Genomic DNA, 72089 nt, shown 5'->3' on the forward strand with positions numbered 1-72089 from the left:
CCTGAATCCCCGTTCCCATTCCGGCCGCCTCCATCCGCTCGTCAGTCCGGTCCGGGCCGTTCTGCATTATGGGAGAGACGTCATGACGTCTCTCCCATTACCCACTGCGGGAGCCGGAAAGCTCCAATCCGGTTCCAGCAGTGGGCGCAGTAGCCAATGAGAGTCTGACAAGACTCTCATTGGCTGCTAATCAAAACATACACACAGCTGCCGGCGCCGGCGGCTGTGTGTTTGTCACTGTGTAGTGCTGATCGAACTCCGTCCGGTCAGCACTACACGCGCAGTGCAGCTGTGTCACAGAGACACAGTCTGCTTGCGGCCCGCATGGTCGCAGCTGAGGAGCCCTCCACTATGTGGCACCCTACTCAGTTGCGTACCATGCGTAATGGTAGAACCGGCCCTGGCGAGAGCGATGCTGTGACAAAAAGCGGTAATCTTAGATTACAGCTGTTTGTTAAATCCAGAAACCATTACATAACCCCTTTTATCGCTAAAGGGGTTGTGCTTCGTTGATAAATGGGGGCCTGAGAGCTTTAGTTTAAAAAAGAAAAATGCAGTTCAGTTTTATAAAACAGGATTTAAGAATGTTTGTATTCTCCAAAACACAGTCATGTTGCATGCCAATGACTTCATTCACTGTATCATTATACTGGGGGCACCACAATAAGACAATATAGGAGCACTAGTGGGTGTGTGACTGTGTGTAAAGGAGGTGCCGGTCTCCTGTCTGTGTGAGCCCACCTAGAGAGGCCCTGACGTCACTGCGCCCGCCCCGTTCTGTACATGCAGAGGAATGTGGGACTGGATAGTCCGGAGTGGGCGCAGTCTGGCCGGTGCTCCGGCTCTGTCACGGCAGTGCGGGTGTGTGCTGCTGACGTTGCATGTGCAGCCACATTGATCCATTTTGTCACAGTGCATGTCTGTTTCCAGGGTCTGGATTGTGGAGTGTAGCTTGGCAGCACTGTGGCCCCTGTTGCCTGCCCTCCACCACCTCCATGATCAGTCCTCTGCAAGGACCGGGTGAGTAATGAGGAGTTGTGTGGGTTCCCCTGTCACTTTCTGTGGGTAGGGATGTTACTATGTACTGCATACCGGATGTTCTATGTTACAATTTACATGTTACTTGTGATATGTTTCCGTTAGATTTAACATGTAGGTGCAAACGTGATTATATATAATTGTTTTATTGTTAGTGTGCTGTTACACTGTCTTCTATGTCATTGCCATTCCATCTATACGTTATACGGTACCTGAAACTAACTGGAGTATGTGACACCCGCACAACACTAATTAGAATCTAGTATATAAATATCTGTATAAGAACTTCACTTGGCATGTACTTTGGTGCATAGTGATCACTGTGTGGGAGCTGTTATGGGCTATGACAGATGTATACATCTGCGACTAACTGCTGTGGCACTACAATTCCCAGCATGGATTTTTATATCCATAACAGACGGAAAGCCAAAGTTTGTCTCTCTAAGTGGTGCCATTTTTATACTCTATGCATTTTTTTTGTAATGATTTTATGTAGTAAACCTGTGGTACCCAAACTGTGCGCCGAAGCGCTGTCACCTGGGTGCCGCTGCAGCCTGTGGCCTACAGAGGCCGAGCAGTATATTATTATCATTTTTTCTGTATGTGTAAAATATATATAATTTTTATTTTATTTTTTGCATGAGTGGTATTACATGGCGGGAGTGACATGGAGGTGGTAATGGGAGAGAGATGGAGGGGATAATGGGAGAGAGATGGAGGTGGTAATGGGAGAGAGAGATGGAGGTGGTAATGGGAGAGAGAGATGGAGGTGGTAATGGGAGAGAGAGATGGAGGTGGTAATGGGAGAGAGAGATGGAGGTGGTAATGGGAGAGAGATGGCGGTGGTAATGGGAGAGAGAGATGGCGGTGGTAATGGGAGAGAGAGATGGAGGTGGTAATGGGAGAGAGAGATGGAGGTGGTAATGGGAAAGAGATGGAGGTGGTAATGGGGGAGAGAGATGGCGGTGGTAATGGGAGAGAGATGGAGGTGGTAATGGGAGAGAGATGGAGGGGATAATGGGAGAGAGAAATGGAGGTGGTAATGGGAGAGAGATGGCAGTGGTAATGGGAGAGAGATGGAGGTAGTAATGGGAGAGAGATGGAGAGGGCAATGGGGGAGAGAGATGGAGGTGGTAATGGGAGAGAGATGGAGGTGGTAATGGGGAAGAATAGCACAGTTTTACTATTTCTTTTTCAATACTTAAGTTATTTTGAACCATTAAAAAAAACCAGGACTGCTTTGTAATTATTTTGGCTTAGGGGTGCCTTGAAAAAATTATGGAGACCCTAAGGGCGCCTTGAACTGAGAAAATATGGGAACCACTGTAATAATCAGTAATTTGCAAGTAGATGTATTCAGGAAATCCGTTTGCTTTCTGTTATACTGTATTATAGTACACATCCATCTATCTAGCTTTATTTTTGTAAGGAGAAACACAACTGCAGCGTGGACACCAGAGTTCCGGATCATCCAAACAAATCGCACATAAAACATTCAGAGTGCAGACGACGTTTCCATAGAGAGGGTCCTGCTCATAACAATTTGTCAATATATACAATATAGCCAGCAACAATTTTCATTTAAATATGAAAGTGGTCTTCTTATCCCAGAGTCTCTGTCCCAGGAGAGACTTTTCACAAAGGTCCCAATTGAGACTGAAACATGGGAAGACCCTTCTTTGAAATTGAAATGGAGAGTGCAGTGTGATTTGAATTTCCCACTTTGGAAGGTTTGCTACCTACACCACATGCTAATCCTGGAGCGTTATACAACCATCTCTTTTACGCTGAGATTAATGCTGGGCACACACTGTACGATCTATCGTATCGGCCAGTGTGTATATACGATATATATGTGTGAACGACGTTGTGCAGATGTGATATATCTGGTACACCTGCCTGTGTGTACACATGACCAACCTATATGCTGACAGCAGGAATCAGTAACAGTGACGTCACAACTGGTTCCTACGGCCAGACATATCGGTTGGCCGATCGGCAAGTGTGTATGCACAGCCGCATACTTGCCAAAATGATCAGTGAGCTGGCTGGCTGATCCATCAGCAAAATGCGCACCCCACATACCTACTGGTATAAAACAAAACAAAAAAAACTTTATGCATGCTTAATGTTAAACGCAAAAATGTAATAGGCAGCACTCCATAAAACGCACTAATGCTATCGTAACACCAAGGTAATGATTAATACTGGTGTCAGACTTATTTATATGCATTTTATATATTTAAAAAAGCCCTAGCTCTAGAGTGTAATGACAATACAACCCTTACTGCACATTAGTTTTATACATAATGCCAATAGACTTTGGGCCTGATTCGGTATGGATCACAATAGCGATTACGCACGCAGTCTCACTAAGAAGATATGTTAATGTCTGCGGTCGCTATGCCATACGAAGTCAACATAAGGACGCCTACCTTATGTTACACACATCCATAATACTTAGCAAGACTGCAAAACAATCGGTAACAGAGTATAACAATCGCAGCCTCACGCACACTTCACAAGGTCTGACCTTACTCCGGTATTGCTAACCTCATTGCATGCAGTATAAGCCCAAGCTGTGTATGGCCTCGCAGTGGCTAATTTATGCACGCCCCTGCAACTGCGTTCAAACGCACTGGCACGCCTGCGTTTCACTGACCACCCCCAAGCGGTACTACCTGTCAATCACTCTGCGATGGGTCTGCGTAGTCACTGTGATCGCAGTTCCGATCGCAACTGCACTGTGATCGCAGATGTGATCACAACTGCATCAGGCCTTTCATCAGCACTATTCTGTCTTATAAATGTATTGTGAGTTGAATAGTGTGTTCTAAGCCTGCTTCACCATTATTCTAAGCTGTCTGTAGTCAGATTGCACATCTATCAGTAGGGGGTCACGCTGTCTCCATTAACTTAAAAGTTTACGACTATTACCGTCACCACAAGACTATTTTCCTTTTTAGATTACAGTTGCTGTCATGTGTAACTGGGAGGTGACAAAAGCAATAAGGAAATATAAAGGTCTCCTTTGATGGTATGTGTGTGTTCTGCTGTAGGAAAGGTTTCCTTTCAGTGAGTGAAACTGGCTACAGTCAGAAAAAGTTCTGTTATAATCATAGTATTATACCTCTTATACACCGACTTAAAAATCCTGGGTTGATGCACGTGAACACGCATCAACCCGGGTTTTTTGTCTGTGTAAACGGATCAACCCCGGTCCAGTGACCCGGGGATCCGACCTGGCTGGATTGCTAGATTGAGCACGGGTGTTTCCCATGTCACCCTGCAGATTGACCGGCTTCAGTGGTGTTTGGAGATGACATCATCTCCAAGCGTCCACTGCCGGGCCCACCAGAACGGAGCAGCGCACCCCACCCTCCGTGCCTCTGAATCGCTTTGGAGTAAGGTAAGGGGGTCGCGGAGGGGGAGGGAGGGTAGGAAGCACTGCTCACCTGCGCCGGAGAGCCGGGTCAGTACTGACCCGGCACCGGTGTGAACGGTGTGGCGCCGCAGTGTAAAAGAGTGTCTGATCCGGGTTGGAAACATGTTCCAAATCCTGGCCACACCCGGGACTTGGTGTAAAAGGGGTATTAGTTATATTGTGTATCATCTTTGTGACTATAAGCCATAGACTTTACTTATATCTATTTTACTAGTGCTGTTAACTAGAAACTACATAATGTGGGTAAACGCATTGTAGATGCCTATGGGAAACGAAACTGTAAACATTGTTTACAAGAGCATGTCAAATGCGTTATATACCCGTACGTGGTTTTGCTACAGTTAACCCGTCACTGCTTCAGAATCATCCGTGTATTATATCTTATTTATTTTTTATTTAGTTGTAAACAAAACTACAAATCTTTCTTAAAGACCGAAAACTCCCATCACCATTTAATAGATCTTTTTATATACCACTATTTTGCTAATTTGTTTGAGACCACCCTATATTGCCTTTTGGGGGAACTGATGAAACTGTGGGCCTGATTCATTAAGGATCTCTATTGCGATCACCGCTCCGTAATCGCAACCAGGTCTGTGAAAATATGCTAATGTTGCTATCGCAATGCCAGCATAGAGACGCCCACTGCCGCTATCTCACAAGATCCGTAATACTTTGCTAACCTCCGCAAACATCGGTAACTTCAAGTACCATCGGCCCCTCTTGCAGAATTTACAGCAGCCCTGACCTTACTTAGAAATTGCTAACCTCGTTGCACACAGTGAGTAGCAAAGCTGCGTATACAATCACAATGGCTAATTTATGCACGCCCACGCAACGGCGTTCAAACGGACAGACTGCTACGTTTCTTCGACCACCTCTCCATCACCACCCCCAAACACTCACTGCCTGTCAATCACTATGCAATTCCTCTGCGTGGCCTGCTTGATCACAGTGGTGCCTTCGCGCACTGCGATGCATGCGCAGTACGCAACAATTGTCCAACTGCGATGCTTTACAAACGAGGATTTAAACTGCAGAATGTGCTGCAGGGAGCGACTTTGTCAGAACCACATTCATGATGTCGAAATTTGTATGTTAGGCTTACCGTTAGGGTTACCCTGACATTAACAGTGTCGACATGCTGAATGTCCACAAAAAAGGTAAATAGAACAATCACGTTGTAGTAGTGACCCAGGTCTTACACCTTCCGTTTGTATTGTTACTTATATTTGTAAAGCGGCCACATATGCAGCGCTGTACATTGACTGGATGATGCTGTAAATAATTGACAGTGACATGAAACGTAAAGATGAGCCTAACCCAAACGAGCAAATAAGAGGTGTGAGAAGATAGGCCTCATCAGGTTGCAGAAGTAATAGATGGTGGGGCATCAGGCAATGTTCCTCTCTACACTCCCCTGCTTATCTTATACAATATATTTTCCTTTATTTATTTATTATTTTATTTCCTGTTTTTCAATCAAGCATTTGCATACTCATGTAGAGATATTATGATCCTTCTGCTTTCGGTATACATTTTTACCAATGCAGAGAAGACACCTGGCCCACCACTGCCTTGGTAAATCCTCTTATGAGCTATTGTGCCATCCATGTGAATGACTATACACAATCTGTATGTTTTCTCCATCGCGGCCACAACGGAACTAATCTGAGGCATAAAACTACAGGTACAGCTTCGTATATGTGAGCTGCAGCTGGTCCACGGATTACTTCTATGGTTCCTGAGACACCTGCTGATTTAGTAATAAATCTCGCCATCTGACGGCACTGATGGTGCTCTCAGAGTATGTGTAAAATACTTGTACATGATGTACATTAATTATGAGTGGCGGCTACATAAAGAAGGACTTTCTAACTGTCTTTTGAATGCAAGAGAGAGTCATTATGCTTGAGGAGCCAATATGGCCTTTGGTGCTAATACCTAGAGCCGTATTTTTTATTTAAATGCGTGGGGATGTCTGCAATAATCTTTGTAAGGCTACTAAACTCCACGTTAAAACATGCCATTAAAACCCACGCTGTCATATAATAAGTACACTAGGAGGCCCACAAAATATGCTCCAACAAGGTTAGGCAGGGGAGTGGGTACTAATTACACAGGCCCGGGCTTGTTGGAGGGGCCCTGTGTGGGCCCGGGTTCGACACCGCCACCCCTCCCTCTTACCTGTTAGCAGCCCAGAATACGCTGCTGTGCAGTGGGAGCAGGGAGACTGCTGCCACAGAGCAGCAGCAGTCTCCTCTGCCTGTGGGGGGAGCAATTGTATTGATCGCGCCCCCCTTGATTTTCACCGAGCTGAGGGGATCAGAGTGCCCCCTTCCCCAGCGGCACTGCAAATAGGGGTTTTTACCTTTTTCTAAGGGAACGTGGCCACAATCCCACAATTAAGCCATGCCCTCTATAGTAATAGGGCCCGGGCCGGCTCTCTGCGATGTTAGGTGTCCGTAGTTGACGCTACCTCTGTGGTGGAGATTGATGAGAGCACTTGTAGAGGGTTAATGGTCAGGGGATCGGTATGAATGACCGCTGGACTTGGCGGTTCAAATCCCGACGCCGGAAGACTTGACAGCAGTGAAGATCCCGACAGGTAAAAAAGGTAAGTATAACTAACCCTCCCTTAGGGGTGCCTAAACCTAACCCCCCCGTCCCCGCAGCCTAAACCTAAGTCTTCCAGGGGGGTGCCTAACCCTTATCTCCCCTTACCCTAGCCTAACCCTCCCAGGGGGGTGCCTAACCCTAAGTCCCCCCCCGGGAGCCCCTAACCTAACCCTCCCCCCTGCGGCTGTCCGCGCCCGCCGCCAGGCTTACCTTCGTTCGGTATTTCGACGCCTATCATTAGACCCCTGCCTGGATTGCACACTCGGAAAGCCGGCGATTGGCGTTTCGACCGTCTACTTCCTGACTGCATCCCATGGTCAGTCTCCATCAGTAGTTACTGTATAATACAGAAATCAGTTGGGATTCTGTCGGGATGCCGCTGTCGGTATTCTGACTGCCGGAATCCTGTACCTAACCCGTGGAGTAATTACACCAAAACTTCAACTCGTACTTTACTTCTGTCCGACTCCTTTGTGAATGGCAAATGTACATTTTACATGCATTCCATCTAGACTACAATTTGAACATGTGGGTAATTACATCTGTGCAATTTATGATTTTAATTAAGGTTCCAATATTACTTTAGGTCATAAGACAGAAGAATACGTAAATGAGAACTATCACGGCAGGATGGGTTAATTATATCTCAGTGTATTGTGTGACGGCTGTATGTGGTAGCTGGTAATTATCGCAGTGTAGTGGGTGATGACAGTATGGGGTCATTATTGCACTCTAGGTGTGTGTGTGTGTGTGTGTGTGTGTGTGACGGCGGCAACATGGGGTAATTATAATGGCATAATAAATAATTTTTACATATTTTTCTTTGCACAGAAATAGTCCTCCACTTCTGCCAACAAGTAATTGATTGCTTATAAGTTACTGTAGAGTAAATGGCAGTAGGATAACTGAATGCAATATACATCATTTCACTGTCATGTTATCACTAGTAACTAATGCACAATCCTCGTCACTCTTGTACTAACATTTGTTTAGTATTCATAACCTACTAATGGTTTGTAGTGTTCCACTACCAACATTATTAGTATCCTATTATTTATACTTGCTTACATTCACACAGATCAGTCTGAAGAAGGGGCCTGATTCAGCAAGAAACTCAGATGCTTATACGCACGCAATCGGCTGATTAATTTGCACTGCGCATGCTTACGCATCGCAGTGTGCGAACCAGACGATGGGATCGGGACTGAGGGCCCGATTCAGAGCCGCTTGTAAGCTGCCGCTCGTTCGCTCTGAGCGATGTTCGCACAACTGCGCATGCGTATGGGTCGTAATGCGCATGCGTAAACCAGTCATTGCGGTCGGAAATAGAGCGCTAGCAAAACAACGAGGGGCTGCTAATTTGATTGACAGAATGTACCGTTTGTGGGTGGTAACATGGGAAGGTGCTTGAAACCGGGGGAGTGGTGATCCGAATGCAGGTATGCCTAACGGTCAAAAGGGCGTCTAATGGGAGTGCATAATTAGTAAAGGAGCGTCATCGACCACGTCACTTGGTTGTCTTTTAGCCTGAACTGCTCGCAGTGATAGTGGTAGGAAAAACCTACCACAAGCACTGCGAGCAGTTCAGATGCCTTTCGATGTACCCGATTAATCAAATAAATACCGGAGATGACGTGTGATGCGAACGGCAAAGGGGCGTCATTACAAAATAGCGAGCGCATTTTTCGCTCGCTCAGACATAGAGGCTTCAACAAACCGCAATGAGCGAGCGCACAATTTAAATAGCCGACCCTTTTTTTGAACGACCGTCCGCAAATAGCGTCCGGGTCTGAATCAGGCACTGAGATCACAGAGGCCATGCAAACCCATGGCAGAGTGATCGACAGTAAGTGCCTATTGTGGGTGGTGACGTGGGAGTGGTCAGGCAAACACAGGTGTGCCAGTGCGTCTCAACGCCATTTCATGTGCGTGCATAAACGAGCCACTGCGATACCAGATGCCGTCTGAGGCCTCATAGCGTGCACAGAAGTTAGCAATTCCTGAGTGAGGTCTGACCTGCATTAACTGTGCATATGGGTCTGATGATACTCAATGTTACCAATGTTTCGCTATGTTGGCCAAATATATGGATGTGAGTAAGGGTAAGTGGGGGCGTCCTTATGTTAGGTTGCGATCACAAAGCGAATGCAAACCTTTACATATCACCGCTGATATTAGCAACTGCGTCGCGTGCAAATAAGCAGAATAGCAATCCATGCTGAATCAGGCCCCAGGGACCCTCCACTTTAGTATGCAGCAATGTTTTTTTTTTTCTTTTTCAGTTTTAAACATAATTTTATTGTTTTCAGAACAGAGAACAAACACTACTGTGCTGGTCTATTTTATTTTGTCTTGGTCTTCAACACTTTATTGGTCTTCTCCTGACATTTAGCATTTATTTTCTGCAAGATTATGATCAAGCTCATATGTTTAAACATGGATAAGACCTGGTCTGGATGAGGGAATTGGAAATGAAGATGTGTTAATGCAGTGATTGATATTTATTATTATAACTTTTTATTTTGAAGTGGGAGCCGGTACATTTCTACCCACACAGACTCCAACCAAAATTGTCTCCGACTTCACAGCCCTTAGAAACACAGCCAGCTGCAGTGCCACCTTGACAAAGCTTTCTCCTACAAGGTTAGCACTTTAATGCACTGTGAGACCAGTCTCTTTGAATTGATGGGACGGAGAAGAACATGGAAAGTGATACTTGCTCAGGAAGTAACTGCTAGGCATGCCGTGTATGGCCGAGCACAGTCACATGTCTGGCATATTGCATCTGGTTGGCTATATCACATTTGGTTGGGCATGTAAAAGCCTGTACAGTACATCATTGCTTTGGTGTATGTGGAGGCATGAGACTGTGTATCATGGGCCTAGAGCTGTAAATTGTGGCAGGGGATAGCTTCATGGCTTTGAATTATTATGATAAACATTTATTTCTCCAACATATTACATCATGCTTTACAGAAAATATATTAATCCTTCACATCATTTTCTGTCTTTATGGCGCTTAAGCCTAGAGGAAACCTATGCAATGCAGCAATACCAGTATGCTGCTTATGATTTAATTGTTACTAATAGTTTACTATATAGCACCTACCGGGAGCATCTGAATGACTTTATGTTTGGGGGGGGCAACATAAAATCGTTCAGTCACCCCTGCCTCCATGCAATGAGGAAGCCCCTCCCTCCAATTTGCCTGTTGCTGGGCGCGCAGGGACTGGAGTGGTGGTCGCAGATGGTCAGGGGCTGTGCTCTATAGCAATAGGCTGCACAGCCCCTGCACTGCACAGAGGAGGTGGCGGTGTAATGTGTGGTCTTTTAACTTAAAGATCCTGCATTATACCTCCTCCTCCGTGCAGGAGCAGTGAAGTCTATTGCTATAGAGCACAGCCCCTGACTGTCCGCGGCTGCCGCGCCTTTCACTTTTTCTTTGCCCCCCACCCATTCCGACGCCCATGGCACTTACATTTTACATAGTACTTTATTAACAAATGTAACATTATCTTCAATCTCTGCCACAGTGGAGCTTATAGCTATATTTCCTACCACACAGTAGGGTGAATTTTGCTAGCGGCCAATTTACATACATAGGCATTGAAGGATATCAGAGAATCTAAGAGGAAACGCCTGCTAATTCCTCACGGGTAGGTCATCATTGTACCCTATCATCATCTAACCACTGTGCTATGTACAATAGTTACCATCTTGACCAAATGTGCTTTTATTTTATTCTATACATAACACGTCCATTTTGCCCATGATACATGCTGTATAGTCACTATTTCACAGTATGGGCTTCTATATATGCTCAGTACAACCTCTTTAGTTTGTATAATGCTGATCATAGTGCAAGCTCCCGCCACAGCCGTATCCTCAGGGTATTTAAATAAACCACCATGTAACACTTTAGCAGCGCGTGAGGGTGATGACTTAAAAGGAGGACCTTTAATATATTTGTCTGTCCTGAGCTGGAACTAATAACACATCCATATTCCATTCTAAATGGGTTTTGTCTCTCTGTCATAGTCTAAATTTTGCAGCATGAGAATGGAATAATAGTATAACACCTGGGCCACTTTCTAATCTTCTGTTTGTGTATGTGTTGTATTTGAATTTTTTTTTTCCTGACCGATTTATACGCACAACTGCACGCAGATTTTAGTCCTACACCTTTTTCACAATATTGTTTTCTGTTTCTGTAAATTATCTCTGCGAAATAACCATTTTTTACCTTTTGCATTTTATATGAACTCCTATGTTATGTGATAGACAAAAAAGGAGCCTTCCATTCTTAACAGGCATTTCCATTTTGAAAATACAATGTAGAAAATTTGAGCTTTAGTTTAGAATATTCTGCAATACCAGAACTAACAACTGGGCGAGATCGACGCGAAGATCGGCATCAATTGAATAGCGCCCTGTGATCTCTTTAAGGGGCCTTTCCATTACTCGACCTGAAAAACTGAACGTCTAGCTGTGCCCACACTGAACAGCGTTCACTGAATGTCATTCAGTGCAGGAGACAGACCTCCCTATCTGCTAACATGTGGAACCTGACGAGCGTCGTCGCGTTGACCAACATGTTCGGCAGATAGTCGGGGATGGCACGGACCCAGCATGCACGCTGGGATCACTGGTCCTTGTTGGCTATCCATTACATTACTTTGTGAACAATGCAAGCAAAACCTTCCGGTTTTGGTCGGATCGTTCAAAAAGTCATGTAATGGATAGGCGCCTTAAGACAGGAGATCAGGCACGCTAAAACAGTTGAATTCCACCCTAGACCCTGGCCAGCACAATACCTTTTGTTGCAAAGCTGATTGCAAACCCCACTGTGCATAAGATACATTTATTTATTCCATATTACCATCGGAGCAGAATTATGAGCACTGCTGCAAAGCGGATTTTTAACTTGAGGCACTAAAGTGTGTGACATTATGAATTTGAGGCACTACGTTGTGTGACATTATGAATTTGAGGCACTGCTTTGGATTAATTGATTTTATGCAGTGGTCTATGTACACACACAAATACATTTCCATAACCATTTCAGCTTTTGCAACGTATCGTTTCAAAAATGTTGCTCTTCAAAATAGACTTTAGTATTCACTCTATTGGGTATATTTACTTAAGTTTCGGTTTTTAGAAGTAGAGATGTTGCCCATAGCCAAAAACGTGTGCTCAACTTTAGGGCAACCCCTTCATAAGCTAACCTACCCCTAGTATTCACTCTGAGTTTTTGGACAGGATGCTAACCACAGAGGAGGGCACCCTGTCCTCCTTTGTGGTCAACACCCTGCCCAAAAACTCCTAGAGGTTTATTCAATAAAGTGCAAGTTTTTAGAAGTGGAGATGTTGCCCATAGCAACCAATCAGATTCTACTTATCATTTATCTTGCATCTTACAGAAGATAATAGCTAGAATCTGATTGGTTGCTATGCGCAACATCTCCACTTCACTATTGCGCACTTTAGTAAATCTACTCCTAAAGATCCCACTGAGCCCTGTATCCTTGTATGCCAGTGAACGGGATATTCCAATGTGTGGTTTAAATGTGCACCTCTGGCTTTAAATAAAAGTAACTGTTTCAACTATGTATAAAGTCCACTAGTGTGTCATGTGAAATGTTATATCTGTTCTTTTCTACCTGATATCCGTGGTAAATAAGAGAGAAGGTCCGGAGTCCACACTCTTCTAAAAGTGGAGAGTGAAGGATGACCTTTTCCTTAGTGACACACACACACATAAAAACTGTTTTGGTGATTTTAAGACAGAAATTAAATTACTGTATTTAAAATGGTAGCGAGACCTGGGAGAATTAAAAGTATCTCTGTAACGTTTAGTAACTTGTAATCTGTGACTATTTGTACAAAAGCCAAGGAAAGCTGTGCTTTATAGCAATAGGCTGCACGGCCCCTGCACCACACAGTTGAGGAGGTGTAATGTGCAGTTTTTAAGTTAAAAGACCACACATTACACCTCGTCATCCTCCATGCAATGAAGAGGCTGTGCTGCCTATTGCTATAAAGCACTGCCCCTGACCGTCCACTGCCGCCGCTCCAGTCCCTCCGCACCTGGCCCAAGCAACCGGGAGGGGAGGGTCGGAGCAAGGGGGGGGGGGAGGGGTGTTTCCAGGGGCATCTGAACGATTTTATGTTGCCCCTCACATAAAATCGTTTCAACGCCCCTGAAGTCTGTACCCATCCTGTGTGACCAGGGACCAGTCATGTTGCAGGTTTACCCATTCATGCTCAGAGTCTGACGTTTTCAGCAAAGCAAACTGTTCTCACTGCCAGATTTGTGAACTGAGAGAAATGACTTGGTGGGAATGTATGAGCTGGGATGCAGTCACTATGGCGAACATGTCAACATTTACAGAATGTCAACATGTAATATATCAAAGCTCTGCATGGGTCAAAGGGTTAGTGTTGGGCTACGGGACGTTAACGTTACACTGTGGGAGGGTTAGGGGTTAGCGTTACTTACCGCCAGTACCGCTGTATGGCAGCTTGAAGTCACTATCGGCTGACTGCCAGAGCCGCTACTAGGTAAGTGAGCACTGCACCGCTACACACTGTTTTGTTAAAATTCTAATCTTGTCGAAATTTCATCAGCGTTGGTATAGTCAATGTAGACATTACGACCATGTCAACATTATAAATATCAATATGATGAATGTTAACTAAATATACCGAACCCGTGTCTGCTCTTGCCACAACCTGTATTCCAACTCTCTAATGTCTCTCTCAAGAGATATACCTTATTGTCGGGGCTCAGAACAAAAATTAGAGGCTTCTGTGAAGTAGGCAGAAGAGGGCTGGTTGGGCACTACATAACTAGCAACGTTTGTGTCTAGTCCTGCTAGCTTTAAAGTAGGGGTTAGGCTAGGGGAAGGAGGGCTTAGGGTCAGGCAGTCCTGGGGGGGGTTAGGGTTAGGCCCCCCTCCGGGAGGGTTAGGTTGAGGGTGCGGGGAGGGGAGGTTAGGTATAGGCACTGGGGGGGGGGTTAGGGTTAGGCACCCCTAAAGGAGGGTTAGGGGGTGGAGGAGGGAGGGTTAGGTTTACCTCCGTCGGGATCTTATGCTTCCGGCGTCGGCATTTCATCCGCCGGGCTTAGGTCCGGCGGTATGACATACTGATTCCTCTGTAGGTTATTGTAACTTCAAATGAGTTTACATACATTGAGATTACCTTTTTGTATATACATATTTGTGAACCTCATACAGTTTTGTGCTCAGTTTGATTAATAGTCCCCACTCACTGGCAGCATAACATGATTTGCTTTAAAAAATGGTAAAAAAAAGAATTCTGACAGTAAGCTGATATCATCGGAGCAGCTTAACAAATTGGTATACATCGCTGACTGATTTAGGGAACTATGGGCCTGATTCAGACCAGGTCACGAGTGATGTCAGTGAAGAGATTCCGGCTCTGTTAGAGCCGAAATCTCTCTGGGGCTTGTGGCCACGAGACCCTACCCCAAGGGTCTCGTCGCCACATTATGGCCGCTTGCTGTAGCTGTGGGTGGTCACCCACAGCTATGCGAGCGCCCAGGAGGCCGTTCTAAAAAAAATAAAAAATAACCCGGCCCTGATTCAGAGCGAGCGCTCTGTCAGAGCGACCGGGTCTGCATCAGGCCCTATGTTCTAAGTTGTATGAAAACATGCCATTTTTGTTTTCATTCGTAACAGAAAGTTTGAGACTAAGTGCAAAGTGACAGAGTTTTGACGTTTTTGGAATCTGGATTTTCTCGTTCTGACCTAAGGCCCTGATTCAGAGTTGGTAATAGAGTGAGTATCTTACTCAACTGATCATCTAGGTGAACCATGCTGCACTGCAGGTGAGGCAGATTTAAAATGTGCAGAGAGATTTAGATTTGGGAGGGAGGTGTCCAAACTGACATCTAAATTGCAGTGAAAATATAAAGATGTGCAGTATTTGTGGGCTACATTCAAAAGCAGCCAGTATTTACCCTGCATGCAAAAAAATGTATGTTTTGCATTGCAATATGGTTCACAGTTAAGAGCGATTTCTCACTTTATTTCCACAGGTGAATCAAGCCCTAAGTTTGCAGTCTTCGTCATTGCACATCCAATCATTATAGGTGTGTTAGGATGTAACGTGAGGGCCCGAAAAAACACTTTTATTGTCGCCATTTTTAAGGTGACTGTCACAGAAAAATGTGAACCAGTTTAGAGCACTAACAAATGTTTCTTAAGACATTGGCATTTGTAATCTCAAATTACTTTGTACGGAAGGAGGAGGAGCTCTATATCACAGTTCCAAAGCACACTGAATAGGCTGCTAGTGCCTATGGAGGACAACCACTGCCACAGTGGAGCTAACTAGTAGTAGTATATGGAGAAGGCTTTGTTTTGTATTAAGGAAAACTCTTTAATAGACCAAGGCCCATATTCAATTAGAGGCGAAAAGTCGGAAAAGTTTTGCCTGTTTTAGACGTGGAAACTTTACTCGCGCATCCCCGCTTTTCTCCATATTCAATTCCGAAACAGGTGAAAGCGGCTAACGCGGAACAGACGGAAAGTACTGTCAGAATTGTGGATATCAGTCTGTACCCCCAAAAAAGATACACTTACATAGGGTACCAATGTAGATGTGTACTAATAGCCCTAATAAAAGTGTTTGGGGTACTTAAGTAGTTTAAATTGCTTCTTATTAGCGTGTTTGCAAAATTGGTGAAGAATGGCATAAAGCGGTATTTATTGGTGAAAATAAGTAGTCCAGTCAAATTTGGGGTACTTGAAAATGGGTGCAAGCATATTTTTATGTTTCTAAAGTGAACTTTTAAAAAACGTCAAAAATGCACCTGCGGCAAGCACCTGCAATCCCAAAAACACCTGACCCATCCTTGCAGACCCCCAAGATGTCTTATTTCACTAGTTTTTATGCTAGTCCCCCCCCACTTTTTACTTTTTCACCCCCAAAACGAAAGTACTTTTTTGGGTGTTCTGATGTAATTTTTTTTGTTGTTGATTTGTCCTCTGGGGGGCTGTCCCAAGGGTTCTGATTCGTTTCCCCATGTTTGCACCCCGAAATAACTATTTTGCACTTTTTTTCACCTGCTATTCATAGGAAATACTTTTCCGCCTATTACAATGTATTGAGTTTCCGCTTAGGCGAAATCGACCTGGAATTGAATATGGAGATACTTTGAAAACAGGCGGAAAGTCCGAATCCGTGGATACTCATCTCCAAAAGACACTTTTCGCCTCTAATTAAATCCGGCCCCAAGTGTCTTAAATGTACAAATACAATAAAAATGCCATTTACACAGCCACAAATAGTAAAAATATGTAGTGGGCTAAACCCTGTAGTAATTAAACGTGTCGGAGAAGGGCTCCTTCAACAAGAAATTGGAGAATTGAACATAATGTCTCAGTGGTAGTTCTTTAAACCCCTTTGTGTCTCGCATGACCTTACACATCCACTTTAAAGAAGTGAACAGAAACCCATACCTAAACACTAAGGGGTAAATTTACTAAAGTGAGAGTTTTTTTTTTTTTTAGAAGAGTATTTTAAAAGTGATGTTGCCCAAAGCAACCTCTCAGATTTTAGCTATTATCTTCTAGAAGGTGCTAGTTAAATGTTAAGTAGAATCTGATTGGTTGCTATGGGCAACATCCCTTTTAAACTCTCTTCTAAAAACTCACACGTTAGTAAATTTACCCCTAACAGTGGTCATAAAAATGCTGGTTGAAATCAATCCTTAAAAATCAGTTTTTAGGGGTTAGAAAGTATTGCACTCTTTAAATGATCTTACTGTAAGTGCAATTCTTTTTCTATTATTTTAATACATTTCTATATACTTGTACACTTGATGTATTGGAACCTATTACCTATCGCAGGGCTTTGCCTTCTCCATATAGAGTATGCAATCTCGTCCATTGTTTTTGGTCTTTCTTCATTGTTTTTGAATTGTATTGTGTTGCAGGTGATAGTGTTAAGTCTGTTATCCCAGCTTTAAGCTATTAATAATAATAATAATAATAATTATTATTATTAATATTATTATTATTTGAGATTAAACTAAAAAAGTTTGCTTTTTATAATGTTTTTGCATTAAAAAAAAAAAAAAAAAAAGCACAAATCAGCCATTTAAACACCATTTAAAAACCTGCAATACCTTCCTGAAGCCCACAAACAGCCTTCTATACGCTCCTGCTAACAAAATTATCAATTCTGGGGGATCCAGGATGGTCTCCCCATTTTCTCATGCACTTCTGTCACATCTCATTTGGCAGTAAATTCGCATCCCACAGCTGCGAGTACCACGAATAGGCATTTATAATTGGATTGGAGAGTTCTCGGGAGCGCGCATTAGTGCGAAGTCTGCGAGATTCAAGAAACAAACTCACAATTCGCACTTAATTGGATTGACCCCTTAGACTTAATAATTAAAATTTCTTATCACCACTATTCGCAGCAATAAGAAATTATGATTTGCCTGAATGTATTTAAAATGCACTCACAATCCTTTCAATACATCTTTGGGAGCAGGGCGCCCTACTGCTAGTGGTGATTGCTTTTTGAAAACCATAGCCCATAGGCTTCAGATGGCATTGGCTATCCAGGGTCAAGCTCTTGTAAATTAAGCTAAAAAGCAGGCCCCTGTAATCCTAAAGTGGGTGCATTTGCAAGGAAAAATTCGAGATTGCAGCTGAGATCTGCTGTGGTCCCGGGTACATCATACTTGCCAACTCGGCAGGATTGGCCAGGAGGCTCCCAAACATCGGTTGGCGATTCCCAGCTGCCCAGAAAATCAGCAACTCTACTGGCCGCTTACTCCCAGGTCCCCTCTGCACCTCCCTCCTCGTCATTCTTGTGGTCACACACCCCTGCTCCGCCCTTGATGCCGGTGTCCACGGCCATGCTCCTCTGACGCGCCACGCTCCCCCCACTATGGCGACCTGGCAGCCAGAATGTGAGCAAGCATGGGGTACATACTTTTAGGGGGCACTTATTATTATTATTATTATTATTATTATTATTATTAAATGCTGTGAAGAGCTATCCTGGTGTGTCTCCTGTAGTCGCCTCAGTTCCTCTCCTATGGAACATTGGGCCTGATTCAGACCCACTCGCGAGCGGCTGTCCGCTCGCAAGTGGGTCGATGTTGTGCACTGCGCATGCGCATGACGGCGGGAGCTCCGTCGTGCGCATGCGCCAGACGCGACGAGCGAAGGACTTTCCTTCGCTCGTTGTGTCTGATCAAAGGGGGCGTGCTGTCGATGTTGATTGACAGCACGCCCCCTTTGGTGGACGTGCTGGGGGCGTGCCTCCCTGACGGGGGCGTTCCCAAGGGAACGCCTTCCGTCAGAAGCCGGCCCACTGACATCACTAGTGATGTCAGTGGGAGTGATTTTCGCTCTGATAGAGCCAAAATCACTCCGGGCCTTGCGGTTGAAAACCTCAACCGCAGGCGTCGGCTCGCAGTCGCGATGGTCAAGACCATCGCGGCCATCAAACTGCACGCTCGTATACGCTGTGGGTGGTGACCCACAGCTATACGAGCGTCCAGGAGGACGCTCCATAATTATGGAGGCCGGCCCTCATTCAGAGCGTGCGCTCTGCTCAGAGCGTACGGCTCTGAATGAGGGCCATTGTTAGTTTTTTGAGGCACCACAAACATCGATGATGCTCAAGCACTCATTTTGTTTCAATGCCAAGATATACACAATTATATACAAACTACCACACAAAACTTTTACAGACCCTGACTAAGTATGCAGTGATCGTAATGCAGCAAGTACTGTGTGGTAGAAATGCTTCAGGAGTCACACACATAAGGATAGCACTCTTTCATGCTGATACAGTATACTGCACAGAGAGTTACGCTATTGTTACTAATACCTGCTCACAAACGTACATATACACAATGAGGAGCACCAATTCTGGTTTTGCCCTTGGCAAATTTGTCATTGTGTAGTCAGAGGGGTAAGTTCATCCCAGACGCCCGTAGTCCAGTTAGAATTTGGTCCCCCGTCACAGTCGCTGTAATGTAGCATGGCACAAGCAGATACACCCGCAGTTGCACACAGAATAAAGGCAGGTCGCGGATCAGTCTAATCAGCAGAAGCTGCTTGCACATTCTATTCACATTGCTGTGCAAACAAGATTCATTTGAAGAGGGAAAAATTAGCTGGAAAAGATGCTCTGCGCTACAAAGTTACTCTGCACTCATGCATTATGTGTCGCACAGAGGACAGATACATGTGTCCACATCTGTGTGCATTAGTCACAGATAAGGGTGACCTGCAGGGGCGTATCTATAATGGGTGCACACCCTGCACCCATAATAATACTTACCTCTCCGGAGTCCCACGTTGGCGCGGGGGTCCGGCGCTGTAAAATGAATGGAAAATGGCCACGGCGGCCATTTTCCCATCGTATGCGCAGTACAGGGAAAATGGCCACTGCGGCCATTTTCCCGGTGACCTGTGTATACACTATAGACTCTGGGCACACTCTAGTGCCCAGAGTCTATAACTCCGGCGCTGGCAGCGCACAGCTTAGTACGCTGCTGGCTGCCGGGCGGAGAGGAGGGGGCCCGTGTCGGAGACTGCACACGGGCCCCCTCCTCTCTAGAAATGCCCCTGGTGGCCTGTATGATGCTATTAGCATGAGGCTCAGAGTCCTGATGGAGGTGAAAGCCACCTGATGTGGGGTGGGGAGTTTTTCTGATAACCCTAATGGAGGGCAAAACCACCTGATGTGGTGGCTTTGAGGACTGAGTTGAAGTAAAAGTACTGTAAGCCTGCCACTGTGGCGGGACTACAAATTTACAAAATGCCCAGTCTACTGCCAACTGCATTAGTTGCTCCACCAAAGATCTGCCCCCAGACTCAGTTGTTGGTGCCCCAGGCCACAGCCTCCCATGCCCTCTTACCCGCATCCTTGTTGACATCCAGCTCCTAGAAGATCTGCTGCCATGCTTATCCTCAGGCCAGCCCTTCAGGACTCTGCTGCACGGGTCCGCGGCTAGGGCTGCTGCACGAGTTCACGGCTAAGGCTGTCCCCAGGGAGGAGTGGGACAGGAAGTTGTTAGTGAGGGGATGTGCTGGGACTGCTGTGCGGGTCCGAGCAGCTAGGGCTGCCGCCAGGGAGGAGTGAGATAGAGAGTTGTGGGTGGGGAGGGGGCGCCGGACATGTCATACTGACATAAGCAGCTGCGACACCAATGAGTAGGGACAGGCTATAGATAGACTGAGGCGGCAGCTGATGGTCTGACACGGAGCTCTCCACGAGTGTATGGTTGCTTCTCAGGTGCCAGGAAGAAGTGCCATGTACTGGGCGGCCGTGACGGCACACTCTGGGTACATAGGGCCTCATTCAGAGGCGGTCGGAGGATGCAAGCGGTCGCTCAGAAACTGGGCGGCCGCTTGCATCCTGACCGGCCGCCTCTGTTTCGGTTGTTAGGCTGTGGGTTTACACCCACAGCTCTAACGACCGCTCGGGTGATGGTCACGATGGTCATAGACCATCGCGACCATCGGGGCTTACGACGAGACCCTAGGGTAGGGTCTCACTTGTCGTAAGCCCCGGAGAGCTTCTGGCTCTGTCAGAGCTGGAAGCTCTCCACTGACATCACTAGTGATATCCCCCAAACGGTAGGCGTTCCCATGGGAACGCCTCCGTTTGGGCTGCCACCCCCCCGGCCCGCCTTCCAAACGGGGTGAGCTGTCAATCAACATCGACAGCTCTCCCCCTTTGGAAAGAGACCCGCTACGACCGGCGCTGTCGGTCGTAGCGGGTCTCACGCAAGCGCACGAAGGAGCCAGCTCCCTCGTGCGCATGCGCACTGGGCAAACATCGAGGCGGCCATGCGGTCGTAGACCGTACGGCCGCCTCTGAAAAAGGTCCATAGTTACAGCCGCAAGAGAGGTGAATATATTGTGGGCAATGGAGGAGGTGCCCCTACAGTGCTGGCGCCCGGCGGCAGGTACCTCCATTGTCTCCCATAGTTCTGCCCCTGTGTATAGTGAGGACAGAATATATTTCCCATTTAGTAATATTGTTGAGCCCTTGTCTGGGCTTTGGTAACTCGTACATACATCTCTACAACAAGCATGTCCTGATAGACTGCAGTAATTCTTCTGGTGAAGAACAATGGAATTCTCTGTGACGGTTTGGAGCTGTGGGATTCATTTTCCTTGTAAGTGGGAGACAGACATTTTCAATTTATGTCTATTTTTTTTCCTCATTCTCAATTATATATTCCTATTGTTTATTATTGTGCTGGATACAATACATCCAAGTTTGTAAATTTCTGTCTCTCCTACTATACACTTTGTGTTCTTATGGTTGTTTTGTAATTAGTAAAATAGTGAGTTCTGTCACTTAATTAAAAATAACTATGATATGGTTTGTAGAGGGTATTGTGCTCAAATTAATATTGTTAGTTAAAACTCATGAAAAGACCTGTCATGGTTTCTGCAATAGGACTCCTCATGCTATTTTGTGTTTTTGCATTTTAAGAAATGTAATGGCATGAAAGCTACACGCACTCACAAGAAAAAGGGAAAAAAGAAAACCTTACACATGTATTTATTATTCTAATAAACCATTACTGAACTCAGTGATTTGCAAAATGCATGCTCCTTTTTATATCATTGCATTATGCAGCCTTGTTAGTTATGGCAGAACCGCAATTCTTCATGCGCAAGTAGAAAGAGGGTAAAACCCGGGTCTATACTAAATATGAACATAAAGCCGTATCCATACTAAATGTTCATAAAATGCAGAATCCATGCTAATTACACACAAAGCCAGATCCATACTAAACATACATAAAGTGCAGAACCCATGCTAATTACACCCATATAGCCAGATTCATACTAAATGTACATAAAATGCTGATTCCATGCTAATTACACACCTATAGCCAGATCCATACTAATACCCCTAAATTCCGGGTCTGACCCGGAGTTGGAACAAAGTTCCTATCCGGATCAGACCCGGAATTTTGCCGGCGCTGACTCGGGATATTCCCGAGTCAGCGCCGCTCACACCGCAGTCGGGTCTGCATAGACCCGGCTTTTGCGGAGTGAAAGTGGACACTTGGAGATGACGTCATCGCAACACTTCTTCAATGTCGTGGAAAAAACACCTGCTGCGCCTATTTAAATCCCCGACTTTCATTTGCAGGCTAAAACGGGGGTACCCATAGTGATCCCCCCATGTTTTTACAACTTTAGGGGGTCCTACAATTTTTTCAAGGAAAATTTCGTAGTTTATCGCAAATCCCACTTCGCCAGGTCCCGTTTTCGTAGATTTGATATTGAATACGGGGATAAAGAGGGCGCGCGCCCGATACTTTATCCCTGAAAAATCTCCGATGTGGAGCGAAAAGTCCAGCACAGACTTTTCACTCCCATATTGAATACCCCTCTAAATGTACATAAAATGCAGAATCCATGCTAATTACACACACAGCCAGATCCATACTAAATGTACATAAAATGCAGAATCCATGCTAACTACACACAAATAGCCAGATCCATACTAAATGTACATAAAATGCAGAATCCATGCTAACTACACACAAATAGCCAGATCCATACTAGGGGGTAAATTTACTAAGATTCGAGTTTTGTTTTTTTTAAACACTATACTTCGTCGAAATTCTGGCGAGTTTTCCGTTTTTCAACTCGCAAATTTACTAAGAAGTGAGTTTAGCTGAAAGTGAGTTTGCCGATGGTGAAGCAGATCGCGATTTCTCCCCCTAGTTGCGAGTTTAGATGAGATTACTCACCCCAATGTTTTCTCTCTGCCAAACTCACCTGAACAAGCAACCTGTACATATCAGTGAGATATGTGAAGGCTGCTTGTGTGTTGTACCTGTAAAAGACTAGTTAAAATATATTAAAAAAATTACGTAGGATCCCCCCCACAAAAAAAAACACTTAACCAGCCCCGGACTTGTCAGCCAGTCCTGGTACCTGAAATTACAAGGAACAAAATGAGTAGGGTTCCACCGTAATTTAGGTACTAGCACAGGGCTGCGGGGCCAGCCAGTCCTCGTTTTAAATATAGGGGGAAAAAAATGCGTAGGGGTCCCCCTATAATAAAACCAGCACCGGACCCAAAATGACCGGGGTATAATGCCACAGCCCGGAAACCCGATTACTGGGTCTCCAGTAACAATATTAGAAATGAACCTCTATATACCCCTGCCTATGCCTTCTTAAATCCTTCCTATAAACCTCTAAGAATAATGCTAATTTGCGTACGCAGTCTGACCGTAAATAAAGACAGGAGTGGAATCTGTGGTTCCAACGCACAAGTATTATTCAGGTAAAAGTACAGTCAGTTACACGCTATGATCTGTTTACAATAAGCACAAATAAATACAATGAGAGAGACAATGAGAGACAGAGAGAGAGAGACAAAGAGACACAGAGAGAGAGAGAGAGAGAGAGACAAAGAGAGAGACACACTTTAGGCGCAAAAGGAAATTATACAGACCCCAAGTAGCAGTATATATACGCTGCGCCTCTGGACCCAGAGATAGACCTCAGACTAGAGACCCTCAGTTCATACAACTTTCAGCATGGACTCCTAAACCAGTATATGGGCACATGTATTTATTCCCCCCATACTAAAGCAGGACAAAGGGAAATTTCCTGCTGATATCATTGGTTCCCAGAGGAGAAGCATATGTTACGGCACATTTAACAGGTTGTTTCAAATAGACTTCCCTGCCTCTAACAGCCTGAGTCTTTCTGGTAACGCCTCCTGCAACATTTCATCAGCTAAACATTTTGGTGCTTGTAAGTTCTGCGATCCGTAACTTGAGTTTGCATGATGCGATCTCTCCAACGATAACACCGGGATGCTGTAAAAAGCGTATGCATCAGAACGAGACCAAACACACCTTGCTTATCATGTATAATACCTTAGTTATCAAAAACCTTTATTTCTTAGCATTTAAACTAACTTAACCAACTTGAATCATACATTTTGATGCTTATGGAACCTTATGTGTGAATATGAAATGTGTGAGTATTCGGGGTTTGATATAAAGACATATTTAATGTGTGTGTGCGGATAAGTGCCTTGTCTCTAACATTTTAGCATGCTGGGCCAGATAGTTCTACATCTCCTGTCAGCAGGCCCTCCCACCTTTCCTGTGTCATTGCAGGAAGCTTGCTTATTTATTCTAGCCAGACCACCCGTAGTGAACAAACACTATGCAGAAAACTTATCTACCCAAGCCAGTTGTCACCTGGCCACTTGCTTCATATGATAATGGTCACAGATGCCTTCGCATGATGCTAATGGTATTATCACCACACGTACTAAAATGTGAGTTTATCTAAAATGGCGCTTAGGCGGCCGTTCGCAAAATGGCGTCTTGCGATCGCATTTCTAAAATGGAGTCTTGCGGCCAGTCGCAAGATGGCGTCGCTGTGATTGAATTTTAAACTGAACTTGTCTTACTCAATTATTCAGCTTCGACACCAGGGTGAAAGCATTCTCACCTCAAGTCGCTCAAGGCCAAGCCTGTGATTCTAAGAGGAGGTGGGGACTCCCGAAAAAGGGGCCCCCCCTCTCCCAAACCCCAGACTTTGTCTGAAACCCGGGGCTCTTTCCCCACACCCCTGGACTGTGGGTACGGGGGTTATAAAGTGTAAAATCAAAGTAAACGATTGTATTTTACAGTGGAACTACAGGTGCTAGCATGCCTGCTCTTTGGCACTTGTGGAAATAAAAGTGCCAAGAGGCGGCCGGCACCCGTACCTCCACTGTAAAATAAATAGTTAAATAAAGACAGTACACACACACCGTATACAGTAAAAGCGACTTGGGGTGAGAATGCTTTTGCCCTGGAGACCCGGTAATAGGGTCTCCGGGCTGTGGCATTACACCCTGGTCGTTTTGTGTCTGGTGCTGGTATAAATTATGGGGGGGACCCCTTCGCATTCCCCCCCCCTCCCTATATTTAAAGCCAGGACTGGACCTGCAGCCTGGTGCTGGTACTTAAATTACGGTGAAACCCTACTCATTTTGTTCCTCGTAATTTTAGTTACCAGGTACTAGGACAGGCTGACAAGTCCGGGGCTGGTTATTGCTTTTGGAGGAGACCCTACGTCATATATTTTTTTTTTAAACCTTTACATTAGTTACACACGCAGAAACATACACAAATCACACTGATCGGTATATGTTTCTGGTAAACTCACAGCTCAGGAGGTGGTCTATTTGAAACTTCAATTTATCAGTGAGTTTGCTGCCATCTCAGCTGAGATTGTAAACTTGAATCTTAGTAAATTCTTAAGTTGCATCTACTTCCTAGTTTGGCCGATGGTGAGTTTTTTCGAGTTTGCTATCTCACACAAGTTTTAACAGTGAAAAGAGAGAACTCTCTTCCAAACTCACTCCAGTTTGTCTTTAGTAAATTTGCGAGTTGAAAAACATGCCTAAACTCACGTGAGATTGCAATCTCACCCAAACTCTATTCTTCGTAAATTTACCCCTAAATGTACATAAAATGCAGAATCCATGCTAAATACACACACAGCGAGATCCATACGAAGGGCCATATTCAATTAGGTGTGAAAAGTCAGTTTCTGCGGAAAAGTATTGCAATTGACTTCATTTCGTCATGCGAAAAATTTCCTCCGTATTCAATTCCGGAGACTTTTCGCCGGTGCGGAAACTCCATGCAATGGTATCGGCAAAAAAGTTTTGCACCGAAAAAAAAGTTCAGGATTGGGGTTCTGGGGTGCAAACGTCCGGAAACCACCCAGCACCCTTGGGACAGTCCTCCAAAGGTAAACTGTGTTAAAAAATACTTTAGATCACCCCAAAAAAATACTTTCATTTTGTGGTCGAAAAAGTCCAAAGTTGGAGGACAAACTTAAAAACTAGCGAAATAGACTCCAGGGTGGTACCCAAGTATGCCCCAGGTGTTTTTTAAGTTTGCAGGTCCTTGCAGCAGGTGTTTTTTTTACGTTTTTAAAACTTAATTTTAACAACTTTAAAATATGCTTGCACCCATTTTCGTGTACCCCAAATTTGCTGGGACTAGTTATTTTCTGCAAACAAAACCTGCTAAATGCTCTTCTTCACCACTTCTGCAAAGACGCTAATTAGCAGCTATTGAGAGCATTTAAGTACCCCAAATACCTTCAGCAGGGCTATTCGGGGGCATCTATAGTGATCCACAATGTCAGTGTATCTTTTGGGGGGTGTCAGGCTGATTTCCCCAAATCTGACAGTACTTTTTGCATGTTAAGAGTTTCGCAGTGCAATACTTTTTTGCATTGAAAACCAGCGATGTCGGCGAAAAGTACACTGCTGCACTTCCAGGAGCTTACTGGCCCCGCCCACTATGATGCCATAAGCAAAGGGTGTGGGGCCGGCACAGTGCTTTAAATCCCTGTTACTGCACTGTTTTTAGGAGCATGGAACTGATGTATGTAAAATATCATCACACCTGAGAAAACCATCCATATGAACATACCCTTATGCTTTTCACATGACAAAGATAACAGATGAGGTGTAGTGCATTGTCCTCCAGCACACCATTGGTTAAACCTGCATTTTGCATTTGCACACATAGGGGCTGATTCTTCATTGCACAGATCTCTCTTCACAAATGCAAATGGCGAGTTTTTGCATACAGTAGATGCATAGAACTGACTTTATACCTCATTGCATATGCCCATCCTATTGTGTTGGATGTAATTTAGCCGTTAACTGGACGATGACAAAGTGATCGCACAGAACAGCCCTGACTTGTGGGTGTGTCACTGGAGTGTCGTGGGCGTGTATCTAAAGCTTTTTTTTTTTTATTCTGAGTTGCGTGTACGGAGAACAAAAGCCTGCATCTGGTGGATCTCTTACACCTTGCATGGGATTGATGCAAGTGCAGACACTAGTGATGACTGTTGCAGTGACCAATGTAATAACAATGGGCAGCACTGGTTTCTTCTTGCACACACACGATCCTTCACATTAGTTGAACGTATACTCAGTGGCGTCCCTCCCCGCGGTGACACCCGGTGCGGGGAGTGATGCCATGCGCTCTGCGCCAAAAAGGGGGCGTGGCCTCGGGGAAGAGGCGTGGTCTCGGCCCGAACCCAGTCCGTAGATCAAATTATCAATGTGGTGGTGGGGGCTGCCGGGGGTACGGGCAGTGCCGGCTCCCTCACTGTCACAGGAGCCGAGTGCTGCACTTAATGCTACAGTGCAGCACCCGGCTCCTATCACTGAGGGGGAGCCTGCACCTTGGTGTCACCCAGTGGCGGGTGATACCCAGGTGCCGCCCGCACCCCCCTTGTGATGCCACTGTGGATACTGGCATTAGCATAAAGTAGTTACTACACCCACTTTGCGTGTGACTCCGAATCAGCCCCATGGGCAGGCACAGTGTATGTTGCTTCGTCTGAGTAGAGTATAGCCAGGGGCATATCTATAATGGGTGCTGGGTGTGCGGAGAACCACACCGCACACCCTGAACCCATAATATTACTTACCTCTCCGGAGTCCCACATCAGAGCGGGTGTCCAGCGCTGTAAAACAACTGGAAAATGGCCGTGGTGGCCATTTTCCCATCGTTTATGCATGCGCAGTACAGGGAAAATGGCCGCCACGGCCATTTTTCTGGTAACCTGTGCATACATTATAGACTCTGGGCACACTCTAGTGCCCAGAGTCTATAACTCCGGTGCTGGCCGCGCACTGCCGGCCGCCGGGCGGAGAGGAGGGGGCCCCTGTCAGAGACTGCACACAGGCCCTCTCCTCTCTAGAAATTCCCCTGAGTAGAGCTTTATATATGTCACATTCATTTGGAACAGGTAATGAGCTATATTTCATGGGGGGAGGGGAATTCAATCAGGTGTTCCTGCAAGGCGAATTCACAGCAAATTCGCATTGTGGATTACATTTGCAATTCAATACCTAACTCGCATTTCTTTTTCAGAGTAAATTTGCCTGTTTTTGTTTGCACCCCCTGAGAGGTAGGGAAAATCTGTATTTAACGTAAAAAATGTCAGGACTTGCTTCAGAGCCTCTTGGACACCCCTCTAATCACTAATTAGGTATTTGGAAGTTTTCAGTTGGTTTAATTGGGCTAATAATTACATGGCATTTTTGAGGTGATAAAAAAAATAAAAATAAATGGCCCCAAAATAAGCTTTTTTTTTTAAGCTAAATCATGCACCCCAAATTTAATGAAAGTACTTATTTCAACAAAAAATATAATTGCTCTCTATAATTTTTTTTTTTTTTTTTTTTAAGACTGCTCAAATTACCCCAAAAGTTTTTTTTTTTTTGTATTTTCCATTTAGTACCTTTTGTAATTTGATCAAATTTTACAGCTTTTTACATTATTTTACTTTTTTAATAAAACACAAATCAGCCATTTGACACCTTTAAAAAAACATACAGTGCTTTCCTTATGTCCACTATTAATCTTCTATATGATTCTGAGAATTAAGTTGTCACTTATACGTATACAAAGAGGTACACTGTGCAAAAGTTTAAACGTCACGTGATTCCCAACCTCATAACGCTTGTAGGACCACACCTTTCTTTGCTTTTTATTATTTACATTGCTGCAGTGCACTTAGAAATGTGCGTCTACACTCTGGTGTAACTGAAAGGTTCAAAATATGTTCTGTTAATAGGTTAGTGCAAGAATTTAACGCCTGCTCAGAGTTGATGCACAATTCCAAGACTTTTCTGCAGATAGAGAGTTGCTGTAGCACAGTGGTTCACAAACTTTTTTTCTGCCGTAAACAACCGTCTGGCACCAATAATTATTGTAGGTTTAAAGTCCCTTGGATCATATTTCTCCCCAATGCTGGTGTTTTTTTTTCTAAACAACAACTGAGCCTCTTGACCATATCTGCTTGCTTTCATGCATGGAGTCACTGTCACATGATTGATTAGATATTTTTACAAGCAGGTGTACCTAGTAGAGGCGACACTGGATGTATTTTGTTATATGTAAATACTTGAAGATGCTGGCAAACACAACCTTTGGTCATATGCAAAAATTTTCTGCAGTGTGATTAATAATTGCTGCATTACAAGTTGTTAATCATTTCAGGAATACATGAAAGCAGCTGTAAAGGCTCAAAACGCCCCCTACAATAAGGCAAACACTAAATTAGATTTAAAAAATAATACTGTCATGGTGACTATCCTCCCATATACATTGCATTTTGAAAATCCAACCCCTGTTTATCCCAAGATGTCATGAACTCCCTATTGTCATGAACACTCTGCATCATGACAGATAGTGGCCAGTGTGTAATGGGCAAAGTAAAACTCATCTCTGTCCCCTCCCATATCCCTCATCTGTCACACCCCTATCCTGCGAGTGGAGGTGCTTGAGGGAAGGGTGGGACCTCTCCATCTATCCCTAGCAGCCACTCACAGCAGGGCCTCCATTCAGCTTTAGTGTGCAGCTGATAGACACTTAAGTAAATTATAGATTTTTCTGCCTTAAGGTGGGTACACATTGGCATATATCACCCATTCAATTGAATGGGCGATATACCTGTATTGCAAGGGCAGGTGAGTACAGACAATATTGCTCTCTGTCCTGCAACACAGCCAATGTTGATTTATATTGCAGATACAGGATAATGACAGTCGACATATGTACCGGCATATCTGGCCGTGTGTACGATTTGAGCCATCAACCGCCCATACGCTTGCGTCAGAGACCCGGTGGTGATTGACATCTCAACTGGGCGGGCAATTTAAATTAGGGGAAAAAAATGAGTCAATCACCAGACGCTAGTAAAGCATACAAATTCAAACAATAATATAATGTTTATAATACCCTAAATCTATAGTGCGCAGCTTCCCAATAAAGTAGCTCTGTTACTACTTAACAATTTAAAGTTAAAGATTATATATACAAGAGGAATAGAAAATACTATTCCACTTGTGGGTGCGTGATACCATAGATTAACTGAGACACAGATGTAAAAACAATCAGTATTTAATTATTGTATATAATATAAAATACCTAGCCTTCAACGAGGCTTATATTAAATAACATGCAACACACAATTCCATCAATAATACATATACCAGTAAATATAAAGGATCAATGTCCTAAAATGACCCCACTTTACTGATACAAGGATGCACAGATAACAATGCAAATAAAGACCAAAATAACAAACCGCCTTTCGTAGACTTTTCACAATCTCACTCAGAGTGGCAACAGTGCAAAGCTGCAAGGATTGTTCAAATATCATATAGATCATAAATTAACGGTCTCTAGTCAATTGTTAGAGGCAATTGAAAAGTCCTTCATACATTGAGGAATTGCACTCCTTTTCCTTCTCCTTGTAAATTAATTGTAAATCTCATAAGTAGCAAGCATTTAATATGGAAAAAAGCAGCTGCTCAGATGTAATAAAGCTCTCACTGCCTGTGTCCCGTTCTCCACTCCGACCTCAGTCGTCACCGCTAATATCGATGCACCCACCGATTGTTTCCAGGGAAGTAGTGGATACTTGCCAACGTTCATGTATCAAGTGACGCCCTATATTGAATATTGATTGGCCTACTCAGTCTTTATATCATACAATCTGGGCTGGCTCCGGTGCAGATCTTTTAGTGTGTAGCGTATATATGGAGGGGATCACATCCATCTCCCGGGTCTCCACAGATAGTGGGCCTGATTCAGAGCCGGTCGCAACCGGGTCGATGGTGGCCCAGAGTGCATGCGCACGACGGAGCCGGCTCCGTCGTGCGCATGCGCGAGATCCGGATAGCGACGGGCAATCCGTCGCTCCGAGTTTTGCACCAAAGGGGGCGTGTTGTCGATGTTGAGTGACAGCACGCCCCGTTGGGGGGCGGGTCGGGGATGTGGCTGCCCAGACAGAGGCGTTCCCATGGGAACACCTACCGTTTGGGGGCAGCCCCACTGACATCACAAGTGATGTCAGTGGGAGAGCTATCGGCTCTGTTTGAGCCGAAAGCTCTCTGGGGCTTGCGGCCACGAGACCCTACCACAAGGGTCTCGTCGCAAGCCCGATGGTCGCGATGGTCTTGACCATCGCGACCCATCATCCTGGCCGCTCACATTAGCTGTGGGTGGGAACCCACAGCAATGCGAGCGGCCAGGAGGCCGCTCCATAAAAAAAAAAAAAGACGCCCTGATTCAGAGCGAGCGCTCTGTTAGGGCGTCCGGCTCTGAAACAGGGCCAGTGTCCAATAAATATCCACAGGCTTGCAGGGGGTCAGGACTGGTCCAAACAATGCCCTTATGGTTGTCCTTGACGTGCTTTTCCTCCTATTACTATGGCGGTTTCTTCAGAAGGTCAGAGAAGGAGGGGGATTTTCCTCCAGTCTTTTAAAGTACTCAAGGGATCAGTTTTGTTATGGTGTGAATAACACATAACAAAGTTGTAGATGTAGTCCATACGCTTGCGGCAGGGACCCGGTGGTGATTGACATCTCAACTGGGCGGGCAATTTAAATGCCCGCCCAGCGCAGACACATCGGCAGAACGCTTGGTAAGTGTGTATGCAGGCACATCAGTAGAACGATTGGTAAGTGTGTATGCACTTATCATTAGGTCAGTCGTCCAAGTGCATACCCAGCTTTACTGATCAAGTTCTATTTTACAAGAGCAGATTTCAAAAGGGGGAGTTTCAATGAAATACTAGGTATCTGCATTGAGACTCAGCGATTATTGTTTGTTCTTGTGCTCCATATAGAGGTACCATAATACTCGGAAGTGCGTAATGCTCTAACAGGAGCTTGCGGCTAATTGAATCTGCCCCAAAGAGTTTGATTTGGTTTCCTTTCTAGTTCAGTGTTTTGATACTTGGTTGTTACAGTCCTAGTGATTGTGTCCAAGTCTGACACAATAAGTAGTTCCCGTTTATTGCATTCCATGGGATTTGCTGTTACTGTAAATACTTTATCAGCAGGTCAGCCGATTATACTCTACACAGTCCGTATCATGTGAGAATAGAGTGCTGTCATAAATAACAATTCTCCAAGCTTAAAGTAACACACACAAACTAAATTCACATAAGCACATTATATTATGGTACAAACATAACAAAACGCTAAAAGGATAAATATGATTTAATGTTGTAATTAGAAACAAGAGACACTATCCGGACAACCATGGTGTAACCGAACCGACAATTACCTTCTAGTAAATGTAAAACGGGTGAGGAAAGAGGAATTGGGAAAGTAGGTCCATTGGCAGAAGTGACCTTACTGAGGGCTATTTGCATAGTACAGTACATTGTCAGGTGCAGCATTTGTAGCTCTACATTAAATCCTTTCTATAAGGGCGTGAATTGCCTGTATAATTGTCTGCACTGCCACCTACAAGTCAAACACAATGTAAGGTAAACAGAACAAGACACACTAAATAAGTAGTGAATGTGAATGTGTCTGATCGCTATCTATCATGGCCTGTGTATTACTGAGCTATTATATCGTAATTGAAATTATATTACATTTGTCCTTACCTTCTCGGCAAACCTACTTTTACTTTAACCATGTAAGTCCTAGCTATTTGATACCTTGCTATAGTAATCATTTGCTTATTGGACACTCTAGCCTAATTTGCATAGTTAAAGGAAAGATTCAATTAAGCGAGAAGTTTTGTCTGCGGACATTAAGGGAAATAATGGGAAGGAAAGTTTTGCTCGCATTGCTATGGAGTACGAGCAAAAATAAGCACGTCTTTCCTATCCAGATAGCCCTTAAGGTTCCGACAAAACTTTAGTTAAGTGAAAATCCCTCTTAACTACTAAAAGAAAAAGGTCCAAAGATGTTGACCTAAAAGGGACTTTATATTTGCTTAATCTTTGTTTTGTCTAGCGTAGAGACAAGAAGACCTTGACCAATGTTGCATCAAAACAGAAAAACACTAAAGGTGGCTACTTACCTGGGCGACATATACGTCAACCCAGGCAGCTACTGTCCGAGCGGCAGAATGATAAACCAATACACACTTACCAATCTGCCACTCTATGTATCTGCAATGACCTCACAACTGGACGGGCATTTAAATTTGCCTGCCCAGTTGAGATGTCCTTCACCAGCGCCCCGTACACACAGCTAGATGTGTTCATATATATCGGCATTGGCTGTGTTGCAGAGCAGATGTGATATGTCTGTGAACAACGTTGTTTACAGGCATATTGTCTGTACACAACCGCTGATACACTACAGATATAACGACCGTTCATCTGTCGGTGTTTCCCTTGCATTTGATTTTGTTCATTATAAGCAGTTACAGAGATACATTTTATTAAGAATACTTTGAAAAATGTTTTGTAGGCTCTTTGCACCCTCTACTGGGGTTAACCATTAACTGCAATTGATGTTGACAATTTAAATCCTATCCTGTATAGACATATGATAATCAATTTGCTGAGATTCTGTTTTTATTGTTAATGGTGGGGAGTTATTTAAAGCATAATCTTTTATTACTTTGGAGTTTTTTTTAATCATAAACTAGGACATAGTAATTATGCACATGACACAATAATTATCAGTAATAATACAGTAACTATACTGTGTAAACTCTCCCCAGTAAATAAAACATTAAAGGTTCGAGTTACAGCAATAGTGTTAACATCACTTTTCATGTTGTGATTTTCAGGTCGATATCCAAATCACAGAACTTCGTTGAAGGCAAATAGCACAGGTGAGATGATATTTAAAATTAAATGAGAGGAGTGACACAAAAAAATGAAGGGACATTCAATGGGGCTTCTAAAGGTACACTATTAGTATTAACCCTGCTGAAATAAATTACAGCCTATCATCATAATATCTCCTCATGCCAGACCATGCACATCCCACCCACATTTTCCTGCATTCCTCATTCAATCCTTAAGCCGCATACACACTAGACGATTTTTATGAACGTTATGGGTGATAACGATATCGTTCAACGTGTATGCAGTGAACGGCCACCGATGCGCACTTCCGCGTGTCGTTAACGATCTCTCTTGTCGTCCGTGCATGCAGGACAATCTGACGATATCGTCAAAAATTGCCTGTTCAGAGACGTGGCTGGATGACTTCACTGAAAGATATCTTTAAAGATCTATTTCAGTCTGTATACCCAATATAGTTTGTCCTGCACTACAGAAAGTTCAAGGCCAATCTTTCACCAATATTGTTCATACAGCACATTGTCTAGTGTGTATGAGCCTTTAGTTTATTCCATTCTCTCCTCCATTGCATGCTCTCCTCTATGTCACGCCTTAAGTCTGTCTGCCCTGGCACATTCCCATACTATTTCAACCACTCACCAGTTCTCATCTAGTACTGGAGAACTCCCTATATGTTGGACCAAAATGCAATATATAGCACCTATCCTTGTGTATCAATGCCATTTCCCTATAGATTGTAAGCTTGCGAGCAGGGCCTTCCTACCTATATATCTGTCTGTTATTACAGTTTTGTTCTATTAATGTTTACAATTGTAAAGCGCAACGGAATATGCTGCGCTATATAAGAAACTGTTAATGAATAAATAAATATATGGAGTATTTGTCACTTGTTGCAGTGGTGACCCTACCTGTAGAAAGCATTCTGCAAACCATATTGAAGTTAATAGGAATTGTATACAAGCTATTTACTGAAGTACAGTTTATTTATGAATGTGTTGAAAATGTTATGTAAGCTTTTGCTCAATCTACTGGGGGAAAGCAGTCGGGAAGCCGACGGACGGAATCCCGACCGCCGGCTTCCCGACTGTCTAATCCCGGCAAGGGTTAAATGACAGGTGTCGAAATCCTGATGCCTGTCATTTTAACTACGCGGGGAGCCCGACATTCTGCTTACCGATCGAAGGTAAGCCGGGCGCGGACAGCCGCGGGGGGTGAGTTAGGTTTAGGGCTCCCAGGGGGGACTTAGGGTTAGGCACCCCTCCCCGGGAGGTTAGGGTTAGGCTAGGGGAAGGGGGGATTAGGGTTAGGCACATGGGGGGAGGTTAGGGGGTAGAATAGGGTTAGGAAATACTTACCTTGGACGATCAGGATTTTCACCCCTGCAGGGCACCCGCTGTCAGGCGGCCGGCGGTAAATCTTACTGAACCCCTACTGGGGTCATCTTGTAACTGCAATTCAGGTTGACTTTGTTTAAGTCAGAACCTATGAACATGCCATAGCAATACTTTTGCTAAGATCCAGTTTTTATTGTTAATTGTTGTTGATTACCTGAAATTGCTGAAATAGGAAAGAAAATTGTTAATTCATTGATTAGATAGCTTGGGGCAAAGACTTCCTAGTTTTTAGTAATGTATAGAGATTTGCACTGTTGGCAAACTTTTAGGGGTATTTCTACTTCAGGTTCCATAGGGGGTCCACAGGGTTGACCTTGGGGGTATAGCTGGATCTGGATCCATGGGCACCACGCAGTTAAAGCTTTAGCTGCTCCCAGGATGCACTTGGGTCCGTCCTCCTCTATACCCCGCCCCCGAGCCACAGCACCTCAGTTTGAGTTGGTGCCCGGCCGGAGTCGGGTCACCTGCGCAGGGGGGCTGCAGGAGTAGCCCCCCCACAAGCTTTCTATTTAAAAAAAAAAAAAAGAGCCTGTTAGATTTTTTTTTTTTTAAACAGAGGCTCTCTAGTGTGGCAGCGACGGGCTGTCTATGCAGACGCCCACGCTGCCGCTCTCCTTCCCCGCTGGCGCCGCGACGCCAGTACTGCACTGGGGATCGCGGCGGGGGGGCCAGAGTCCGTACTAGCCGGACTTTTGGTCCCTCCCTGGACTGCTGCTGGAGTCGCCGGGGATAAGGTAAGCCGCGAGTCGCCGATTAGCAGCGGCTCGCAGGTATTGCCTGCACATGCAGTCCTTTGCCCCTGGTCCTAGGGGACAGACCGGGGGCCGCTAGCGGTGGCGGCGGGCTCCCCCTCTAAGGAGGAATACCCCGTGGGACCACTAGAACACCACGGATATATTGGCAAGCGGGAAGCTGGCAAGCCCTGGGGTTAATAGGCTAGCCAGGGGAGGAAGCCTTCCCTGTCTTGCGGCTCCTCCCCTCAGCTCAGCGCGCCTTTCAGCACGCAGTCTGGCGTCGCTGAGCTGCAGACTCTTCGGCCACTCCTCCTCTGAGGTCTCTGGTGGCCATTTTCTCTGTGGCAACGCAGATCTCAGGGAGCACGCGGACCGGTCCCCCTCTGTACCTCTCCCCCGATTTAAGGATAGCGTACACAGCACTATAGCCCTCCCAGACACTGAATCTGGGCAGGTTGATTGTGGTGAAAAGGTGCAGTGAGTATATCTTGTCTGCATGGTATGTGACTTTTGCTAGTGCTGCCTGTCTGTGCTTATTTTCCGCTTACTGTCAGCTTATACCTGTCCCTTTACTTCTCCTACAAGCCCTACAGGTGTGTGGGGGAGGGGCGTTTCTACAGACCTCACCTATATAAATCACGTGTTTGTGAGGTTCGTCACATACAGTTGTGTGCTACACAGTACCATATTGTGGGCTGTTGTTCAGCACATCGGTGAGTGCGTTTACTTCTGCCCTGTTGCCAGATATATTTTTTTGCCTATATAATATATTCTGTCATGTCAGACGAGGAGGTTGAGCGCTCAGTGGCTCCGGTGTTGGCCTCTTGCGGACGCTGTTCTGCAGGAGTGGATAGGGAGGATTTGTCACAGGATGGCCTGTGTAGTCGGTGCCAGGTGGCTCCTGGCCCATCCAGACCTTCTCTGATGCAGGAACCACCGTGGGCGATGTTTTCTCAAGTGCTGGTGTCTATTGCGGACCGTCTGTCGGTCCCGACTGCTCTCCCTACTAGGGCGTTACCCCAGCCGACCATCCCCCATTCCCCGGGTGTCCCGCAGTCGTTGCGGAGTCCTCCTGGGTCTCAGTCTGTGGGTCCATATACGGGGTTGCCTATGTATATACAGGCTTCCCCTGTGCCGCAGCAGCCTGCGGTACCTTTTCAGGCCCCTATGGCGACTCCTCCACCCTGGGTGGATGTGCTCTCCAACTCCGTGCAAAATTTGGCGGCCGCATTTTCGGCTTTTCAGTCAATGTTGCAGACTGACATGCCGTCTAGGGTTTCAAAACGCCCACTCATGGCGCGGGCGGCTCAGGTATCGGACTCAGAGGGTTCCTCAGATGATGGGGAGGTCCCTGATGACACTGACTCGGACGCCTCGGTCCAGGAAATTGATACCAAGTCGTCCATTAATGTGCGAGCACTGGTTAGGGCGGTGCGTGCCATTCTTCTTATAGAGGATGAGGCATCGGCTCCTAAGTCAAAGTATCCTAGTTTCAAAAAAACTAAGGTGGCTTCTACGGTGTTTCCCCTGTCGGATCAGTTGACTGATCATATGGCGGTAGCTTGGCAGGCGCCCAGTAAGAGATTCCTTCCTCAGAAGCGGTTGGCTTCTAATTATCCCTTCCCTGAGGCACATTGTAAAAAATGGGAAACTCCACCGGCGGTGGATTCCCATGTCACCCGTTTAACTCGGGGCGCTACCTTACCATTACCGTCTATATCCTCGCTGAAGGATCCCACGGACAGGAAAGTTGGGACTTGCTTAAAGTCTATTTACTCCCTCTCCGGGGCGGTGGCCCGACCGTCCATGGCCATCTCTTGGGTGGCCAAGGCCATTGAGGGGTGGGCCAATGCATTGGAAGATACCTTCCCGGACGACGCTCCGGATGTCCAGAGGGCGTTGTTGGGTCAGATGAGGGATGCTGCTTCTTACATTGGGGAAGCCTCTTTAGATGCTAGTTTGCTGACTTCGCGGGTATCGGCTGCAGCGGTGTCTGCCCGCCAATCCTTATGGTTGCGGTCCTGGAGAGCGGACTCTGATTCAAAGAAAGGCCTGGAGGCCTTACCTTTCAATGGGGAATTACTATTTGGTCCGGACTTGGACAAAATAGTGGATACCCTGGCTAAATCCAAGTCGGCTTTCCTCCCTTCGGCGGCACTGCCTGCTAAGGTTCGGAGTTCGGCTTTTCGTTCCTTTCGAGTTCAGGGTAAGGCAAAAGGTCAGTCCTTCCCGAGACAGTCGGCGAGTAAGACTGCCTCTAAACCCAAGAAGCAAGCCTGGAGTGCTCGGCGCCCTTCTTCCAAGCAGGAAGATAAACCTGCGGCCTGATGGGACGGGCCTCCCTCTGGGGGACCTCAGAGTGGGAGGCCGACTTCTTCGATTTGCCCAGTGCTGGCACAATACCACCACGGATGCCTGGGTTCGAGAAGTGGTCTCCCAGGGGTACGCCCTGTCTTTTCGGCACAGACCACCCCATCAGTTTTTCTGCATGAGTCCTTCTCAGGACAAGACCAAGGCGTTACAGATTCAGGAGGCTATAGAGTCCTTGCTGAAAGCAGGGGTCATTGTTCCCATTTCTCAATGACAACTAGGGACGGGGTATTATTAGTCTCTGTTTCTGGTGCAGAAACCCAATGGTTCTCATCGCCCTATCCTCAACTTGAAGTCTCTGAACAAATTCCTCAGAGTTCCCAAGTTCAGGATGGAAACGTTACGTTCCATCATTCTGGCGATGGAACCGGGGGATTACATGGTGTCCCTGGATATCCAGGACGCCTACCTCCATGTTCCGATAGCACCTTCGCACCAGCTGTATCTGAGGTTCGCTATCCTTCAACACCACTATCAGTTCCGGGCGCTACCCTTTGGTCTCTCCACGGCACCGAGGGTGTTCACGAAGATTATGGCGGTCATGGCCGCACATCTTCGGAACCAGAATGTATGGCTGCTGCCGTATCTGGACGACCTCCTGTTGCTGGCGAGCTCCCCGGAGGTACTGCTTCAACATCTCCACCTGACGATCGCTTGCCTGCAAGCACACGGGTGGTTGATAAATTGGAAAAAGTCCTCCCTGATTCCATCACAGCGGATGGTTCATTTGGGAACCCTGCTGGATTCACTTCAGCAAAGGATCTTCCTGACTCCGGAGAAGGTCGCCTCCCTACAGCTGCGGATACGCAGTTGCCTGAGCAGTTGCCGCCTGTCTGTCCATTCGGCTATGAGAGTTCTGGGGTCCATGGTGTCGACATTCGACATGGTGGAATTTGCCCAGTTCCATTCCCGACCCCTGCAGGGGCTGATTCTATCGGAATGGAACGGGTTACCTCACCGGATCCGCTCTCAGGTGCTGGTGTTGTCTCCGGACGTTCGGCAATCTTTGGCTTGGTGGCTTCAGACAGCTCATCTTGTCGAGGGGCGCCCCTTTTGGATCCCGGACTGGGTCCTGCTCACGACGGATGCCAGTCTCCAGGGTTGGGGGGCAGTGACCGGCTCATTGTCTCTCCAGGGTCGTTGGTCTGCGGAAGAAGCACTTCTTCCCATCAACATCCTGGAACTGCGGGCAGTATACAGGGCCCTGCAGTCGTCCGGCCCCGCTCTTCGCGGAAGGGCGGTACAGGTGCGGTCCGACAACGCCACCATGGTGGTGTATATCAACCACCAAGGAGGAACTCGTAGTCGGGCAGCGATGTCGGAGGTGTCTCGCATCCTGACTTGGGCGGAGTGTCACATTCCAGCGATCTCGGCGGTCTTCATCCCCGGAGTCCTCAATTGGGAAGCAGACTTCCTCAGCCGTCACGACGTGCATCCGGGGGAATGGTCGCTTCACCTAGAGTTGTTTCAGCTACTCGTGGACAGGTGGGGACTGCCGGAGCTGGACTTGATGGCCACCCGTCACAATCACAAGTTGCCCGTTTACGGGTCAAGGACAAGAGACGCAGGCGCAAGTCTGGTGGACGCGCTGTCGGTGAAATGGACGTTTCACCTGGCGTATCTGTTTCCTCCGATATCCCTACTTCCTCGGGTTCTGCGGAAATTCAAGCAGGACGGCGGCACGCTCGTGCTGGTGGCTTCGGCGTGGCCCAGACGTCCTTGGTACTCCGATCTCAGGAGCCTCTCCATCGACGCTCCGTACCTTCTTCCTCAGCGTCGGGACCTGTTGTCTCAGGGGCCCTGCCTTTACCCGGATCTGGGTCGGCTGTCTTTGACGGCGTGGCTCTTGAGACAGCCGTCTTGAGGTCTCGGGGCTTCTCCAGTTCGGTTATTGGTACCATGCTCAGGGCACGCAAGCCTGCTTCAGCACGGATTTATCACAGGGTGTGGCACACTTACTTTCAGTGGTGTGAGTCCAGACATTATGATCCTCAGGTGTTCCGAGTTTCTAGGATCTTGGAATTTCTTCAATCAGGATTGGACCTCTGCTTACGCCTTGCATCTCTGAAGGTTCATGTGTCCGCCTTGTCCGTGTGGTTTCAACGGCGGATTGCAATACTGCCGAGTGTTCACACCTTTTTCCAAGGTGTTCTCAGGATCCAGCCTCCCTTTGTGCCTCCTGTGGCTCCTTGGGACTTGGCGGTGGTTCTACGGGTCCTGCAGGGTCCTCCGTTTGAGCCTATTGAGTCGGTGGAGCTCAAGTGGCTGACATTTAAGACTGTTTTTCTCCTGGCAATTGCTTCGGCCAGGAGGGTGTCTGAATTGGGGGCGCTTTCCTGTCGCCCTCCTTTCCTGATTTTTCACCAGGACAGAGCGGTTCTCCGCACTCGTCCTGAGTTTTTGCCCAAAGTGGTCTCGAAGTTCCACATTAATCAGGAACTTGTTGTGCCAGCTTTTCAGTCCCCTGATCTTTCAGCTGGTGAGACTTCCTTAGATGTGGTCCGGGCGCTTAGAATCTATGTGGACCGGACGGATTCGGTTAGGAAGTCCGATTCCTTGTTTATCCTCTTTGGTTTTCACAAGAGGGGTTGGCCTGCCAACAAACAAACGTTAGCCCGTTGGCTTCGTTCTGTTATTTGTGAGGCTTATGCACAGGCGGGTTTACCTGTTCCAGCCTCTGTTAAGGCTCATTCCACTCGTTCTGTGGGTCCTTCTTGGGCTGCTAGACGTGGCGCTTCTGCTGTTCAGCTGTGTAAGGCGGCCACTTGGTCTTCAATTCAAACGTTTTTGAGGTTCTATGCGTTTGACACCTTCGCCTCTCAGGATGCATCCTTTGGGCGCCGGGTGCTCCTTTCAGCACAGGAGCGTCCCCGCCCTTAGTTGAACTGATTTGGGACATCCCCAAGGTCAACCCTGTGGACCCCCTATGGACCCTGAAGTAGAAAACAAGAGATATGGTAAGAACTTACCTTTTATCTCTGTTTCTACGAAGTCCATAGGGTCCAAAGGGCGCCTGCCCTGACGCACCTGGCTTCAAATGGGCTGTGTGGCTGGTCACCGGTTTTCCGTCTCCCATTTCTGTGAGTATGGTTTCTTGTGTGTTCCAGTCTTCCTTCTCTCTGTTTAGTCTCCTGCTCTGGCCTTGGCTGCTTACCAACTGAGGTGCTGTGGCTCGGGGGCGGGGTATAGAGGAGGACGGACCCAAGTGCATCCTGGGAGCAGCTAAAGCTTTAACTGCGTGGTGCCCATGGATCCAGATCCAGCTATACCCCCAAGGTCAACCCTGTGGACCCTATGGACTTCGTAGAAACAGAGATAACAAAGATAAGTTCTTACCAAATCTCTTGTTATTTACTAAAGTGCGGGTTTTTAGAAGTGGAGATGTTGCCCATAGCAACCAATCAGATTCTAGGTATTATCTTCTAGAATAGGGGTGGGCAATAAGTGGCAGTCCAGCTGTTGTAAAACTACAAATCCCAGCATACCCTGCAACAGTTTTGCCATTTGGCCATGCTCAAACTGTTGCAAGGCATGCTGGTATTTGTACAGTCGTGGCCAAAAGTTTTGAGAATGACACAAGTATTGGTTTTCACAAAGTGTCTGGCTTCAGTGTTTTTAGACCTTTGTCAGATGTTACTATGGTATACTGAAGTAAAATTACAAGCATTTCACAAAGGCTTTTATTGACAATTACATTAAGTTTATGCAGAGAGTCAATATTTGCGGTGTTGACCCTTCTTTTTCAAGACCTCTACAATTCGCCCTGGCATGCTGTCAATCAACTTCTGGGCCACATACTGACTGATGGCCGCCCATTCATACCTAATCAATGCTTGGAGTTTGTCAGAATTTGTAAGTTTTTGTTTGACCACCCGCCTCTTGAGGATTGACCACAAATTCTCAATGGGATTAAGGTCTGGGGAGTTTCCTGGCCATTGACACAACATTTTAGTGTTTTGTTCCCCGAGCCACTTAGTTATCACACTTGCCTTATGGTAAGGTGCTCCATCATGCTGTAAAAGGCATTGTTCATCACCATACTGTTCTTGGATGGTTGGGAGAAGTTGCTCTTGGAGGATGTTTTGGTACCATTGCTGTAGTTCAGCAAAAGCTGCAGGGTCTCTTATTGCCCATCCCTGTTCTAGAAGGTACTAGATAAATGATGTGTTTAATCTGATTGGTTGCGATGGGCAACATCTCCACTTCTAAAACCCACACTTTAGTAAATATACCCCTTTAGTCTTTTTTTTGTTTTTAGGTTTTCTAAATGTTCTCTTTATTTGTAAAGACAAATTTGTAATGTGACCATCAGGTGGCACTGTACACAAAGAAAACTTACAGTGTTCTAGATTGGAAACGGTCATCTTTTAGTCTTTACCATTATTTCTTCATTCATGTTACAGTCTCTGCTTTGGGATATAGTGTACTTTATATGTTGGGGTATGTAACACATCTATAAATGTTGATTTTTCAAAAATCAAAACATAAGACAACTGGACCCTATTTTTAAGGAACAGTCAACTAGTGTATATTTACTATTCAGTTCTATTACTTGGAAGTGCACCATAGTTTTGCACAAAAATACACAAGGATCCATCCTTTATATGAGGTACTGTTTTACTTACTGCAGCTGTAACTTGTAACCTGTGCAGACAGACAGTTATTCAGTTTTGATTTTTATACAGACCCTTCTTTTCCCTTCATATACAGACCCTTCTTTTCCCTTCATATACAGACCCTTCTTTTCCCTTCATATACAGACCCTTCTTTTCCCTTCATATATAGACCCAGAAGATGACTGTATACACGGTCAGTCCTAGTTTCCCTTCTGACCTAATGTTTGTCAGTCTTACCATTATCAGATAGAGCCCAATGAGATTTTGGTCAGGATAAGAGGTGAGTTTATCCCATAATGAGCAGCTTACAGTAAATGTCGGATAATGACTGTAGCTTCAGTTTTGTCACTGTTTACTAATGAATAGAAAGGCTGTATTCTCACTTGTATAGGCTGACTCTACCTTGTAAATAAAAATACATTTTAGTTCAGCATTATCCATTAATGGTAATACAGAGCAGGAAGTAACAAGGAACACATACTGAAATCCCCAAAGCCATTTTATTTTATTTACATTAAATGCAATAAATTCTGTAATACAGGGTACACACTAGACGAATGACATATTGGGCACATCGTCTAGTGTGTACCCGCTATGTCGCTGACTAGGCGCACTCCCGCTCGTTGTAGGCGACAACGCCCATCAGACCTGCATGCAGGTTGGACGAGCAACATCATTAGCGAGGGCCATGCTGCCGAATGCAGCATGGCCCCTGCCGAAGTTCCGTTGCTGCCGGCATCGCCAAGTATCTACACACTTGCTGATGCCGGCACCCCGTCTCTAACGGGGTCAGTACACACTAGACATAGTCTACTGTGTAACGGCCTTAACTGACCAGATTGAAATCTTTTGAGATGGTTGCAAAGTGTTGTAAACTTTCAGTACATTCTTACTTATTGTCAAATATATTTTCCTAAACATTATTGTATCCAACATAATACCACTCTTCTGTTGCATATTCTGTTGCACTTTTCAAAAGAGGATATCACAAGATAGTAGGTTGATGTGAATATTATGAGTTTTATGTTCTTATGCCTTTGTAAAGATTATGATTTTTGTATGTATGGATAACCATGTCTGGTAAACTAGTTTAACCAATCCCAAGAGTCAGTTGGCATTGCATTTGCAATTTTACAACTGGTACTTAACTTCTGTAGCCTATTGTCTGTGCTGAGTCATACATTCCCTGAGTTCTACATGGTTGAAAACTGAGTGCTGGAACACACCGGCTTGTGCGTTACAACTTCGTCCTATTACCAAGCTGCTTCTGAGACTCAGCCAGCCATGAGCTAGTCTGAATATTCTTTGTACAGCACTGCGTAGTTAGTGGCGCAATCTAAATAGATGATGGTGCTAATAATGGAAGGATCAGGAAGTGACAACACAGAGAAATTTTACCTACCAAACAAGGCAGGGGTAATTACAGTAACAAAGTTCAGCTAACACAAATTGCAAAATAACACAGCGCCACCTGCTGGATACACAATCATTTTGTCCAGCTATTGTCAGATAGCCATATCCTAAAACTATCATGTGCAGAAATGTTTAGGTGAATGCTTTAGTATAAAATTATTGTGTTGATATGTATGTATAAGTATGTGTGTGTGATAGACTTTAGCACCTTTACCATTGAGATCTTCAATTAACTTATGTCCTTATTCATGTCGTTTTTGTCGCCAGCATGGACAAACAATATCTGTCTGCTGTTAATAAGATCCTTATACAGTACAGTGAAAGCTATATATAGCAGTATGGCTATGTTGCAGTCAGCTGCGTCCTAGGAAACTGTTAAGAAAATATGTCTGTTATGTATGACCTTCATTGTGTTTTTATTAGGATTTATTTAGAATGTTCCATCATGTCCCATACAGTTGGCCAGTTATAAGCAGAATTGAGGAAGGGAAAAAGTTATACATGTTTATGAAATGACATCACCTACAGAGTCAGACTGACTGGTGTTGATACTGAGTAGTTTGAAGAATTTCTGTCAAATTGTGTATAAGTGGGTGTTATTAAAGAAGAAGCCCAACACTTATGGGCCCATTGCACTATTACATCCCCAAACACTTATGGGCCCACTGCACTATTACATCCCCAAACACTTATGGGCCCATTGCACTACTACATCCCCAAACACTTATTGGCCCATTGCACTACTACATCCCCAAACACTTATGGGCCCATTGCACTACTACATGCCCAAACACTTACGGGCCCATTGCACTACTACATGCTCAAACACTTACGGGCCCATTGCACTACTACATGCCCAAACACTTACGGGCCCATTGCACTACTACATGCTCAAACACTTAGGGACCCATTGAACTACTACATGCCCAAACACTTTGGGCATGTAGTAGTGCAATGGGTCCCTAACAATTACTGGCCCATTGCACTACTACATGCCCAAACACTTACGGGCCCATTGCGCTACTACATGCCCAAACACTTTCTGGCCCATTGCACTACTACATGCCCAAACAATTATGGGCCCATTGTACTATTACATGCCCAACCACTGTCTTTGGCTATTTGTGCCAAGAATGTGCTTGTCTAAAACAAATAAATGGCATAAAATAACCTTGGCATATGCTTTTTTGGCTATGTAAGGATTGTCATTTGGACTCCATTTTAGACTTTAAATCTGGTTGTCTGTCACCTGATCAGCAGTCACCCCTAATTATATGACCTTATTGCATTGTTGAATAATGTAATCATTATACTGTCATTTATTAATTAACCATTTCTTGTATTGCAACTTCCCTTTATAGGCACATTATGCTGCTCTGATACAAATAGCCCCTTGCCTCGGATGACACTCAGCCGAATTTCGCCACCATGTGGAAGGGTATTATACTGTTCTGGTCAGTGAGCCTGTCCCTGTCTGAAGGCAGGATTGGGGCATGGATAGAGAATGAGACCGGCCTGCAGAATATTGCTGGAATTAATAATGAGAAGCAGTGTAGAGAAGAGTGTAGAGCCACGCTGTCCTCAGGTATGTATTTTCAGTCCTAGGGGGAGATGTACTAAGCAGTGGCGATAGAGAAAGTACCAACCAATCGGCTTCTAACTGTCATTTAAAAGGCTGTTTGAAATATGACAAATAGGAACTGATTTGTTGGTACTTTATCTCTCTCCCAGGCTTGATAAATCTCTCCCTTTATCTCTCTCCACTTTCTCCCTCTCTAAGGCTTAGTACATCTGCCCAACTTTTATTGTCTCTTTTTTCTCTTTTTGTTGCCTCAAGCTTTGTAACCTGCAACTTTCTACTGTCTCCTCTCTCATATAATGGGATTTATTTTATCCTCTGGTCAGTGGCGTAACTAGGGTATTTGGAGCCCAGGGGCAGTTAAAAAAATGAAGGCCCCCCCCCCCCCCCCAACCCCCAAGTATGTGCGCGCATGGCCACTGAAAAATAGGGGCGTGTCAACATGACACCACTGTTTCTCATCACTCTGGGAACATTTCTTTCTATTCCATATGCACCTTAATGCCCCCAGTAGTAGTGCCTCTCTTGCCTTGCCTACTGTAGTAGTGCCCATTATGCAATGTCCCCTGTAGTAGTGCCCCTTCTGCAATGTCCCCTGTAGCAGTGCCCCCTGTAGTAATGCCCCTTATGCAGTGCTCCTTGTAGTAGTGCACCTTATACAGTGCCCCCTATATGGTGCCCCCAGTAGTGGTCCCCCGTATGCATTACCCCCAGTGGTGCCCCTTATACAGTGTCCCCAGTAGTGATCTCCTCTATGCTGTGCTCCCAGTAGTGGTCCCCCCTATGCAGTGCCCCTTATACAGTGCCACTTACATATATCACAAAGACTCAAAACACAATACTTGCCTGAATCCCTGCACCCGCCGCCATCCGCTCCTCCGTCCTCCTGCTCAGCACTATGGGTGAGAAGTCATGATGTCTCTCCCTTCACCCACTGCGGGAGCCAGAAGGTGGAGCTCATGAGTGAGCTCCAGCCCGGTTCCAGTAGCCAATAAGAGTCTGTCTGATTCTCATTGGTTGCTAAAACAAACACACTGCCGCCAGGTAGTACAAGTGTACTACCCTATGCCGGCAGTGGTGTGTTTGTTTTACTGTGTAGTGTGGTCCGCACTACGCTAACTAAACCTACTGACCTGGACCGCAGCTGGCGGCGCCCAGGTCAGTAGTTTTAGGTAGCATAGTGCATTGCACCTGTTTTGGGGACGTGGCCGCGTATCATGTCCTCTGTTGTCGTTGAACTGGGGGCTTGTCTAGCCCTCCTGGAGCTGCTGGGAAGCTCCCAGCCTCTTCAGCTACTGGAGGGTATGAAATGGATGATGCTTGTGCATGAGGATGTAAGTATGCACCTCAGTAGTACCCTGGGGCACACCAGCAGAAAGCTAGACAAGGGGCTTCCTATTTGCTGGCAACATAGGTATGGGGAAACTTCCATAAAGGAACAATGTTGTTTTGGTGTCAAAATCATATTTTTTTGTGCATATATTCTTTTAAGTGTGATTCATAGTTTATACATTTTCTTTAGGTGATCTTCACTGTAGCAAATCAGCATTACTCTACAACTGGTGCATCATAATACATTGTAATAAATTGTGCCATACAATTGAAGCCAGACGCATCACAGATCAACGTTTAGGTAAGAAGCATATGCAGTAATATACAGGTACAATGTTGGCATCTTCAAATACAAACAAAAACTAAGGGGTCTATTTACTAATCAGTGTTAGGAGACAGAGTGAAAAGTGATAAGAAAGTGATAATGTGCCAGCCAATAAGCTCCCAACTGTCATCTCACAGGCTATGTTTTGAAAAATGACAGTTGGGAGCTGATTGGCTGGCAGCTTTATCACTTTCTTATCACCTTTCACTCTGTCTCCTACACTGCTTGGTAAATAGACCCCTTAGACACTTGCTATTTTGCTATTTTACAATGTTGTTTAAATGCTTTATTTAATATTGTTAGGTGTGAATTATCTTAAGAAAAGAAGAAAACGAAGTATTAAAAAACAACATGTAAATAAAAATGAAAAACACCAGACGAAAAGAGCAACCTCAAAAAACAGCACCCCACCAATCGCTCCACCCATGGCAATAACAACAGAAACTGCAATACCAACAACATCCAGCCCAGAACCTACAACTACACCCATAAAAACTACCACTAAAATGATAACCACCAGTAAAGAACCAATAACAAAAAAAGCTGAAATAATGACCAGCCCAGAACCTACAACTACACCCATAAAAACTACCACTAAAATGATAACCACCAGTAAAGAACCAATAACAAAAAAAGCTGAAATAATGACCAGCCCAGAACCTACAACTACACCAATAAAAACTACGACTAAAATTATAACAACCAGTAAAGAACCAATAGAAAAAAAAGATGAAATAATGACCAGCGCAGAACCAGTAACTACAATTCCAACTCCACCATCAACCAGCACAAGTCCATTAACCACAATAAAAAGTACATCCACAAGCACAGAACTAATAGCTACAGCAATAAAACCTGTTGCCTCAACAAACAATAGCTCTGAATTGCCAGCAACAAATTTCCCCATGAACATGGAGCCAACGACTAGCACTTTAATCATGGCCACAGAACAAACTACCAATTCATCAACTGTAGCAACAACCAGCACTGAGCCAACCATTGCTACTTCACCCACCTCTTCTAACAAGTCAGCCAAATCTGCAACTACCATAGCAAAACCTTCGCCAAACAACACTACAGAGCCCATAACAACTAAGATCAGTACTATAATGCCAAGTACAAATTCAACAACTGCCGCAGGCCTCAATTTTAAGACCACATCAATGGAGATTACCAGCTCTGGGCAAAACATTTCAATAACCACAACTTCAGAACAAAACATTACAACAGTGATCACCACCCTGAAGCTAAACGATACTGTGGCACCAACAAGGCCGGTGCTGATGTATACTACCATGAGTCAACCCACAACAACAGTCTTCCAAAGCACTAAAGAAACTACCTCTACAACAGAGCTAGGTACTATATCATTACCAGACTTCATTAGTCCTACTACCAGCACACTGTCCAAACCAGACTCTACTGCATGGACTTCTCACAGTATATCTGTGAAATCTTCAGTTCCGGATACAGACCAAAAGGAAGATGATGATGGTAATGACGATTTTATTAGTGTTGCAGATGAGGTGACAAAACATGTGCAGAACACTAGTTTCTTGTTAGCTGTGCTATTGTTAGGAAACTTGTTCTTTATAGCTATTATAGTGCTATTTGCTCTTCAAGCTTATGAGAGCTACAAGAAGAAGGACTATACTCAAGTAGATTATTTAATAAATGGGATGTATGCTGATTCTGAGATATGAATGGACACTGTCAGTGCTTGTTATATATATATAAATTATATATAATTTTGTAATTATATTTTTAAATCTGCCTTTAACACCACTGGTGCATTTGAGAAGGCTCCCTGTTAAACAATACTGATATAATATTTTCCTGTACAGTGGGCTGCAGCCGGTCTATCACTCCAGATGGGTATATGATGATTTTATTTAACAACTGAGTATTGTAAGGCTACAAGAGCCGCTTACTGGGAGTGGGATACATGGAACCAATGATTACTCGTTATTAAGTCTTCCACAATTTTGGCACTGTATTTTTGGACCATTAAAAAGGGGTCAACTTAGAGCAAGCTTATGCCTATTGATATAGCATTCAATATCTTTTACCACATTACTGTTGTTATGTTTATTTTATTAGTGAATTTGATGCCTCAGGGTCCAATTACTTGGCCTTTAATGCAGTGTTTCCCAACCTCGGTCCTCAATGCACACTAACAGTCCAGGTTTTAGTGATATTCACTGTTAAGCACAGATAGTTAAATCAAAATAACTGAGGTACTAATTAAGACACCTGTGCTCAAATACGGCTATCCTTAAAACCTGGACTGTTGGTGTGCCTTGAGGACCGTGGTTGGGAACCTCTGCTTTAATTGGACAGTGCTGAATAATTGCAAAGGTCCATTAGTTGGGTTTCTTTTTGGGTTGGAAGCTGTAAAAACAATGTATGCCAACCCCTACTCTGTGAGTTATTAAATGCCTACAATGATATCAAAACATTAACCATAAATGAATAGTTTGATTAGAAATGGTTTATTCATTATAATCACATACTGGCTCCAACAAATGTAACACATACAACCCTGCCACATACATGATAAGGTTTAAATATCGGTCTTAACAATCCTTTGTGCCATTGCAAGCCATATGTATTATTTTTATATGTGCTGAATAAATTTAATTAATAAAGCCGTGTTCATTGTAGTTTATGACGTGAGCCACAATTTGTTGCTATGGAAGAATGAAGTAAAGAGCTCAGTAATTCAGTAATGGGTAAAAAAAAAAAAGATACAGTTCTTCCATCCATAATGCTCCCATAGGTTATTTTAAGGTAAGTGCTTACATATACTGGGATACATTTCTGTGTGGTAAGTAGGGGGTGGTGTTGAGAGGAAGCATAATATATATGTTTATTTATTTTATTTACCAGTTATTTATATAGCGCACACATATTCCGCAGCGCTTTACAGAGAATATTTGTCCATTCACATCAGTCCCTGCCCCAGTGGAGCTTACAATCTATGGGCCTGATTCAGAGCCGTTCGCTATTTGCGGTCGTTCGTTCAAAAACAAGGGGTGGCTATTCAAATGATCCGTTCGCAAATTGCAGTCTGTTCACACCTCTAAGTCTGAACGAGCGAGCAAAACATACGCTCGTTTATTTGTTAAAAACGCCCCCTGGCCGCTCGCACCATACGTCATGTCCGCTATTTATCAGATTAATCGAGTACATCGTACAGCGTATGAACTGCTCGCTATTCTTGTGGTTGGTTTTTTCAACAGCTATTTTGCGAGCAGTTCTGAGTTAAAAAAAAACAAGTGACGTGGTCAATGACGCTGCTGTATTAATTATGCACTCCCTTAAAACGCCCGTTTTGACCTTTAAGCACGCCTGCGTTCGAATTCCACTCCCCCGTTTTCAAGCACCTTCCCCTGTTACCACCCACATACGCCTCATTCTGTCACTCAAAATAGCAGGCACTCGCTATATAGCGTACAAACGATTTTCGGCCGCACTGACTGGTTCGCGCATGCGTACTAAAAACCGTACGCATGCGCAGATGTGCGAACATCGCTCGGAACGAGCGTACTGCTGCTAGCGAGCGGCTCTGAATGAGGGCCTATGTTCCCTATCACATGCACACACACATACACACTAGGGTTAATTTTTTGGTGGGAGCCAATTAACCTAACAGTATATTTTTGGAGTGTGGGAGGAAACCGGAGTACCCGGAGGAAACCCACCAAGCACAGGGAGAATATACAAACTCCACACAGTTAGGGCCGTGGTGGGAATTGAACCCACGACCTCAGTGCTGTGAGGCAGTAATGCTACCATTCCCCCTTCTGTGTATGAAGTGACCAGTTGTCTTACACCTGAAACTATTTACCACCTAAGCATGTCTTATAGTCTAAACATATAGAGGGCCAAAGTGCTGTATGAGAGCAGCTGGTAAAAGGGGTGTCAGCCCCTGGGTAACTGGACAAAAAAGAAGAATGGGATACCAGCGCTAGAGCATATCACAAATTTAAAATAATAATAGAGTGGACGGTTCCTTAAAAAGAATATGTATATTTATTACAACAAATAAAACACTACTCATCTAAAAAAGGACATATATCAATGTCAGTTATAATAAACCAATGGGGTATAAAATAGATCGTATAGGACATCCACATAAGAAACTGTTAAGTCTCAATGATAATCAGTCTTAATCCTTGGTATCAATAAGACTCGTATAGGCAGCACAATGTTACCGGTTCAGGGATCGCAAAGTTCATTCAGTCCTTAGCAGTGTTTACCACAGAGATGTGGGCTGATGTTGATCCTCATGTATTATGGACTATTAAACACTGGAAATTACTTATGCAGCTAAATTTGAGTTTTAAGGGTTATAGTGGCACCTAAGCAAGTACAAATCACAAATTCTGGTCACGTTGATTACTAAAAAATACATATCCTAGTTTTGGAGCAAAGACAAAATGGAAAGTGGCCACTGCCAGGACTAAACCAGAATGAGTCCACTTCAGTCTTTTGCAATGTAACATCCGTAGGATGCTTGTCACATGACCTGAGTGTGGCTCCATGAATGTTTGAGAAGAGGTTATTGAAAATCATAGGTCAGGTGACCAGTTGATTAATGCTGGCATCTTACACCACTCACCAGTGGCTTTTATGTGATGTGTACTGGTGATAGCATAATATGGAGGAAGACATATCTTACGTGGAGGATACGAATGCTAAGATGATATTGGTAGATTTACTTGCTAAGTGGACAATACAGGTGCTGGTGAATTGTGTGGGGTATCAGCTAGGACTTTATATTAGGGTACACTGGTTCTGATATCTGACAAGTTGTGAACAATGACTTTGTTTTAGCAACAATCGTGACCATAGAAACAAACTGAGAAGCATGATTACAAAAGTTGCTAAAGAAGGTCTTTTATTCACGACTTGTTTGTTAAATGGAAGAAACAGTGGGTGAAATAAGGTGACACTAATAATAAGGCAAATACTTTGACCATATAATGTTTATTAACCACTCATAAGGTCAATTTACCAATAAATACTGTTCCTGTTCTGCTTTGAATTAACAATTTGAGCTAGACTATGTATCCCTATATTCTACTCCTGAACCCACCATAACAGATATTAGATGTGTGACTTGCAATCATATATACAGTTTGTATAATTTCTTCCCAGTCACTTACAAGTTCTACATTGCATTTGTACAGTATGAATAGATTATATGTGCTTAGGCACACATAACACATCAAAGCATCAATGACAGTTATAGCAGGAAGATTTGGTTGCAGATGTTTAGCTTAATTTAAAATTGTATATATAATTCTACTAGGCTGTCCATCTCTGATGTGATAAGTGAGAGCCAGGCAGTGGTGTGCACGGACAACCCCACACACCTTTACCATCATTGATGGTTGGACTCTGACCACTTCCTTTGTGGTGCTCCATTCTTCTGATGCACGTCCATGCTTTGTCCACTCCATCCCACAACTTTGCCCCAAGCAGAGACTTCATAGCCGCTATCCAGTCCAAGACCACAGAGAAGCAATGGGACACTAAGAAGAACTGGTGGACATGGCTCCCTCTAGTAACCCAGGCTGTGTTTTGCTGTGTGATCTAAAAATGACAAGTCAGATCCAGTTAGAGGTAATGAATATTAAGATGCTGAGATAGAAAAGAAGGAAGACCTAGGGAGATGGAGAAAAGGAGGGCAGAGAGATTGGGAAAAAGGGGGAGGGAGGGAGAGAGAGAGAGAGAGACACGGGCAGATGGGGAGGATGAAAAAACCCATCAGATAGGCTCAACAGTTACAGGCACCCATGTAGATTATATTTTTTTACGTGTTCGCAACCCGGCAAATGACTAGTCCAAAATACTAGTATTCTAAATTTTCATTACCATAAAATTCAATAGAAGTCTTACACATAATATGAAACCTTTTATCATAGATCATACAATACAATATCAAGTTTCCTGTACTTTGAATTACTGCCTGGTCTATTTATTTGTATGTATCTTCCTCCTGTATACATGTGTGTGTGTGTGTATATTCCTGGTTCCAGATTCCATTATAGTTCTTTATAGCGGCAATAGCTAGATGTTACCGTATAGTGCAGCAATATCCTGTATAACAATCTAGTGCAGATTCATTAGAATCATCCAAATGTTTACTACAAACTGCCTTCTCATTTGTTTGAAACTGGCAGTCCAAAGGATTATTTTGGATGGGTATTATAAATATATTTTAAATGAGTATGCTCTCCAAAATCCTCCAAACTCTCTCCATCATTATCCAGAATTCATGGTTCCAATCAATTCAAGTGGAAATGCACAAATTTGTATGGGCCAGGAAAACTGCTGGCCTGGAACAGGAGATCCTATTCCATAAGGCAGAGGTTCCCAAACTTTGCCATTACAGTCCTGGTTTTCAGAATATCCATGCTTGAGCACAGATTGTTAAATCGAGTTTACTGTGGTACTAATTGAGTCACCTGTGCTCAAGCATGGATATCCTTTAAAACCTGGACTGTAAAGACAGAGTTTGGGAATCATAGAGGCTTGGGTGGGCTCCAGCTGTCTCATTAAACGTTATTGCCATGCTATTCTCCTAAACATAATACCACAATAGACCAGGGCTAAAGACATGTTTCATAAAAGAACACTTTCTTCAGTTGCCATCTGAAATTGCCCCCTGACCTCCCCGTATTCCCACCCTACCATTAACCCCACCCTCTTATGTTGGAAAAATTGAGACTCCTTCCCCACATATCAAAATATGTATCTCACGTCTTTACTGGTGAACCCACACTTCACAATGGGAACACACATGGCAGGCTTTTTTACATGGGTCGCAGAAGTTATGTTAAGGGTGGACCAGCTGGTGACTCCATCTGAGGTCCATCAATATTTTGACATTGTTAAATAACATTTACATCATTAGTTTTAGAAATATTTACAAACCAAACATTACATTAGCTTTTCTAACGGGCTACCTCTGGCTGGGAGAGGACTCACATTCTTTGAGAAACTTTGGGATGCACCCCAATACAACTCCCACAGCATATATACTCTTAATTCATCATTGATAACCATTTCAATTCTTTCCACACTATACTATGGTGTGATGAAGTTTCCTCCAGCTTAACATGCATTACAACTATGGAAACACAATACAAGATCTCAACAAGATTGTACAGGCACCTGACACTCCTCTACAATATGTAATATTCAATATTGTGTACCTTGCTGGAGATTTCATACTTTGTTCGGGAGTTACTTGAACATATGATGGGAGTGCTCATCCTTATCTTTGCATGTTAAAGTCAATCTTAAATTGCAATGCACTGATAGATTGGGGCTTTGGCTACTTTCAAATCTTCAATCCTCGTTGGCACTCAGAACAAATCCTTGCTGCACCAACTGGCTAATGAGGCTATGGCTGTAGTTCCCACATTGTGGAATATCTCCACCCACCCATGTTGCTGGATGACGTCACTGCCAAGCATTCATCAGGGAAAATGGAGCTGTGCCCATGAGCAGAGGAATATTGTTGGTTATGTGCACCCAGTGAGTGAGACATGTGAACTCACTCCACACATTATTTCAGCACAAAGACGTGGACTCAATCCAGACATTATTTCAGCACAAAACATATAGAATTGGAGAAGCTCTCCATTGTGCTTGACTGGCTAGTACCCACAAGCATCTAAAAAAAAACAAAGTTAGTGGGATTCTACTACAGATGTTTTATCAAAAATCTCTCATTTGTTAGTGGCCTTGATCATCAGGGGCCTCCCAAGACCACATGGTCTCTTCTTGCACTACAGGCTTTTGTCCCCTGAAAATGTATCTTCACCTTGGTGCCCATCTTCCATTATACTGACCCCAGTTAGACATATACACTAAAGTTGTTGCATACAAGAGTAGAGCAGGATTGTGCTCTCTCAGACAAGAGGCTCACCTCCACCAAAGTCAAATGGGATATGGGAAACTGGGAGTCTTTTTGGGAAACATCATGTCTCTCGTTAAATGGAGCATCTTCTGGATGAGGTCATATTCTTACTCTCTATACTCGTTGACCACAAAAACCTACAGTATATGCCGGGGATGAAGAGGCTGAACTCTAAGCATGCATGGTGGATACCTGTTTTTTTTTTTTTTTAACTAGGTTTGACTTAATTATAGCATACTGGCCTGGATCCTGTTACATCAAGTCAGATGCATTTTCTTGACCGTTCTCTCTAGAATGATTAGTCATGAAGAGTAAATCCATTATAAACCTTCAGTCTTAATTATGGGAGTGGTCATGTCTTCCGGGGTGCTGACAAATATCTAGTGCTTGATGTTCCCAAAGGCAAGAGGCTTCTTTACCCCAACTGAACTCCAGGTCTTGCAAAGGGGACTTGAATTACTTTTGGCAGCACAATCAAATAATCAATTTAGTCCATCTGGAATTCTGGTTGCTAAAATTTAAGTACAGAAAAAAGGGATTTTCCCTCCAGCACACTGTAGCAATATCAAAAATACTTGAATCCTACATAATAATAGAAATTCAGAGGTATTGGTTACATACATATATGAATACGCGGTGGGCCAACCTCAAGGCTCCTCTATAGCGGTGTCCCTAACATTATGGGGTTCACATCCAAGGTGCAGGAAACCCCAAAAGAATCTAGCCAAGGACCATCCCCAGGGCATCACATGAAAAAAGGTGATAGTGAAGTGTAAAGTATAGATGTGTAAAGATAAATCAATAAGTGTTAATATAATGAGAAATAATTAAAATTACATAAATAATAGACAAACAAATATAAAGGTGATGAAAAAAGACCTATGTGAATTAAGTAGTGATGCCATGAAAAAGGCCCAGCCAGAGCAACTCTGGGGGCCCCACACCCAAAAGCTCACCCCAAAATAATTGTTGCTACCTAATAGTAGCACCCACTCTGGGTCATATAATTACAAATTAATGTACTGCATGATAACAGCACATGTATAAGCCGAGAGCTGACTCACCTAGGAGGTACCCCAGAAACCTCCAAATGGCACTATACGGACCAGCACATCCTCCCAATGCTGGCTCCCTTCATGCCTCACAGAACTGCAAACAAAAAGTATGGTGGTCACTCACATCAGCTTAATGACATTGCATCGGTGCTTGTAAAGGGCGGGGTTTACACTGAACTACAGAAAAAAGGGATTTTCCCTCCAGCACACTGCACCAATACCAAAAATACTTGAATCCTACATAATAAATAGAAATTCAGAGGTATTGGTTACATACATTTGCAAATATATGAATAAGCGCTGGGCCAACGTCAAGGCTCCTCTATACCGGCGTCCCTAACATTATGGGGTTCACGTCCAAGGTGCAGGGAACCCCAGAGAATCTAGCCAAGAACCATCCCCAGGGCATCATACAAAAAAGGGAAAAAAGGTGATAGTGAAGTGGGCGAAAAGGGGAAAAAAGGTGATGCTGTGGGGATGGTCCTTGGCTAGATTCTTTTGGGGTTTGCTGCGCCTCGGACATGAACCCCATAATGTTAGGGATGCCGGTATAGAGGAGCCTTGACGTTGGCCCAGCTCTTATTCATATATTTGCAAATGTATGTAACCAATACCTCTGAATTTCTATTATATTGCTGCAGTGTGCTGGAGGGAAAATCCCTTTTTTCTGTAGTTCAGTGTAAACCCCTTTACAAGCACCTGTGCAATGTCATTAAACTGATGTGAGCGACCACCATACTTTTTGTTTGCTGAAATTTAAGAAAAGATGTTGCCTCAAAGGAGACAGAACAACATCTGGCTGAAGTATGTCAGTCCATACCCAATCAGCAGGAAAATAAGTCCAGTAGTATATGGGTTACCACCTTCCTTCACAAGTCTATCCGGTGTTATACATCTTCCTGCTGAAATTAGTGTTACTGGTTTCCATGACCTGTAGTGGTTCCTACTCTTGGAATTGAGGTAAAGATGCACCTAGAAACATCATCCAGTTGATTATTGACTCCCACAGATCAGGGATACTCCGAAGGTACCTGTTCTGGTCCCACAGACCCTTATTGTAAAAAGTTGACTGATGTTCATGCAACTGCTCTATACACCCAATTCTTCAGACCACATCAGCAAATATATGGATTTGGGATGATTCTAAAGAAATCCTGGTTTAATACCAACCTATTTTCCATCAAAATTTCATGAAAATCTTGCGCATTAGATTGCAAACATCACAGTGATGGTATAACAAAGGCAGACATAAAAGTTAGAAGTTAGCATGCAGACAACAGGGCTGATTCTGAGTCGGGCACAGAGCGGCTGTAGTTGCGGGTAGCCATGGAAGCTTGTTCTACTACCTTGTGCTAATGCCATATTCAGTAGGGCTAAAGAGGGGATTTGTGCATCTGCAAGCAAAGTGCTGTGCCGCCCATTGATTTTATTCCAGCTGCGGCAACCATCATCATTAGTACCTGCACTCGCACCATCCCCATTTTAGGTGCAATAGATCCATTAGAAACAGGATTCCCTTCTCCATATGCACAACTCATAATCACACAGAGCTTTTGACACGCACCCACAACACTCCCACAAATGAGGGGGTTCCTTGTGCTCACAGTGTCGCCAACCAGTTGCCACGCTAATATGCCCAATTTTGTGGAAAGACAGATCTGGCCATCACAGAATAGGATAGACATACAGTACATAAAGATGCGTAAATCCGCCATATTAAAAAAAAAAATCACCATTGCACTGGAGCAGAGAGATCCATCCGATTTCAAATCAGGCCCAAAGGGTCTGGATCAGTGCAAGAATCCCGGTTACCAAAATCTTAGGCAAGACCTGGAATACATGTAATGTCCAAGATCATCTTTAGCAGAGACTTGGGGCTCTAATTATTAACATTATTTTTACTAAAATAAAGTGAAAAAGGGTGTTTTCACACCCTTTTCACATTAGTTTAGTATCACCTAAAGTTACTAAAGGGCAATTGGAGTAAAATTCGTAAAATTCTACTCCAACCCCTAATTATCACTTATTTTTAGTAAGCAGATTGCATTTCCCATAATTGTAATAGGAAATGTGATCTGGCCAAAGTTACTAAAAACAAATAGTGAGAAAATACCGGGGAAAGCCCTGTGATAATAACGCCACCAGGAGGCGGAGTTATCCAGGATCTTCCCCGGTTACCGGACTCCTGCTCTGCTCTAATAGGCAGAGCAGAGCCTGAAGCCGGCCCCAGTGATCAGCTGTGTGGTCTAAACAGACCACATGCTGATACACTGTAAAAAAAAAAAAAAAAACTTACCAGAGATCGGGGCTTCGAGATGTCCTCCCTCCGGTCAGCTGGTCTCTCATCCTGCACTGTGACCCGATTATCAGCTGACTGGGTCCCAGTGCAGGATGGGATGTCAGCTGACCGGAGCCACGGAGGACATCACTGGAGCACCGACCACCGGGGGTAAGTGTAATTAAGGGAGGGGGGAGGGTCGCGGAAGTGGTCGCAGAGGTGGGGCTTAGCGACGGCCAGTCGGCGCATGTGCGGGCACTTCTCACTGTATTTTTTGTGAAGATACCGTGATAAGTGTGCCGAGGGGATTCGCAGGGACAGAGCTTTATTGCAAGCTCTGTCCCTGCAAGGGATTTTTAGTAAATCCCTTTGATATTGGTGGAATTCGCAATGCAAATCAGTCAGTAATATCACACTACAATCTGCATTCAAAATGCGGATTGTTTTAAATAGAGCTGTTGGGCATGATGTATTTTTATACATCAGAGATATTCCAATTAATCCTCCACTCTGCAGCCCTTATGGCTTATCAAGTCTCATAGAAATAATTTAAGATACAATACTAACTTTAGGCAATAGAGGGCGATAGTACTGTAAGTATAAAATTAAGAACTGTATATGCCACAAGCAACTCATCTATGACTTACATTATAAAATACATTCCTTATCTTATTCTAAAACAATTCTTACCCTATTTTGATCTATTTTTGAAGTGGCCCTATATTATTTTCATGTAGTTGATGTTAATAGGGGTGGGGTATGACTAGTCGCTATCAGAAGGTTGACGTGGACAATAGGTTGATGGCCAATATGTCAACATACAATTACACGTTCAGAAAGTCGGCATCTAACATGTTGACACCAGAATATTGATCTTTTTGTTTTCTTATTTTAGCCTAACTTTAAACCCTAACCCTAAAATCAACAGAAAAACATATGTTGACATTCTGGTGTCGACATGTTAAATACAAGGAGTAAAAAGAAATAATAATTTAGGGGGCATGTATAGGGTAAGTAGATTATAATCTGTATGTAATACTGACTGCTTCTGCATATAGCCCACAAATGCTGGACAGCATTATTTTTACACTGCCATTTAGATTTCAGCTTGGACACACCCCTCCCATATCTAATCTCTCTGCGCAATATAAATCTGTCCCACCTGCAGTGCAGCATGGTTTTACCAAGATGCAAAGTTACTTGCTCTTTTTTGCTTTACACCCAACTCAGAATTAGGCCTTATATGTGTTTTTAGGTGGCAGTTATATGGCTGCAGTCCACACATAATGACCTGTTTTCTTGTTATTAAGAGAAGCTCAGTATCTGCTGCTCTATCGTACCCATGAAAAAAATGAGAAGAGAAATAAGAAGGAATGGGAAATGAACAGTGCATTGATGTCAATGATGTCCTCTTTTGGGCTATATGGTCTCCCAAATTACTTTCTTGTCCCCTGAAAAAACGTCCAAAAGTAGTATGTATTCATATTCCTGCCCCTTTATTGAGCTGTGTCAGGATATCCCTTATAACCAGTGGCGTCACAAGGGGGGTGCAGATCGCTCTCTGGTGTCATCCGCCAAGGGGTGACACCAAGGAGCAGATTCCCCCTCAGTGACAGGAGCAGAGTACTGCACTGCATAATTCAGTGCAGCACTGCACACAGGGCTGTCCGCCCTGCCCCCCCAGTAATAACACAGTGATGGGCCCATGGGGGTTTGGCCATGAGGCCATGCCCCCTTTTAGCGTGACCACGCCCCTGCTTGCGAGGCCACGCTTCTGCACACAGCATCTCTCCCCGCACCGGGTGACACCACGGGGAGGGACGCCACTGCTTATAACTGTTTCTTTAAATGTAGGCGCAATCCACAGAAAACCAGACGCTCTGTGAAATCGGCACCTGTTACATAACACTCTTGGTCTGTTGGGTTTTCTGGATACTCAGAACCCCCGCAGCCACAGAGTGCGCTACAGCTACTTAAAAGGACCACGAAGAAGAACATAAAGGTAACTCTACACAGTGGGATGAGAAAAAAGAGAATTCACAATTCAAATCACTCAGATAATAAAGTACTGCGAAAGCCTGAGAGCATCCTGCAAGTAGAAGCAAAGAATTCCTTTCCTTTTAATATAAACAATTTATTATTATACTATTACCAATATATTGGGTCTGGTAGACAGGTTATTGAAAGAAGGAAAATGTCTTAGCTATGTATTATGCGTTAAGTTTGAAAATGATATGACGGTCATTTGGAATAGATATATTATGGGTGTTATTATAACTTTTTACATTTTGTTCCTCGGTGTGACAAAAGCGCCTATATTTTTTTTAGTTATAATGGTACAAACGTGTGACATTAGTCACAGGGAGAGTAATGACAAATGACATCCTTAGCTAGAGAACAGATGCAAGAAGAATTTAAAAATACAGGATTTTGTTAAACAATTGTAAGTTCGGAGGAAACGGATTGTAGTAAAATGAGCTGAATGACGCACATTACAAGTAGTTCTCTGGCAATAGTTGGCAGCAATGATTAGGGGTTCGTCATTATAAATTCTGGTAGATAACTTTTGGGGGGATTTTTCTATAGGTATATGGTAAGAACCGTCAGAAGTAAACATACTTTGGGGGCATAATTATCACAATCCGCATCTCAGATGCAGATGCGATGTGATAAATTTGTTCAAAATCGCAATGCAATATTTGAATACATCGCACCAGAGCAGAGCGATCCATCCGTTCTGAATCAGGCCCAAAGAGTCTGGGTCAGTGCAAGAATCTAGGCAAGACCTGGAATACATATAATGTCCAAGATAATCTTTAGCAGAGACTTGGGCATGATGTATTTTTATACATCAGAGATATTCCAATTAATCCTCCACTCTGCAGCCCTTATGGCTTCTCAAGTCCCATAGAAATAATTTAAGATACAATACTATAGGCAATAGAGGGCGATAGTACTATAAGTATAAAATTGAGAACTGTATATGCCATAAGCAACTCATCTATGACTTACATTATAAAATACATTCCCTATCTTATTCTAAAACAATTCTTACCCTATTTTGATCTATTTTTGAAGTGGCCCTATATTATTTTCATCTAGTTGATGTTAATAGGGGTGGGCTATGACTAGTCGCTATCAGAAGGTCGACGTGGACAATAGGTCGATAGCCAATATGTCAACATATAATTACACGTTCAGAAAGTCGGCATCTAACATGTCGACACCAGAATGTTGACCTTTTTTTTCTTATTATTTTAGCCTAACTTTAAACCATAACCCTAAAATCAACAGAAAAACATATGTTGACATTCTGGTGTCGACATGTTAAATACAAGGCGTAAAAAGAAATAATAATTTAGGGAGCTTGTATAGGGTAAGTAAATTATAATCTGTATGTAATACTGACTGCTTCTGCATGTAGCCCACAAATGCTGGACAGCATTATTTTTACACTGCCATTTAGATTTCAGCTTGGATAGACCCCTCCCATATCTAATCTCTCTGCGCAATATAAATCTGTCCCACCTGCAGTGCAGCATGGTTTTACCAAGATGCAAAGTTACTTGCTCTTTTTTGCTTTACACCCAACTCAGAATCAGGCCTTATATGTGTTTTTAGGTGGCAGTTATATGGCTGCAGTCCACACATAATGACCTGTTTTCTTGTTATTAAGAGAAGCTCACTATATGCTGCTCTATCGTACCCATGAAAAAAATTAGAAGAGAAATAAGAAGGAATGGGAAATTATCAGTGCATTTATGTCAATTATGTCCTCTTTTGGGCTATATGGTCTCCCAAATCACTTTCTTGTCCCCTGAAAAAACGTCCAAAAGCAGTATGTATTCATGTTCAGGGCCAAAACTAGTGTTTTTGTCACCCGGGGCAAGACAATAATTTGGCGCACCCTCCCCCTGGTAATTCCACCGCAACAGTGCCCCCATAGTAATTCCCCTTCAGTAGTGCACCTATAGTAATGCCCGCTGAGGTAATGCCCCTGTACTAGTGGCCATATGGTAATGTTCCCATAGTAATGCCCCTGTAGTGCCCATATGGTAATTCCCTCTAGTAATGCCCCTGTAGTTCCCATGTAGTAATACCCCTAGTAATGCCCCTGTAGTGCTCCCTACTAATGCCTCTGTAGAGCCTCCTGGTAATGCCACTGTAGTGCTCATGTAGTAATACCCCTAGTTATGCCCCTGTAGTGCCCAAGTACAGCCCCCTGGTAATGCCTCTGTAGAGCCCCCTGGTAATTCCCCTGTAGTGCCCCCTGGTAATGCCTTGTAGAGCTCCCTGGTAATGCCCCTGTAGTGCCCCCTGATAATGCCCATGTAGAGCCCCCTAATAATGCCCCTGTAGTGCCCCCTGTTAATGCCCCTGTAGTGCCCCCTGGTAATGCCCCCGTAGTGCATGGGAGAGACGTCATTACGTCTCTCCCATAGTGCCTGTGGGGTGAGCCGGAAGCTGGAGTTCAGGAGAGAACTCCAGCCTCCGGCTAGCGCGGCGCTGCAGAGAAGAGCCGGGCGCCCGCTGGTAATAAAATCTCAGCGGGCGCCCACCTTAGAGTCTCCCTGCGGCCCCGGGCTGGAGGTCACTGATGCCGGGTGCAGCGGCGCACCCAGTGCATGTGCACCTCCAGCTCCCCCCCTAGTTGCGGCCCTGTCATGTTCCTGCCCCTTTATTGAGCTGTGTCAGGATATCCCTTATAACCAGTGGCGTCACTAGGGGGGGTGCAGGTCACCCTCGGGTGTCACCCGCCGAGGGTTGATACCAAGGAGCAGATTCCCCCTCAGTGACAGGAGCCGAGTACTGCACTGTATAATTCAGGCCAGCACTGCACACAGGGCAGTCTGCACCTCCGGCACCACTCCTGCCCCCCAGTAATAAGCACAGTGATGGGCCCACAGTGGTTTGGCCATGAGGCTACAGCTACTTAAAAGGACCACGAAGAAGAACATAAAGGTAACTCTACACAGTGGGAGGAAAAAAAGAGAATTCACAATTCAAATCACTCAGATAATAAAGTACTGCAAAAGCCTGAGAGCATCCTGCAAGTAGAAGCAAATAATTCCTTTCCTTTTAATATAAACAATTTATTATTATTCTATTACCAATATATTGGGTCTGGTAGACAGGTTATTGAAAGAAAGAAAATGTCTTAGCTATGTATTATGCGTTAAGTTTGAAAATGATATGACCGTCATTTGGTATAGATATATTATGGGTGTTATTATAACTTTTTACATTTTATTCCTCGGTGTGACAAAAGCTCCTATATTATTTTTAGTTATAATGGTACAAACGTGTGACATTAGTCACAGGGAGAGTAATGACAAATGACATCCTTAGCTAGAGAACAGATGCAAGAAGAATTTAAAAATACAGGATTTTTAAAAAAAATTGTAAGTTCAGAGGAAACGGATTGTAGTAAAATGAGCTGAATGATGCACATTACAAGTAGTTCTCTGGCAATAGTTGGAAGCAATGGGATGCAATCGGGAAGCCGGCTGATGTAAGCCCGACAGCCGGCTTCCCTACTGCATTATCCCGGGGAGGGTTAAATGACAGGCATCTAAATCTATACGCCTGTCATTTTTCCGACGCCGGGAGACCGGCGCCCGACATCCCGATCGAAAGGATGCCGGGCGCCGCCAGCGGACAGCCGCGGGGGGGGAGGGTTAGGTTTGAGGGCTCCCGGGGGGGACTTAGGGTTAGGCACCCCCCTGGGAGGGTTAGGGTTAGGCTAGGGGGAGGTTAGGGTTAGGCACCCCCCCAGGGGACTTAGGTTTAGGCAGCAGGGAAGGGAGGGTTAGGGTTAGGCACTTAGAGGGATTAGGGTTAGGCACAGGGGGGGAGGTTAGGGTTAGGCACGCCTAAGGAGGGTTAGGGGGGTTAGGTTAGTGGATACTTACCTTAGAACGATCTATATTTCCAGCGCAGTCGTGCTTCCGCTGCCGGGCTCTGCTGTTTTGTCGCGCTGCCGGGATTCGAACTCCCGGCCATGTGGCCGCCAGGATATCATACCGATTCCGGCAACAATGATTAGGGGTTCGTCATTATACAGTCAGTTCCAGACTTCAGGCTGTAATTGCCTGCAAAGGATTTGCAACAAAGTATTAAAAAGTGAAAGTTAGATTTAGGATTGTTTAGTTTGTCCCATTACTTTTGGTCCCTTAAAAAGTGGGAGGCACATATTGAAACTGTTGTAATTCCTACACCGTTCACCCGATTTGGATGTAATTACCCTCAAATTAAATCTGAAAGTCTGCAGTTAAATCACATCTTGTTTGTTTCATTTCAAAGCCATTGTGGTGGTGAATAGAGGCCAAAATATGAAAATTCTGTCAATGTCCCAATATTTATGGACCTGACTGTAAATTCAGTTAGATAACTTTTGGGGGGATTTTTCTATAGGTATATGGCAAGAACCGACATGAGTAAACATACTTTGGGGGCATAATTATCACAATCCGCATCTCAGATTCAGATGTGATGTGATAAGTTTGTTCAAAATCGCAATGCAATATATGAATACATCACAAGGTTGTAATAAATATTGCATGAAGGGACAGAGCTTCTATCTGTCCCTGATAATCCTCTTCCTCTCCTTGGACCTCTCAGGGTATTTTTCACACCCTGAGACTGTGCCTGCACATGACCCGCCGGATGCGCCCTCCCCCCCTTTTAATGCTAAGCTTACACTTACCTGCAGCCAGTTACCGATGGTGGATGATCCGGTAAGCTCCTCTGTGGCTCTGGTCCGCTAATCGCCATTACAATTATGGGAAATACTATCTTGATTACTAACAAAAAAGATAATTAGGGATTGAAGGAAATTTTTGTGAATTCTCCTACAATTACCATTTAGTACATTTAGGTGATGCAAAAATAATGTGAAAACACCCATTTTCACAATATTTTAGTAAAAATAATATTGACAAATATCCTCATTAGGAAGATATCTACTGAAATGATTTAACACTAATTAAACATACACGTAAATCAACAGAATATAGTTAATATACCTACATGCGACATCCCGGCTGACAAAATCCCGGTGCCAGAATATGACAGTAGGCGACATGCTGACGCCAGAATCCCGACAGTCTGGATGCCGAATGTAAGTATGGTGGGCTTGTTAGGTCTTAGCCGCGTTGGGGGGGGGGTTAGGGTTAGGCTAGGGGAGGAGGAGGTTAGGTACCCCAAGGGGTGGATTAGGGTTAGGCACCACTGGGGGAAGTTAGGTTTAGGCACTAAGAGGGAGGGTTAGGTTTAGGCACCAATAAGGGAGGGTTAGGTTTAGGCACTAACGGGGAGGTTTAGGATGGGGTGAAGGAATGGTTAGTGTTAGGATGTAGGAGCAGAGGGTTAGGGGGAGAAGAGGGGAGGGTTACTATACTTACCGGACCCTTGTCGGGATCCTGCGCTTAGGTATGCTGCTGTCGGTCTATTGACAGCAGGCATCCCAACTGCCGGGATTTCATACTCATTCCAAATCAACAATCTCAGTTTTTATACATATAAAGCATGCAATATATTAGGCTGCAGTTTTCAATACTGCATATTAATCCTCCAAAACGAGGCAGTTTTTTTTAGACATTGGAAAGATTTATCACATTGCAAACTGAGCATTCTTGTCTAAGGTTACAATAATACTAAATACAATTTCTATTTAATAAAAACCCTCCTGCCTTGCATTTTCTCCAAGTATAATCAATGTTGTGTAGTGTATTGTACTTATTAGAGATATGCGGGTTCGGGACACAGAGAACCAACAACAACCGAATTTAGGGGTTCTGAGTTGGACCGAGTCCAAGTTTGGAATCACTTTGGGGTACCAATTCAAACTGAGTCCCGCTCAGCTCAACTTTTAAAACAACTTGGGTTTAGCATGGTCGACAAAATGTATTGATCCAATTTCAAGATGTTGACAACACTTGGATCCTGGCGAAGCAAATAAAGTAATTGATGTGCAAGTCTGACATACTTAGCAGAATCACTATGTTTCATCTCCTCCTTCAGTTTTTCACTCTGCTTTTCCAAAAACCAAAAAATCTACTTAGGAGAATCATGGGACTCAGTGTCTGAACTCATTTCACAGGTGACTACTTTAAATGATTTCAGCACCTTGCACAACAGTATTCTCTACTGTGCTGGACTAAGGTACATTCCCCCTCCTCTCACTATGTCATTTGCTGAAGCATATAAAGGGTGGAATTCCACCTTGTTACTTTCTCTTGCTTTAGTTGGTGGCATGGCAAATTTTACTTTTCTTGCAGCCGCTGCAATCTTCTACATGCAGTTGCTGAATGGCGATAATGTCCCAAAATTTTCAGGCCACTGACAGAATCTACTGCATGGTCCTATTATGTTTAACAAAAAATATGCACAACTAAGTTCATTGCGTGAGCAAATCAAGGGACATGTTAGAATTCACCCAGCTGTAATGCTGTCACAATATTTGTGGCATTATCAAAAATGACAAATCCTGAGGATAGTCCAAGCAGGGTAAGCCATTTTGCAATATCATGCCTTTACTTTTCTAACAGGTTGACATCAGTATGCCTCTCAGTGAAACCAGTGATACAGAGAGTAGCCTGCCTGGGAATGAGCTGCCGTTTTGTGTTACCTACTGCAGCTGCGATACTACAACCCAGTGGGCTGCCACAATCATGTAATCTTTAGTTTGTCCAGTACAGCTTTGTCCACATATCTGTGGTTAAGTGAACAGTGGGTACAACGGCATTTTGTAGACCAAGATGCATTAATGGGAGACATTGGACACAGATCTAATAATAGGATATCCATCAGAGGAACTGATACAAATACAGCAGTGATTCCCAACCTCGGTCCTCAAGGCACACTAACGGTCCTGGTTTTAGTGATATCCATGATTGTGCACAGATGGTTAAATCAAAATAACTGAGGCACTAATTAAGTCACTTGTGCTCAAGTATGGCTATCCCTAAAACCTGGACTGTTAGTGTGCCTTGAGGACCATGGTTGGGAACCCCTGAAATACAGTATCAGAAAGGTCAGCCTCATACATAGCACTCGTGGACACTTGTGGACACCCTTAGACTCTCCTAAGAGACGTTTCTGAACACACAGTTTGTTCTTCTGCCTTTGTGCTTTTTTTCAGCAATGATTTTCCTGTTCTAATTTTATTGACACCTTCTAGATTTTGAGTGAGAAGGTCTTTCGTCATCATGTGAGGCAAAAGAAAATGCCTGACTGACAGTAGTTGTAGTACCACCACTCACAAATAAAGACCAAGGCCTGAGCCTTTCCTTACCACTGCATGTGGTATATGGCATGTTGACTATATTATGTTTTTCTGCAGGAAACTTTTTCTTTATTAGAGGTGATGTTTTTTTCACCAATATAACTATTGTTTTGACTTCAGATGCCCTGACTTACACCATCTATGCCCCTGAGCTCCTACTTTAGTAGATGATGTTGAAAGACTAGTATTGTCATGACTTGTGGCAGTAACTGCAGCACTAGAACTTGGTTGCGTGTTCTGCTGATCTTTCGATTGATCATCATGATCCATATCGATGCAATGTGCAGATATTAATTAAGGCATGGCCCTTGACCTACTGGCCATTAGTGTTAGATGTACACACTGTATCACGGCCTGAAGTTTTTAAAACACATACACAAGTGACACAACAAAAAAAGTTTGATTTTTTTCTTATAAAAGCAACAACTGCCCACCAACTGTGAGCAAAGCACTGCCAAATATTAATTAAGTTAGTGGCCCTTGACCTACTGACCGTTAGTGTTAAACTTACACACTGTTTCATGGCCTGAAGTTTTTTGAACGCACACAAGTTTTTTATTATCTTTTTTTTTATATACACTGCTGCAAATTACTTATTGAAATGGTGTGCACCAATGAATAAAGGGTTAATGCTGCACTGTGGCCAGTGGAAAAAAACAAAACAAACACCAGTGTGGATAAAGGGTTAATGCTGCAATGTGAGCAGTGACAAAAAAACATCAGTTTGCAGTGCCAGTTGTGCACCAAAGGTTAAGGGTTACAGCACTAGTGTGATACTGATAATAGTAATATAAGATGTTCCTGCACTATAAAAATAAAAAACAATGTTTGCTAACTGCCTATTCAAAACTAGCTCAGCCAGTAAGGGACATGTGGGTGCCACTGTCCATGAAACAGAAGGTTTAAGTTGAACTTGAACTCCGCAGCTTCGCTGTATCTCCTACACCTCTGTTGGTTCTGTGAGAAATGGTGTCCGAACCATTGCAGAAGAGATCCAAAACACACAGGATCCGACACAGGGAAGATAAAGTTTTGCCTCATTTTGGAATCTGAAAATGGCAGGGAGATCTGAGTCCCGGCTCAGATCCACTAAGTTTGAGGCCGCTCATCTCTAATATATATATACAAGCGTTACTCGATCAAATAAATCCAGGACACAGTGCTATTAATGAATCAACATTTTGAGACCTCTTTATTGTCTCGTCATCAGGATCCTGATGATGAGACAAAGAGGTCTCGAAATGTTGATTCATTAATAGTGCTGTGTCCTGGATTTATTTGATCAAGTGCTGCCTGTTATTCTCTATATGTTGGATCCTTTGCTGTGGAATACATAGGAGGGCACAGATACAACAAAGTTCTGCTTATTGAGAGTGCTGCCTACAGAAGTTTGGTATATATATATATATATATATATATATAATTTGGACTGCTGATTGGGAGTGCCATCCATTTAGACACTATATATAATGGGACAATAGAATCTGCACTCACTCATCCAGTTAATGTTGTATAAAATTAAGGTGCCATGTCCAGATAATAAATATTGAAAAATATCAAACTCAATGTGGAATATAGACCAGCACACTTCAATACAAATAGTTCATTTAATATCCATAATATAATATGGGAAACAAGCCATCCATTAGATCAGACACAAAAAGGGACATCAGTACTTATCATAGCCAACAATTGGAGTTCAATGATGTCCACATGCCCATGACGTGCAGGGAAAGCCCCGACAGCTGTTTCTTTAATACTGCTTCAAGGACCACCATATATATTTGTATGAGGGTACTCACCAAGAACTATCAATCGGTGTATTAATAAGGCTTATCGACGATTTAGGATGCCATCCGCTCCTAATTGTATTACCAAGAATCCAGACCGGTTGGTACATGTTACCACATTTGATCATATGTCCTCTGCCTTAGGACAGATATATAAGAAACACTGGCCTTTGGTCACCACTGATCCGGCATTAAAATTGGGGAGACGTCCACCCCTGATGATAGCCTATAGAAGGGGGCCTAATCTAAGACAGATTCTGATGCGTCCTATGCTGCAACCTCAAACTGAAGCTTGAATCTGGGACTGGGATGCTGGTGGTTCACATGTTTGTGCTATTGTTATAATTGATTACATTACACCTTACCTAGTTTGGATTTATTACAACATAATTCCGATTTGTACCCCCGATGAAGTCCATAGTGACGAAACGCGTTGGGTATTAGATTTTGGTTAAAAGATCCATGTGTTAATGGGGAGGCACCCGCTGAACAGCTTGTATACCCTGAAGGGTGAACAACAGGGTACAGCCATCTTGCCCCCAAACAATGGAATGTGGAATGAAATTGATGTAAGAAAATTGTTTTATCTTGTGAAAATTATGTGCTAATTAGTATTTATATATATTTTTTAATAAAAAGAAATTGGCAAAAGAAAATATATCTAATGATTGGCCTTTGGGCCCCTTTTGTGAGAGGGTCTTTTCTAGTATTATGTGGAACACTCTAGTATTAACATCAAAAGAACAAAGGATCCGGAGAGAAATATATCAAGTTCGCTACAGGAGTTATATTAAGGACTCTGGCTCTATTGGCTTTGAACATTGGCGTAATTTGCCCGGACTGATAAGGTTACTTTCAACATTGACCCTTATAGGGTTTCATACTAAATTGCGCCTTTGAAGTATTTTTTTGTATGTTTTGTTTTTGATTCTTACTAACAGGGAATCTACTGTAAGGTGCAGCATTTGTATTGTAGCACAAGATAAGGGTATTTTTTGTGTGTATATATATATATATATATATATATACACATATAAAACCCATGCTCCTTGCAAATCATGTGATCATGTGTGTGTGTTATGGCAATTAATTCCTTGTCATATACAGCTCAGATGAGTGCTGTATATGACACTTTGATGAAATAGTAGAACAGGAATAACCTGTAGCTAATTGATGCACCAGAATACATCACAATGCAGCATATTAGCAATATCCTCTATTATGTGACACCAGGGACGTCTTTAGAAAGGAGGGGACCCGTGTGTCCCCCCTTTCCATTGCCCCCTCCTCTATTCCCGGTGGCCGGCAGCCGACTGACGCGGCTGGCTGGCCACTGGAACATTAGTAGACTCTGGGCACTAGAGTGTGCCCGGAGTCTACTACGCATGCGCAAAACGCTGGAAAAATGGCCGCGGCTGCCATTTTTCTTGCTTTTTGTACAGCGCTGACACCCAGCGTGGGACCTCGGAGAGGTAAGTTTTAAATAATATGGGGACAGGCACACCTTGCACCCATTGTAGATACGCCCCTGTGTGACACCCCTATCTACTACATTGTACACACAACTTGGAAATTGAGAGATGTTAGGACACAATGTAGCATATGACTTCAGGAATTGGTTGCTTAAGCCATCCAGATCCATGGTGCCCCAAAGGCCCATCACTGTTGTTTCTTTTCAACTGATGTATTTACAATATTCCATAAAATCCAAACGTTTTAGCATTACAGTGATAAGAAATGATAATAACTGCAGCTCCTGGAATGCTGGCTCCATTTGGTTATGGGACAGCTTTGTCTGAATAGACTACAGTTATTCCCTAAACAAGTTGGCGATGTGCCAGGAGCAGCGGAAATAAATCTAGCGCAGGTGATCACTGGAGGAAATATTACACCCAGATTTCTATAATGTAATTAGATATCCTCTCTCACACTAAACCACACAATTTCATCAAAGGCATAACATGATTAAAATTACCTGTTCCAAAATATAATAATCTGGGAGTTTTTATGTCAGTTAATGCTTTGTTCAAGCGATCTGTATTGTATAATGTGATGCTGGATTTGTTAGTATGAAGAAAAGTGACTGTAAGGGGATATGTGACATAAGCCCAGATGTATGTGATCTGCTTATGCTATATAGCCATAGATGGCAGGATCACATCACCACCGCTCAGCCTCTTCTATTATATTCTAAATCTTCCCATGTACATTTATAATAAAAA

General features: G+C 44.0%; 1 protein-coding gene across 3 annotated transcripts; it reads left to right on the top strand.

Annotated features, from left to right (window-relative positions):
- Positions 1–775: 775 nt before the first annotated feature.
- Positions 776–50170, top strand: LOC148532062 (uncharacterized). Of its 3 annotated transcripts, XM_088468373.1 has the most exons (6): positions 776–1020; positions 9631–9745; positions 33741–33785; positions 45648–45871; positions 47388–47498; positions 47826–50170. In XM_088468373.1, the coding sequence occupies exons 4-6, from the start codon at positions 45715–45717 to the stop codon at positions 49223–49225; spliced, it is 1668 nt and encodes a 555-aa protein (XP_088324499.1). In that variant the 5' UTR covers positions 776–1020; positions 9631–9745; positions 33741–33785; positions 45648–45714; the 3' UTR covers positions 49226–50170. The 3 variants fall into 3 exon arrangements, with proteins under 3 accessions (XP_088324499.1, XP_088324498.1, XP_088324500.1); XM_088468372.1 differs by lacking the exon at positions 9631–9745; XM_088468374.1 differs by lacking the exons at positions 9631–9745; positions 33741–33785.
- Positions 50171–72089: the final 21919 nt, after the last annotated feature.

This window comes from Taudactylus pleione, unplaced genomic scaffold (assembly GCF_031769625.1).
Source record: "Taudactylus pleione unplaced genomic scaffold, aTauple2 ptg000085l, whole genome shotgun sequence".
Classification (NCBI taxonomy): Eukaryota; Metazoa; Chordata; class Amphibia; order Anura; family Myobatrachidae; genus Taudactylus; species Taudactylus pleione.

Coding starts and splice junctions, on each gene's coding strand:
- LOC148532062 (XM_088468373.1), top strand. CDS start 45,715: ATGTGGAAGGGTATTATACTGTTCTGGTCAGTGAGCCTGTCCCTGTCT. Junction 45,872..47,387: donor TAGAGCCACGCTGTCCTCAG/GTATGTATTTTC, acceptor CATTTTCTTTAG/GTGATCTTCACTGTAGCAAA. Junction 47,499..47,825: donor CATCACAGATCAACGTTTAG/GTAAGAAGCATA, acceptor TAATATTGTTAG/GTGTGAATTATCTTAAGAAA.